Source organism: Chrysemys picta, chromosome 8, assembly GCF_011386835.1.
Source record: "Chrysemys picta bellii isolate R12L10 chromosome 8, ASM1138683v2, whole genome shotgun sequence".
Lineage (NCBI taxonomy): Eukaryota > Metazoa > Chordata > Testudines > Emydidae > Chrysemys > Chrysemys picta.
In genome coordinates, this window is record NC_088798.1 from 74,096,396 (window position 1) to 74,160,681 (window position 64,286).

The window sequence follows — 64,286 nt, forward strand, 5'->3', positions numbered from 1 at the left end:
CCCAGCAGTAAAAAAGCAGGGTTCCCAGCGCCGGCTGTGGCTGCAGCTGTGGGTCCTTCGTCCGAGCTGGGAGCAGTCAGGTGTTTCTACCCCAGCTGCTGGACGTGGCTGGCGCTCCCTGGAGCCCCTGGACAGCCACCATGTCCTGCTGGGGCAGGCACAAGGGACACTGAGCCGTTCTGCTCCTTGTCTTTGCAGTGCAGCATTGGGTGGTCACACTCGACGGCCTCAGGCATTGGCTTGGAGTTGTTTCTGGCTGTCTAGCCCCGCCAGGGAAGTGGAACAATTGCTTGTTAGGGGTGCTGGGGCCAGGTGCTGGGCCCTTTCTGTCTGCCAGAGCCGAGTGGCACTCACCACTGCAGCTTTGAACACTAACCACGAACCCATTGTTCCCTGCCATGCTGGGCAGCATGGGCATAGCGTAGCGCTAGCTCAGCATCTGAGAGTAAGGGTTTCAGCTAGGGGTCGTGTCTGGCACTTGGGCTGTGGGCCAAGGCTGTAACCTTGACCCAGTGACTGGACAAGCCCATGGCCACCGTTAGGTTCAGCTCTAGCCTTTGCTGGATAAGGGTGGGAGGTTCTCAGTGCAGCGCCCATGGCCAGGTGCTCAGATGCAGTAGGAATGCCCATGTGGACGCTAGCACCAACCTGTTGGCCCTTTCTGGGCCCCTATTGGCCAGCTCAGCAGAGCAGCCAAGCATGACTGGCTCATGGAAGTGGTCCCTGCCTACACCCCACTGAGGCTGTGGCTCAGAGTCAAGGCTGGTGGGCAGGGCGAGGAGGCGATACGATTGCCAATAGTCCCTTATTTCCTCATCTCAGTACAAGATTGGGTGTTGCTGAGTGCTGCAAAAAGCAGCAAGAGATGCACAAAACCAGCGTGGGGAACGGTGCTGGAGCCAGGAGGGCTGGGGGGGGGGCGGCGGGAGGGCAAGAAATGAACTCCAGGAGGCCAGGCTAAAGCCAGGGGCATTAAGGGGGTGGGGAGAGTTGGAAATTTCTCTGACATTATGTCAGTGCTTAGCTCTGCAAGCTTAACAAGGCCTTGTCAGAGGCCCCCTCCTGCTCTCTGCGCTGCCATTATCAATCAGCTGTGACTCCATGGAAGTCCCTGGCATTACACTGCATTAAATCGGGGAGCGTTTACCTCTCTCCAGTGCCACCCAGTGCTGCCCGCCCCAGGTGGCATGGCAGCCGTGGCTGTCACGAGGGGCAGCTCCTAGGGCCTCAATAGTCCCTTGGGTGTTTACTGAATTCTGTCCCCTCTGTTTAGACACCCCCTGGCTTCCTGCCAAGATTATGAAAAGCCTGGAGCTCTTCGTATCCTGAGACTAGAAACTCTGCTGTCACTGCGCTGGGGATCGAATGCACATTAGCGGTGCAGGACGCTGGCCTCAGGCAGGGCAACAGAGCCGGGCCAGGAGAGCAGGGTGCTTATTTTAATGAAGGAGAGCGCTGGATGCCTCCTGAATGGCCATTGCCACTCGCTGAGTTTAGGGCAGGGCAGTGAGGGTAAGGCAAGCGCTGGTTGAATTCTCTGTGAACACTTGCATCATCTGTTCTCCTGGTGGCAGGTTCACTGGGCAAGCGAGCTTGCCTCACATTTACTCAACAAGAATCTTCTAGAGCATTTTACACTACGGGGCGATTACACACACCCTGCATGCCCACTGAGCTGCCCAGCTGGGACTGGATGGTCTGAGAAGTCACATGGTATTGCCTCAGGCCACTGCTGGGCTGAGTGGCTGGACAGCGTGGGGGGAGACTCCGACATTTGCTTTCTGTGCAGTGAAACTCGCTCCCTCGCGGGGCAGGAACGTGCCTGGGGCAGAGTCATTAGGAAATGAAGCCGGACTTGGTGGGACTCTGTTTTGCCATATTTGCCCAGCTCCAGCGTGTTCCCTGCTAAATAGGAGCTGCAGTTCTCTTGGGCTTCGTGCTGCTGGCAGCACCACGTAGCTTCTCTCTGAGTAAGTATTGTGCCAGGAGCCAGGGGTTCCCTGACATGCCCTGGGCAGGCTATGAGTTCCATTCGGTGGGTGCTCTGGCTGGGCCCCCAACATTCCCTGCTGCCATAGCTTTTCTGACCCGTGTTTTGGGATCTCACCCTGCGGCCCGCAGCCTCAGGGCTGCTCTGGGTGATCAGCTTACAAGGTTGGCTGCCGGGACCATGTTTTTTCTGCACAGGAGGGGGATGGGGATGAAATATGCATGCCTGAGAACCGAGCCCATTAGTAGATGCAATGAAGATGCTGCCTGTGTCACGGGGACGGATTATGGGGATCAGGGGAAAGGGAACACGGAGTTGTTGGCTTTATCGTCTATAAATAGATCCCCTGTGCTCATGCCGAATGCTGCCCAAATTCGGCTTCTTAAACACTCCCGCCCCAGCAGAGCCAGGATCTGAGCAGCTGTTTGGACTAGGCTGTTACAGGAAAGCACGTGAGCCCTCCACAACAGGAATGGATACATGGTACCTCCCCCCCAACAGCAAGTGCCCAGCACCCACACGGCTGCCAGGTGAGGGAAGAGGTCACCTAAATGGGTCTCGAGAGAAAGAAAGGCCCAGCTACTTGGCTAACAGTGTTCACATGGGCTAGAAAAGGGGTGGCCAACCTGTGGCTCTGGAGCCACATGCGGCTCTTCAGAAATTAATATGCGGCTCTTTGCATAGGCACCGACTCCGGTCCTGGAGCTACAGGCGCCAACTTTCCAGTGTGCCGGGGGGTGCTCACTGTTCAACCCCTGGCTCTGCCACAGGCCCTGCCCCACTCCACCCCTTCCCGCCCCCTCCCCTGAGCCTGCTGTGCCCTCACTCCACTCCTGCCCTGAGCCTCCTGCATGCCATGAAACAGCTGATCAGGAGGTATGGGGAGGCGCTGACTGGCGGGGCTACTGGTAGGTGGGAGGCACTGGGAGTGGGTGGTGGGAGCTGCTGGGGGGCTGCTGACGTATTACTGTGGCTCTTTGGCAATGTACATTGGTAAATTCTGGCTCCTTCTCAGGCTCAGGTGGGAGCTCCATTTGGTGGGTGCTCTGGCCAGACCAGAGCAGACATGCAGTGGGGGTGGCCCCTCTTCCTCCAGCTGAAGGTTAGGAAGCAGAATCATGGTTGAAGATAAAACAGGCAGAGGGGAAGGTACAACTGGGGCAAAAGTTCCTTGAGTCGTCTTTGCTGGGAAACAGCCTCCACTCCCACCTCCCCAGGCTCCTCCTCCTGGGAGGAGCAGCCAGGTACCAGCCTCCAACCAGATGCCCAAATTGGTGGATGAGGCTTTTCCCCTTCTCCCTCTGAGGATGACGTCTGTTTTTTGCCGATGGCCTGGTCTTTCTGGGCAGTGTGAGAAAGGCAGGACAGCCCACCGGGGCACTGCTGGCTGAGAACACTTACTCCAAAATAGAGCTGGGAATAGTAAATTCACTGAAAAGTGCATTTTGGGGCCCACAAAACTATCCCTGAATTCAGCTCAGATTCAGCAAATAAGTTCAGCCTGAAAAAGCTGAATTTTTGGGGGGGGATGTCAAAATTGTTTCAAATCTACATGTAAAAATTTCAGTTAGAAAATGTCACTTCAAATCAAGTCAAACCCCATCATTTCACCCAAAGGGCGTTTCCTGGCGTTTTCCTTTTTGGACGGGACCTGGACAAATTCCATGTGGGTTTGAAATGAGCCGTGTTCTCCCCACCAAGTTCAACCACCAAATCAGCCAATTATTTGCTCAGCTGTACTGCAGCGGTTGAGTGAGAGGCCCCAGCACCTGCAATGTTCTCCACCAGGAAATCCAGCTGGGAATAAGGAGAGAACCATGGAGGCATGACAGGGGGCACAACGTCTCATCCAATCTGACAGAAGCTGGCTGGCTGAACTGGCAGCCCCAGGACAGAGGGCTCAGCCTTGCAGTGTGGACGTTGTGGGCGCACAGTGAGCTTCTTCAACCAGAGTCTGGGCCCCTGGCTCCAGTGACTAATTCTCTGCTGGAGGGTCCCCCCGGCTGCTCCCATGGCAAATTTCCCTCTCCCCGCAGCCCAACCCATGAGCACCCTATACTCCGGGGGAATTCTGCACCTCTGCATATGCAGAATTTGTGCAGAAATTAATGGCTTTTGTGCATAATTTCCTTTTCCTCCATGGAAATGGGCTGCAGAGCTGCTGGCCGCTACTAGGGACCGCTGGAAGCAGAGCCCAGCTCGCAAGTAGAAGACACTGCCGAGGGGAGGGGGAGGGAGTGGGGGCTTCCCGGAAGCTGCAGTTCCCAGCATGCCTTGAAGGAAGGGGTGGCGCAAGCCTGGGACCAGCATCAGGTTGTTTCTCCCTCTGGATCCCTGGGCTCTGGGGTGAGAGTGTCTGGGCAGGGAGGGCCCCACAGCTGGACTCTGGGGGAAGGGGGTGTGGGTGTCTGGCCGCCCTACTGGGCTCTGGGGGGCAGGGGCAGAGAAGCAGGAACTGGGTTATCATAGGGCAGGGGTGGCCAACCTGTGGCTCCGGAGCCACATGCGGCTCTTCAGAAGTTAATATGCGGCTCCTTGTATAGGCACTGACTCGGGCTGGAGCTACAGGTGCCAACTTTCCAATGTGCCGGGGGGAGCTCACTGCTCAACCCCTCACTCCACCCCTTCCTGCACCCTCCCCTGAGCCTGCCATGCCCTCGCTCCTCCCCCCCCCGAAACAGCTGATCGGGAGGTGTGGGGAGGCGCTGATTGGTGGGGTTGCTGGTGTGTGGGGGCTGCTGACGTATTACTGTGGCTCTTTGGCAATGTACATTGGTAAATTCTGGCTCCTTCTCAGGCTCAGGTTGGCCACCCCTGGCATAGGGGTTTCCTTAACTCTCTACTCCTGGAGGAATTTTTTGTGTCTCTGTATTTACATAGTCGCTGATTGATATTTTGAAATAAATTACCAAAATAACTGAAACTAGTGTGATTAGATACTGTTATTTTGACAAATAAAATATGCAGCATTTTGCAGAATATTAAAATATTGTACACAGAATTTTTAATTTTTTTGGTGCAGAATTCCCCCAGGATTAACCCTAGAAGAGAAACCAAACCTGCACCTCTCAAAGAGCAGCTGCAGCAGAGTGGCCAAAAGGGGCTTTGCTGCCTGGGGTTGGGATACCCCTGCTGGGAGTCAGCATGCCAGAGACCCGGACTCCCTCCCTTATTCCTCATTCATGCTTGACACCAGATTATGGAGACCGACTGCATGCCCAGGGAGGGCAGGCTGCCTAACAGGAAGTCCGTGTGACCTCCTGGGCACAGCACTGGGCTTAGTGCCATTTGTTTCAGCGGTTAAGGTGAGTTTTAAAAATCCTTCCAGTTCCAAGACCCCGCTATAAGCCCCAGGACCCAGAAACAGCCCCCCCTCAACTGCATCCTGCTGCAAACATCGCTGGCTGCAGTTCAATTTCTGTGACCCAGACAGCTTGCTGGGGCCTGGCTCACTGCAACTAAGTTGCCAAAATACAGTGAGCGTTCAGTATAAATCCAGGGGACTGTGCACTGGGCCCAAACAGACCCAAACAAAAATGAAGTTTCAGCACAGCTGTGATCACAGCCTCCCCTCAGCAAGTGCCTGAATCTGCTTTAGCTTTAAAAATGTTGTTCATAGACTTTAAGGCCAGACATGATTAGGGCCCTCCCAAATTCACTGTTCACTTTGGTCAATTTCACAAATAATAAATTTCATGATTTCAGCTATTTAAATCGGAAATTTCAGTGTTGTAATTGTAGGGGTCCTGACCCAAAAAGGAGTTTTGTGGGGGCAGTTGCGGTATTGCTACCCTGACTTTTGTGCAGCTGCTGGTGGCGGCGCTGCCTTCAGAGCTGGGCAGCTGGAGAGTGGCGGCTCCTGGTTGGGAACTTAACTCTGAAGGCAGAACTACCGCCAGCAGCAGCGCAGAAGTAAGGATGGCATGGTATGGTGTTGCCACCCTTACTTCTCTTTTGCTGCCTGCAGAGCTGGGCCCTCAGTCAGCAGCAGCCACTCGATGGGCGCCCAGCTTTGAATGCATAAGTAAGGGTGGCAATACCATGAGCCCCTTGCAACGCCTTTTTGGGTCAGGACCCCCAATTTGAGAAATGCTGGTTTCCCCCCTAAAATCCATATAGGATAGGGTAAAAGCACACAAAAGACCAGATTTCACAGGGGGACACCAGATTTCATGGTGCGTGATGCATTTTTCATGGCTGTGAATTTGGTAGGTAGGTCCCTAATCATGATCTAGTCCAGGGGTCGGCAACCTTTCATAAGTGGTGTGCCGAGTCTTCATTTATTCACTCTAATTTAAGGTTTCGCGTGCCAGTAACACATTTTAAAGTTTTTAGAAGGTCTCTTTCTATAAGTCTATAATTTATAACTAAACTATTGTATGTAAAGTAAATAAGGTTTTTAAAATGTTTAAGAAGTTTCATTTAAAATTAAATTAAAATACAGAGCCTCCCCCCACCCCCCCAGACCGGTGGCCAGGACCTGGGCAGTGTGAGTGCCATTGAAAATCAGCTCGCATGCCGCCTTCGGCACGCATGCCATAGGTTGCCTACCCTGATCTAGTCTGACCTCCTGCACATCGCAGGCCACAGACCCTCACCTACCCACTCCTGTAATAACCCCCTGGTTGAGTTACTGAAGGCCTCAAATCAGGATTTAAAGGCAATGCAGGGGATTGTTCTTGGAGACCCACCTCTGCTCCATTCATCCTAAATGCTCATTTAGGCCCCTATCATACTATCAGGCCTAAATGGACCTAACTGCAGGCTTGAAACTGTAACCAAGCCTCTAATACAAAGAAAGACCGCAAAAGCCATTTCCTGTGCCCCTGCAGTCGAAGGAAGCATCACTTTAAAAGCTTTTCATGTGTTAAATGTGGATGACAATATAAACGACCGCAACTTTGCACTCAAACCCTGAACTTATTAGTTCATTAAAAATTAAGACCATGAAATCTGTACTGGGAAATGTTTTGCTTTAATGGTAAACAGGACAGCTTAAACTGCATGCCTTTGAAACAATTTCTTTTGCTTTGCGTGGCACCGATCCAGGGCTTTGGCATGTTTGAGCTGATACGCAGTTTTTTGTTTTTTTGAAAGAAGAGAATTTCACTTGGCCTTCTTGCGAGCAGAACTGAAATTCCAAACACTAAAATCAGGCTTAGGCAATAAACCCTCCTGGGCTATTAATCCACAGCCTGGTTCTTTGCACCAGCCAAATGTCACCATGAGAGAAAATTTAAAAATCTTGTCTCCTGAACATTGTCTCAAGGTTTGTGATAAGCTAGGATGCTAACTGGGGCCAAATCCAGACTCCATAGGCTCTACACATCTCAAGTGAGTTTACATGATTTCATTGCTACTCACGCTAATGAAAATGATCCAATACCCTGCGAAGTATAATAGCAGTGAGTTTGGTTACCATATTCTGAGATTATCTTTAATTCCTGACATCAGCAAGTGATGGCTTCTTTAAACATTCATTGTGTGTATTGTGGTACCATCTAGGAGCCTAGTCATGAACTAGAACCCATTGCACTAGGCCCTGAGCAAACATGGAATGAATGGTCCGTCTACAGTGCACTACACCTGCGCGGCTCAAGCTTAGGGACTGTTTAATTGTGGTGTAGATGTTCAGGCAGCCTGAGTTCTGGGACCTACCACCTCACAGGGTCCTGGAGCCTGGGCTCCAGCCTGAGTCTTAACATCTACACTGCAATTAAACAGGGCCAGCTGCAGGTTTTTAATTGCAGTGTAGACATACCCTAAGAGACAGTTCTTGCTGCAAGGAGTTGATATGGATAGATTGGCAAGAGGCAACCAGCAGAGGAGCTGTGCCCAAGGGGACTGAAGCGGAAAGATTCAAAATACAGATTTGGCTGCCCTCTGTAAGTCTTTGCCATTTTAGCCTCATCATTAACTTTCTAACAAGGGGGTTACCACACAATACTCTCAGGAATTTGACTCAGTTCTACTTAGGAGGAGCAGAGGATATTGGGCAGCGAACCAGCTGTCCTAAAGAGGCTGCAGCATCCTTGGGTGGAGCTTTGTAGTGCTGCTGGATAATACTCTTCGTGCTGGTAATTTAATACCTAGTGTCTCCGACACTGGAGAAATACAGCAGCAAATTTAACATTCGTTGAACGAATTTAGTGCTGGCCAAAATAAAGCTGGTCACGTCCCAGAGAACGTCAGAGGCTAGTCCCAGGGCGGATCTAGCACAAGCTCCCTTCACGTTTATTGCTCACAAGCCTCACCCAGCCTCAGAGTGATATTAGGGGGGTGTTCAGCTGTCTTCGGGCCGATCCCGCCCTCAGCTGCTCTGCTGAGCCTACCAACAGGGGGGCTGAACCTGAGTCAATTGTGGGGGTGGCTCTTGTGATGTGGCACCTGAGGAGTGAGATGTCTCCATCCCAACCTACTGCAAAAAGGCCAAATGTAAATAAAATATTTAAGTTGTCTTATTAGGCAACCTCCTGTCTAGAGACCACTTCAAAGCATCTCCCAGCTCCCTCCACAAACTTCCCCTCCACCTTTGCTGGAAACAGTTGGCATGAGTCATTTGAGTGGTCATTTAAAGTCTGATTTCACTGTGCTGTTAGTACTTACACAACAGCAATATTGTTGATGGAAAATGGGCGCTGGTGCCACAGTAATTGTCTCTTAGCTCATCACACACACATCCAGGATTTCTGTACTGCAGTCAGGGAGACAATTAGCAGTTCCCGCAGCACAAACTCCCGTGAGGCTCTTGGGGGCCAGTTAAGCAGGGAGCTCCGTCACTGCCATGTTGTATTTTCAGAGTAGGTGCAATGTGTCATGGGGAACAAAACTAAAGCAACATATCACATACCTGACACACAGCCAATCTGTATCTGACAAATTTATTGAAACAGAAGTGGGAACTAGCAAAGAAAAAAATCAGTCATTGACTTTAATTATTGCATATTTCTCCATTTCCAAGAAAGGTAAAATTTAAAATGATAAACACACATTGCGTAATAGTGAAGCCTTTGGCCAAAAAAATATCATTTAGCACATTCTTTAAAATATAATAAAAATCTTAGACATACATTACGAAGAGATTTCCTTTCACTAAATTAAAGGAGTGCAAACACCACCATGGTGCTAGAGCTACATCAGACATGGACTGTCGGCTGTGCAAAGCGGATCATTGATTACATGGATAGAAAGACGTCAGAACAAGAGAGATCACATTAGAATGCATAGCACTCTGAGTTAGAGGTATTGACAGTGGTGACTTCCTGTGGAACTCAAGTCAGCATGTCCCAAAGGCAGCAGCAGCACAGAGCAGTCCAACACGCGGTCAGGCAGGTACTCTCCCCGGTGTTGTCCCTTCTCTGCTCTTCCACAACGTACACTGTGGGGAAACAGGAGGAGAGTTCAGAAGGGTTGCAGTCAGGTCTGTGCAAATATTGTGCAGCATGAGAATGCATGGCCAATGGCTGAGGTCTCTGCCAGTTAGTTTTGGCTTCTGATTTGTGTCACACTGAATTGTACATCAGGCACAGAAAGCAAAATGTCAACACACTGTTCTGTGATAGCACCTTTCATGCGAGGATCTCACTTGTAGCACTCTACAAACGCAAGACCCTCTGCCTCTCAGGTCTCCTCACTGCACAGGGGAAGATGCCGAGACAGATGCCCACATCGGCAAATGAGGGTACTCGTTACAGGAGCTTGACCTGATACACCTTGAGGTACTCAACACCTTCAGTGAGGAAAGGTGGAGACTCAGCATCTTCAAAAACAAAAAAATCCAGTGTGTCTATTAGGTCCCTAACCAGTGACCATGTTTGAAAGCATGGGTTTAAGTGACTTGCCCTCATTCAGCCAGCAAGTGTACAGCAGCATCGAGACCAGAACCCAGAAGTCCAGCACTGCACCTTCACTCCGAGACCACCCTGGCTCTACACTTCTTACAAAGCCCGCTCAAAATCCATTCCCTGGTCCCAGTAGCATCACTCCACTCTGGGCCACACAGATTTACAACGCTTCCTAGACCCTGAATTAAACACTTTATTTTACAGACACCTGCCCCAGATCAATATCACTGCTGTGACGCTACCATACTGAATGGTGCAGCAGGAGCAGACCAGTCAGGACCAGTTTCTTGTTACAATAATTGAGCAAGAAAACTGGTTTAGCTGGCATCCATCTGGATACTCCTTTGTCCAGCCAGTTTGAGAGAGTTTAGTAAATATCCTGGCTGTTTATCCAAACATAGGGAGTGTTACAACTGTTGGTTTATGGCAGCAGCTGGCAGTGCTGCAACCATTGCCTCAGGGACTGCCAGAAAAGCACTGAGATGAGGTAACTCGGCCCTCCCATGCTGCACCCAAGGCCAGGGCTTTGACAGGAGCAGCCATTTTCCATGGCACAAAAGAGCAGGGGGATGTACAGGGCACACCGTTCACTAGGTTTCCGTGCTGTGGCATCTGATACTTAGGCTTGACTTATACTTAGGCCTGGTTTATATGTAACTTGTATCTCAGCTTAACTGTCAGTTGGGAAGGCGAGTTTTTACTGATGTTTTTATATGGATACATCCATAGTGTGGACACAGTTACACACAGGTATAAAGGTGCCTGACACTGGTACATCTTATTTCCCTTTCTGTACAGGAGCAGGCTATACTGGTACAAAGACCTGAATACCAGAGCAAGACGCCACAGTTCCAACGACCGTCACGGGCGGTAAGAAGGAACTGAGGGGGCACCGGGTCGGCAGGGTCATATATTGAGAGCCATACAGGTGCCACTCCAGGGACTCCACAGCCGACCCGACGGGTAGCTACTAGGGGAAAAAACTTTCCAACAGTCGTGCACATTATTGGAATCGATCTGAGCAAGCACTCGAAGAAGAAAACTAAGTTTCATGGTACGCATCTCTGCAATTGTCAGCCGATGGGGAAACAGGTTAAAAATAGCCATTGGTCTCCACCGATGAACTCCAGCAGGCTCCAGAATCAGAAGCAGTTTGATTTGGAAATACAAATAAATGGAAAGGGAACATTCCCTGCCCAAACACTGTCAGTGGGTCACACCCATAATCAGAGCATTGTGAAGGGCTTTGCATATGGCATTTTCTAGCTGTGCTGAATGAGGGGCTGCACTCTGTGACAAGCAAGACCAAGAAAAGTGCACATGGGTAAGTTCTCAGGAGCCCTCTGCTCATGGCACTGGAGCATCTGTCTCCCTGCCAGTGGTACAAATGTGTTTTATTACAAAATGTAGCTGTTTCCTGGCATCACTTCAACCGAACAGTTGAGCAATAGCTGCATCTGCAGAGAGCTTACTGAGCTGATGTCCTGCCCCTCAAGTTTAGTCACTGCTACACTTCTGGGGCAGCTGCTGTGGTGGAGCCATCAATGCTGCACCTCTCTGAAGCACTTCATAGCATCATGTACCAAACATCTCAGCAGCTTGGGCAACCAGACATAGCACTGTACACTCAGCACCCCAGCTGCAGCCCCCTCCTCTCACCCACCCCACTGGTACTGAGCAGGCCCAGGACTGGAGCAGGAGTGACTCAGCTGCATTCCCAGGCTGATGGAGGAGGTGAGGTCGGGAGTGGAGAAGGACGTTAGCACATAATCTGACTCAGCTGAGCAGGGCATTTTAACTCAACATTGTTAAGATGCAGGTTCAGCCACCTTCAGATGAGGTAGACTAGAAAGACCTAGGCAGATGATCACATCAGACACGGTGATGAACTCTGAAATGCTTTACTGGAGAGTCAAAAGCATGATGGTAAATTGGAACAACTCGGAATGGCCTGTGCTGTGTGTTTCTATCAGTCCAGCTTCCCAATCATTTTGACCTAACCTAACCTATCCTGCCATTATCAGCATTATTCTATTTGCCTGAGTGTCCAAAAGATGGGAGCGGACTAATAGCCCCAAGCAGTACAGCACAGTGCTCAGCAGCAGATGCAGGAGAAGTCTGATGGGATGAGCATCATGAACAGACTATGGAGATTTCAGCCTCTGTTGTGGGGACAGCTGCTTGCAACCTGGAACAACTGCACTGGACTGTCATTTTCCTCTGGGCTTATCCCCCCACTGCATTGGGACAGCACACAGCTAGGATAGCACAGCAGCTGCGGCACTGTTTGAAGACAGGTGAGGGGAGAACGAAGGGTAGGAGAGGCTCCTGGAAGTGATTTGGCACATTCAGGGTGTTTGCTAAAAGGGGAAGTTTGCAGTGCCTAGGTGGTTGTTTAACCTTCTCTTGTATGAGAGCCTGAGGCACAAGCATAGTAGGCAGCACCAGTGCACACTCTACACAGGGAGGCAGCAGAATTGCTCAGTGGGCCAGGAGCTCCCAAGGTCTTATCTTGGTTCTGCCAGAGACCCACTGTGGTGGCCTGGACAAGTCACTTAACCTCTGTCTCAGTTTCCCCATCTGTAAAATACTCCCACTGCACATGGTACTATGGGGATCTGTTCCTGTTTGTGAAGTGCTCTAAGAATGAATTATGATTACCACAGGACTTTGCAGGAAGACACTGGAGTTGACTCAGTTAATATCTGCCCCCAGGAAAAGTCCCACTCTAATTAGCAGAGTCCAGTTAACAGCCTCTCCTCCATTTGCTGGGAATGTAATCAAGACAAAAGCCTCTCATGTTCTGCAGGTACAGCCCAGCTCCAGATGAGCCATCGGGGGCTCAGGCAGAGCACTGCAGTTCACACTGCATCCTCCCAGGATCCCGCACAGTTTCATTTGTGGGTGTAATTACAGCGCATTTCACCCTACAGCAGGGAGGACAGAGTTACCAGCAGATCTCCACAGAAGTCTCTCTAGCACAGAGGTGACAGACTCTGTCGCAACCCTCCCTGACAGCCTACAGTTACAGGAAGTGAACATGACTATTTGCCTCCCACAGAGCTAGCTGTAGAAGGGAACAGTTCTTCCAGCTTGTCTGTCTGCCTGGGCGCTGACTGGGGAAAGCAAGGTTTTCCCTCCCCTCAGCTTGTTCTAGCATCTGCTCCCATCTTTCCCTGGCAAGGCAGATGATGCCAGCCACACTATTTACACTGCTGGGATTTCAAAGGCAGTTTGTAGAATCCATTTGCACAGACCCATTTCATGGAGGCCAGATAAAGACATACACCTCTACCCCAATATAACGCGACCCAATATAACACGGTAAAGCAGTGCTCCGGGGGGTGGGGCTGCGCATTCCAGCGGATCAAAGCAAGTTCGATATAACGCGGTTTCACCTATAACGCAGTAAGATTTTTTGGCTCCTGAGGACAGTGTTAGATCGGGGTAGAGGTGTACCACTATTGTATCTGAGCACCTCACAATTTAATGTATTTATCCTTGCAGGGCAGGGCTGTCATCCTTATTGCACAGATGGGTGAACTGAGGCCCAGAGAGACTAAGTGACTTGCCCAAGATCACACAAGAAGTCTGTGGCAGAGCAGGGACTTGACCCTTCCTGTCTCAGGCTAGTGCTCTAGCCACCAGACCATCCTTCCTCAGTTCTAATTCAAGCACAAAGTTGTGGCAGCTGGTTGCCAGTGCACAAACAACCACAGCTAGCACTACCTGACTCCCATGCAGGCAGTCTCAGCAGAGGCAAAAGCAGTGACTGGATCACGAGACTGAACTCCCCTCCCCTCTTTACTGCAGCAGGGGTGAGACAAATTGGCAGTACAAGCTCTGTCTGGGACCACACTGCCTTGTCCTGTGGAAAAGTCCCAGGGCTATCAGTCCAAGACTTGTCACCAGCACCGATTGACAATGGAAAGTCAGTATGTTGGAGCTGAGGTATTCTGTTTACCTAGATTTCATGTCTGAAATCTCCAAGCCAAGTGCCGGTAAGCCTCTCTGGAGACAGCCTCTCCCAAAAGCCTCTTGTATGGAGCTGCTTGTGCACTGGTATCCTACCTCATTTCAGAGGTGGGGTAAGGCATTCCCCTAGATCCACTGCCAACCTCTCAAGAGTGACTGCCTTAATCAAGGAGTGCAGACTGTTCTGAGGTCCCCAGGTGAAAGGAGCCAGAGCAGTGAAAAGGCTTACTACTGAGACCACCTGAGGGGGTGGGAATAGAGCTGTAGAGAGAAGTGGACATGTGCCTTGCCCTATCAGGAATGAAGAGGCCAGCTCGGTCCTGCTCCCTCTCTGGTTTCTGCTTTTCTTTGCAAGGGAGTGCAGTTAGAGGAAGCCGGACATCTAGCTATTCAATCCAGCTCAGATTCACTCCAATTAGCCTGCTAAACATGAAGATCAGCCCTCCCACAGCAGACAATGCTCAGATATTCTCTATCGCCTTTTTTCTTGGCATTACACACAAAGCTACAACAAGAAAGGAACCCTGGTGCCTCAGAGCACCGTTGTCCAGAGCCAGTCAGAGAACACTGAGCTATTCAGTAGGGAGGAGGGAGAGCAGTGGAGCCAAGTTTGGGAAGAATACAAGCTCAGCTTGTGAATACAAAAGAGGGAGGCAGTGTGCTCTAGTGGCTGGGAGTCAGAACTCCTGGATTCTTTCCCCGGCTCTCTAACTCAGAGTCACTACTCCTTTTGGTGCCTTAGTTTCCTCTGCATTATACCATCCTCATAGGGGTGATAGGAGCATTTGCAAAGTGCTTTGAGATCCTTGGATGGTGCCGTATATCTTGCACCTAAGGCAGAGGCTGCCTACCACCTCAGAGGTCCAGCCTAAGTAGCAGAGATGCTTTCTGAATAAGGAGGGGATGATGCCTATGGAGGGTGGAGGAGATGGACAGGGGAAGTCTCTGCAGATGGCAAAGGGGGTTCCTCTCCCTCAGCTGAGAGGAGATTCCCACTTTCCCTTCAGACTGTGGACCATGTTAAAGGGCTTCTCAGCGGCTCCTGGATTTCCTGGGAGCAATAATAGCCCAGAATGCCTTTTCTATCCCTTCCTGGCAAGGAGTTTGCCACCTTACTGTGCAGGGACTCTTGCTCAGAGCACATCACATCTGAGTTCCAGAGATTACACTGACTTTCCAGGTGCAATTCAAGCTGTTTGCGTCTCTGATGCCCTAGAGAGCTGGATCCTGCCTGGCTGAGTCCACCTCTCCTTATGCCCCACCCCAGCTGCTGGAATCAGCTGGAATGCCCCAAGTGCCCAGATCTGAATGCCAGGAAAGGTGCTGGGAGCACATTCTCAGTAGGAGGAAGGGGCTTCCTCCACAGGTCTGAGAGAGCTTGTCATGACCTTCAGGGCATATCACAAGGCTTCTCTAGTCATACTGGTGTTTGCTTGAGGGGACTGGAGCCCTTGCTGGCTTCAGGGCTGTTGCTCTAGGCAGACACATTGCCAGTTTAGCTAGGTGATATTCCGAAAGCTGTGATCAGTACATTTTACAAACAAATTCTAAACAATTCAGCAGGAAGGGGTCCCATCAAACTCTCCTGCATCCCCTCTGAACAGAAGCCAGTCAGAAACCCTACACCCTGCCCAGCCCCAGAAATAGATCTGTCACATGTGTGCAGCCCTTCAATTTGCTGGCAAGTATAACATTACTCTGTCTCTGGCCAACGTAACAGACCTGCCAGTCACATGCTCTTAGACCAACCCAGCCAGGGGACCCACGCTGAACCTTTACAAAGAGGTTGCTCCACCTCAGCTGCTCTCACACAGGATTGAAAGCTACTGGGCACCAACAAGAGGTGTTCACATTTCTCTAAAAAGCAACAGACTGGCATTGTCATTTGGGTTAACAGCAGGCGAGTTTCTCTCTGCACCAGAAAACATGGCAAACCACTTCACTGCTCCGCTTTCCCAGACACCCAGAGAAATCCAATGGAACACAGGAAGGCTCAATTATTAAACAAGGATTTGTGTTGCTTCATGCAATTTAACTGGACTGTCCCTCTGTCTTGTGTTGCATATGCCCATGAACAACCCTCCTGCTACTTTTCCTTCTTCCCCCTCCATTGTAAGCCACTGGTGCGATCCTCGCTTGTCAAGAGCTTCACAAATAGGAGAAAGGATCAACTTGCAATGAAGGCACAGGACTGGGAATCAGAGGCCCTCAATTTGATTCCCAGTTCTGCCACAGGCTTCCCTACAAGCCCTTGCCAAATCACAACCGTTGTGCCTCAGGTTCTCCATAGGTAAAATGGAGCGAATAATACTGACCCCTCTCAGGCAGAGAGAGATCGTTCAGGAAGAAGCAGTTTCTCTTCTCATAGATAAAGACCTAGAACAATTATCTGTTGTTGCAAAGGGAAAGTGGCCTATGAAGACTGAAAAATAAATATTTTGTCTCTATTGCACTGGTACCAAGCACTCTATATTGATCATTCCCTGCACTGGGGAGCATATAAAAGGCATGTTGGAACATCTTTCCCAATAACCTACACACAGACACAAAACCTGGCACACGATGCAAACTAATGAGCAGAATTTTTGTTGACAGCTTGTAAAAGTCACAATGAGTTTAATTGCAAATTTCACTGGAGAGCAATTTTGCTTTAAAATGAGTAATAAAGTGAGGAGGATTATGTAAAGAGCAGAATTAAATGCAATCCAGAGAAATCTGCATCAGGTATTATTCTAGGCCTAGAAGCATAAAATAAAAGAAAGATCTAACTGAAGTATTTATTCATTTTACACTAGATATGAAACCATTGCTGAAATATTAAACTTTGAGGTTCTTCTCATGTGAGGCGAGCATATGAGCTGTGTAACACTACCTTAGTGTATGGTATAACTGGCTCCATGCTGCCCATGTCACTTTTCAGTATGGCAGCTCAGAACTGTCAACATGAGGTTTCATTTGCAAAGGAACTTGGCTGTTGATACAGGGCAAGTCATGCTTCCTCCATTAGAGGAGTTTTCACACTCCTAAGCCACAGAAGTTACATCTATAATAGCTCAATACAGAACAGACAGCTTTCCACAGAAAGAAGCATCAAGAAAGTCACCTGAAGTCTAAGAGCTCCCATTGTCCCCTCGGAGAAGGACATCTGTGCACAGGAGACCTGACCAAACCAAACAGGAAGTTCTTTTCAATGTTACATTATAGGGGACACTGCAGTTAACGGAAGCTGCAATTCTAAATTTATGGTATGTCTATACTGCAATCAGAGGTGTGACTGCAGCATGTGTAGAGACATACATGAGCTAGCTTTGATTTAGCCTAACTCCAATAACAATAGCTGAGAATCCATGGCAGCATGGGCTAACCATTCAAGAACATACCTAGGGTCCTGGGCTGGCTTGTACAGCCTGTGTTGCCACGGCTTCACAGATATTGTTGTTCAAGCTAGCTAGATCAAAGCTAGCGCATCTCTACACATGCTGCAGTCACACCTCTCGTTACAGCACAGACATACCCTAAGGCACATGTGTCAAACTCAAGGCCCACGGGCCACATCCGGCCCGCCATACAATTATATCCGGCCCGCGAAATCGTTTTATATATCTGTTTTTAATGGCCCTGTGATATGACGCCCCAATAACACACACTACAAATCCCATGATGCAGTGCAATTGCCGCCAACGGCAAGCCGCGGTTCAAGTTCGCGGTCTGTTGATGTATACAACGCTAATATCAAATCAAAGCTAGACCCCAACAATGGCCAAGAGAAAAATTGATTCTGAAAACCGAGGCTTTCAAAGCCGGTGGGAGAATGAGTATATGTTTACTGAAATTGCAGGTAAACCAGTGTGTCTCCTTTGCGGGAGTAATATCGCTGTAATGAAGGAGTATAACCTAAGACGGCACTACGAGACGAAACATGAGAACAAATTCAAAAACCTGAGCGCAGGACAGAAGCTACAAAAGGTAGAGGAGTTGAAGAAGAATTTGACATCCCAGCAGACGTTTTTCACCAAAGCAAAATCACAAAGTGAAGCTGCTGTGAAAGCAAGTTTCATTGTGGCCGAAGAGATCGCCAAATCAGGACGGCCGTTTACCGAGGGGGAATTCGTAAAGAATTGTATGATGAAAGTGTGCGACGTCCTTTGTCCAGATAAAACGCGAGCGTTTGCAAATGTAAGCCTCAGCAGAAACACTGTTGCTAATCGGGTTTGTGAGATGGCGACTGATTTGAAAACACAGTTGACTGAAAGAGCAAAAGATTTTGTTGCATACTCCCTTGCCGTGGATGAAACTACTGACGCGACTGACACTGCACAGCTGGCGATATTTATCCGTGGTGTGGATTCCAATTTGTGCGTAACAGAGGAAATACTGGACATTAAATCGATGCACGGGACAACGAAAGGAGAAGACATCTTTGGAAATGTATTTCAAAGTGTAACCGACATGAAACTGCCGTGGGAAAAACTCGTTGGACTTACAACAGATGGCGCACCTGCTATGTGTGGTGAAAAAAATGGACTGGTGGGAAGGATGCGCTCAAAGATGCGGGCGGAGAACTGTGCCGGTGAGTTGACAGTGTATCACTGCATCATACACCAGGAATCGCTGAGTGCTAAAGTCCTAAAAATGGATCATGTGATGAACACTGTAACACAAACCGTCAACTTTATCAGAGCCCACGGTTTAAATCACCGCCAATTCCAGTCTTTTCTGCGGGAAATAGATAGCGAGTTTGGCGATATGCCATATCATACGGAGGTCCGGTGGCTAAGTCGGGGAAAAGTTCTCAAAAGACACTTTGAGCTGCGAGAGGAAATCTGCCAGTTCATGGACAGTAAGGGGAAAGACTGCACAGTTCTGCGGGATGAAAAGTGGAAATGTGAGTTGGCGTTCCTGGCTGACATAACGTCGCATCTTAGCGCTTTAAACCTTCAACTCCAGGGACAGGAGCACATAATAACCGATATGCATGATGCAGTGAAGGCATTTCAAGTGAAGCTGCGCTTATGGGAGACACAAATGCACCAATGCAACTTGTCTCACTTTCCCTGTTGCCAAGTAATACGGAACCAAGAAAGTGCCACAGTTTTCCCAAATGCCACCTTTGCTGAAAAACTCAGCGCGCTGCGCACTGAGTTCGCACGGCGCTTCAGTGACTTTGAGGCACAGAAAAGTAACTTCGAGCTGCTTCGCAACCCATTTGCAGTCGATGTGGAAACCGCACCTGTAGAAATGCAGATGGAGCTGATAGAACTGCAATGTAACGGGACACTGAAGGCAAAGTACGACACTGCGGGGCCAGCACAGTTCACTCGCTTCATTCCTGAAGCGATGCCGCAGCTCCGCCAACATGCGGCTCGAATCCTGTCCATGTTTGGCAGCACATATCTGTGCGAGCAGCTGTTCTCTGTGATGAAAATTAACAAAACGTCACACAGGAGTCACCTCACTGATGAACACCTGCAATCGATCCTGAGAATCTTCACAACACAGAACCTAACCCAAAACATAAACGAACTTGTTGCAAAGAAAAGACTCCAAGTATCAGGCTCTGACTAAATAGGACAAGAAAATGGAATGTTATGATTTGTTATGATTATACTTTTGCTTTAAATTCAATTTTTTATTTATATTTTCAGATTTTTTAATATTCCAGCATGTACAGATTTTGAATGTATTGTATTGACAGGATATTTTTTTATGAAGAGCAAAATATTTTAAGTTGAAATGTATTTATTTTGGAATGATATCTTGTATTTTGGTTCATATTAATGGTTAAAAAACATAAATATTTAGTCTGTTAAATAAATGGTTATACTGTTCGGCCCGCGAGTTTTGAGTTTTGGCCCCCTGTGCAATTGAGTTTGACACCCCTGCCCTAAGGGCTGATCTACACTGAAAAGTTACACTGGCAAAGCTATGTCTCAGGGGTGTGAAAAATCCACCCCACTGAGACACACAGTTAAACCGACCCAACCCCTGGTGTAGACAGCGCTAGGTGGATGGAAGAATTCTTCCGTTGACCTAGCAACCACCTCTCGGGGAGGTGGATTACCGATAGCAATGGGAAATCCCTCCCCATCCTTGCAGTAAGCATTTTAAGTCTAGCTATAGCCTTAGTTGTTTTATGCCACTGGCTGGGGAAGGCTGATAACAAAATTAAGCCCTTTAAAGACTGACATTTTTAAGCCTAACATTTTTGGCTATAAAAAAGGGGATCTTGAAAACCTAACATGCATAGAAACACATGAGAATTCTTAAATGCCAGATATTCTTTTCCTTTGAACCTTCCTCTGCAGTGCTGGAAACCTCCAGTACAGGAGAACTATGAAATAAAACGGATTAAAAATAAAGCAGAACTGAACTCTGGAGATGGATTGTGATATAAAAAACAGAGCAAAAATATTGCCGAGTCATTTTTCAAGAGCATCTCACATTAGTAAAATTGGAAACATTAGTAAGACAGCTATGTTAAAGGATTAAATATAGTTCTTTAGAAAATGTACCTTTAAAAACCAATCTGCAATGCTCTTAGACAGTACCAGTATCTGTGATCAGTCACGGGGGATCTGTGTAGACTCAAGTACAAATACATTTAAAAATGCACTGTTTGAAAAAGTCAGCCCCTCTTTTGCTTATTCGCAGAGCCTTAGCTCAGGTTCATGGATTTACTCAGCAACAGGAGACAATGCCCTTAACACAGTGCAGCAGAGATGGCTGCCCTAGGTGGATGCAATGTCAGGAGCTATGGTGAGGCAAATGTGGAAGGGTTGAATTCAGGATGCAATCCAACTGCCATGGACTTCAAGGGCAGCTGGATTGGTTCCATGGTAGATAAATGGTAAAAGGACTGATTTTCAAAGATTGGGTTTTAAAGAGTCTCAATGTAAAGACAAACCAATTTTAAGAAGGTAAATTTAGCTCTACAATTGGCACCTGACATGCTGCCAGTTTGAGCTTTTATAGTCGGACTGTATTATTAATCTTATTAATCTAATAGAATGCTCCTCTTCCCCCTGTCAGGGGAGAAGGCCCACACATGCAACAAGGGAAACTGACTCTACAGGGGGGGAAAGTGAGTGACTATAACAGGGCTATCACAGTGCACAAAGTAAACAGATTCAGAAGACAAAAAACAAACCAAAAAAAACAATTTTTCTCTATTTTCTTCCTAGTGCTAGTAACTTATGTCTTACTTGTAAGAACAGCAGACAAAATATTACAGCAAAACGTGATCTTAAGTTGAAGGCATTCTTGAAAAAGTATCTATTCATGAAGTCTACATAGATCTTTTGCTACTGATTTGAGATCTTGACCAACTTTACTAATTTAAAGATTTGTAATTGATGGCCAACAAAGGAAAAATATAGGAAAACTAAATATCTTAAGTGTTATTAACAGTGATGACTGTCCATTACTTTCCTAAAACAGGGCATCAGTATTTTTCCTAAAAAAAACAAACAAAAAACCCCCTCAAAGGAGTCCGCTAAAATTTAGTGGGCAGGAATGCACATCCAATTCGATTTTTCTTGCAAATGACTGGTTGGGTGAAAACAGACTGGCTAAGTACAAATAAAACCCAAGAGTCTGAAATTTTGTATTAGTGAAGAGCCTTGGCTAGCAGTACAAAAATGTAACTACTCTAAATCTGCCAAATCATTCATTTTTTGGAATCTCACTAACCAAATTTGTTTTATCACAAATCTGCACAATAGTCAAAGATCTGTCAATAGATCCAGTAGCGCTGGTAAAAAAATTTCGGTTGAAACTTTGGCAGTTTTTTTACTTTTTTTTTTTCAAAATATTTTGTTCCGTTTTCTGCAGAAAATTTACTTTTTTTGTCAAAAAATCTAAACACCCTAAAAAACAAAATATTTTTATTTGGATATGCTCTCAGTGTCTCATGGGAGTTGTCGTTTGGTTGCTCCTTGTCTCCATTCTCCTCTTTGGGCCAGACTCTCTGGTCAGACTATATCTCCCATGATGTACCATGGCCAAGGAGAAAACAACTCCCAGCACCACGAAGGGACGCCATAATTAAGGCTGTGATTTAATCACGGAATCTGTGACTTCCAAAGACCTCTGTGACTTCAGCCAGAGCGGCTGGGAGCTGCAGGGTCCCCTGCCACCTGTGGAGGCAGGGAGCTGTGGGGTACCCCACTGCCCCAGGTGGGAGGGGGGACCCACCGCTCCCAGCTGCCACTCCAGGCTGCCGCTCCTAGCCAGCAGGGGAGAATCCCAGAGCTCCTGGTGGCTGCTGGTGCCAGGGTGAACCCCCGCAGCTCCCAGCCCCCAGAGGTGGTGGGGGCTCCTGGAGCTCCCAGCCCCACGCAGCTGCACAGGCTCCTCATTTTGTCATGGATATTTTTAGTAAAAATGAGGGACTGGCTTCTGTAAATTTTTCGTTATTGCCTGTGATCTGGTGACAAAATCTTAGCCTTAGCCATAATGCACCATGATAGATGTAGTCCAATTAGAGAGCCTGGCCCATGGAGGATAGTGGGGGCATGAGCCACCTCAGCTACAAATCCCATAAAGCACCAGGGCAGCATTTCTGAGTCGAAATATTTCAGTTTTTCACAGAACTTCAGTACGATAGCTTTTGCTAGAAAAAAAAAATCAAAGTTTTCCACAAAAAAGACCCCTCATTTTCTGATCAGCTCTAAGATCATGATTTTATATTATCGGAGTGTTCCTTTTAATCACATGGAGTACCAGTCAGTACAATCCAACGCAAATAATAGTCAATACTGTATTGTTCTAAAAGCAAATACAACATCACCTTTTCATTTAAAACAGTCTTCTTTATCTTACGCACACACATTCAGTTTCTGGCTGCATCTGATTCATGTGTTACTGATTAACTCCATGGAGAAATGGCTTTATGCAAAGTATTCAGAACCTTTCCCCTGCTTCAACACTAGAACTGGTGTTATGACGTGAATATTAAAAATTGGGATGGTCCTATCTTTGTACCCAAATCTACACAGATTACAGTCCAGTAACACACTCAAGCTTTTGACAAGCTGCAGCACATAATGTCAGGGCATAGGTACTTATCTGTCCTCTGAAGGTAACCTACAGAGACTAATCAAATCCCCATGGAGCTCCCACAGGTCAGTTCTAAGCCACTGAGGTCAGGCCCTTTGCTCAGATACTTTGGCTGAGGCAGTTTAGGGTAAGTGATAAAGCAAGATATAAAAATGCACCCCTAGCTTATTAAATCCATCATATTTTGATTAAGAGAAGTCAGAGAAGCCCCAATTCTTTGGGGAGGAGCATTGGACTCATTAGGGTGTGTATCTGCAGAGAACAGTTACAGGTAAGCGCTTCTCTCTCCTCTACAAATACGCAATCCCAATGGGATTCCCACCTGTGGGGCGCTAAATTGGTTCATGGGTATCTGAAAAGAAAATAACAGACAACAGGCAGTGGAAGGAGCTTGAGAAGGTTATAGACAAGAGCTGACAGGCCACAAACTTGGGGGGGGGGGGGGGGGGGAGGGATAGCTCAGTCGTTTGAGGATTGGCCTGCTAAACCCAGGGTTGTGAGTTCAATCCTTGAGGGGGCCACTTGGGGATCTGGGGCAAAATCAGTACTTGGTCCTGCTAGTGAAGGCAGGGGGCTGGACTCAATGACCTTTCAAGGTCCCTTCCAGTTCTAGGAGATGGGATATCTCCATTAATTAAACTTCTGGAGGTGGGCTCAGGTACTACAGTGACAGGCTCAGTGTAAAAACATTTTGAAAGATGGGCTTCATCGGGATGGGCACACTGAGGGAAAATTGACCAAAAAAATGGCTAAGGTCACTGCCTATGGAGGAAATTTAAGATGTGTGCATTGTACTTACTATGAAGTACTTGGGACTACAGTGAATCAGCAACAAGGGCTGGAAATTCACTCACTCTAAACTGAAGTTGCTGCCATCAAGAAAGTGATTTTTCAGAGGAGTAATCTGAGGTCAGAGCTATCAACTGACTCAAAGCCAGGAGTTCATCAGCTGAAGTAGAATACTATTACCCCACTATAAAAAAAAGGGCTTCAGAGAAACCAGATGGTGAACATTTCCAACTGGAAAAACCTTCCAGATTTATTTTAGAGGAACCTGCCCTTCAACTCAGGCCAACAGGTGAAAATGGCTATCAAGCAGTGTTGTGGGGAACATGCCACTTGCACCTTATCAACAGACAGCAACCTTTACCATTTTCAGTGATTTAAAACCAGCATGCCTCTCCGTTTCCACTCTTGCAGGAGAAATGCTGACAGGAAGGGGAAGCTCAGACTAGGATGTAGGTGTCCTACTTCTGTGTGATCAGATGTAGCTAGACCTGAAGCCTGATGGGATCAGATACAGTCACCCAAACATGGGCAACAGTCCTCTAACATGGTCTCATCTGAGCTTGGCCAGGACCTTTGCTCTAAGATATTGGTGGAAGGCACGCAAGCTTTGCAGAAGTTGTCTGTTGGCAGCAAGGTCTCTTCCTGGCTTGTGGAGGATACCAACAGCTTGTTTATTCAGAGGTCTCTGAACAATTCTACCTTTGGTGGACCACCCCACCCAATCATGCCCCCGAAGCAACTACACTAGACGGTCTACTACCAAGAGATTCAGACTAGCCCATCTGCGATCATGCTCCTGCTAGGCAACTGGCCACTAGGAACATCTTATGGGACATACCCAATCCCACATCTGCAGGACTTTCTGACAGGAGGTATAATGTTGTCCCTTCCTGCTGGTTTATGGAGTACATGGTGACTCAAGTGTCCATTTGAATCACAGCCACCAGCTGGTAAACTCACTTTCTGGGGATTTAAGCTTTCATTTTATGGCCCTTACAGTCACAAGATATTGGATCTTTAAAAGGCCACTGTTCTTTCACTCGAGCATTGCTTTCTGACACTGGGCAGGACTACACAGCTATCAAAGATTCTAGACCAATCCGTCCAACGTTACATGCCCTAGATATATCCCTGCAGCAGATTCACATTTGACACCCATTTAAGGAAAAGTGCAATTTAAATCTGAAAAACTAAACAATTCCTCCAGTTGTAAACAGGCATCCATCAGCAAGCTTCTCCACTGGCTGGAATGCATAGGAGAAACTGGAGTCACAAGGCAGTTAAAAGTTATAAGACAGCTGTTCCTCCTCCTGGAAAAATCAGGTTTTGGATCAACCTGATATGGATTTTTTTTAAATTCACCAAAATTTATTTATTGCAATTTTTGGATTCTGTTTGACCCACACAGATTTTTTTCTTATTTTTCAGAATGACCAGTGAATCAAAAGATTAGTTATTCACCCAGCTCTACTGAGGATCTCTGTTTTAGGCATGCTGGGCTTGTGTTATCCATGTGGTCCTGATGGAAGCATGCTGCAGAAGGCATGAAGTTCCAGGGAGAGGAGAGAGCAAGCACTCTCCCTTCCACTATCTTGGCAGGTCTGATTCTCACTTGGGTCACAATAGCAGAGGGGAGATTATTGTGATTTTACACCAGACTGGATTTCTGCTGGGATGCAGTAAAACAGAAGCTTTCACTCACTGAGAGACACTAGCTTCCTGCCCTGGCATGGAGACAGGAACAGTGACCTGAATGAACACACACAGTTTTTAAAGTGACTCTTCCCTCCTATAGCTATCTAAGGCATTAAAGCTAATCACTGCAATTCCTGTAATTTTATGTGGGGGGAGGAGGAATTACAAGCCCGAAAAAAGCAGATGAGGCCACTGAGTATTTTTTGTTTTGCCTGCAGACTGAGAAAGGCGGAGCAGCACCACTTACATAGTCTCTCCTGCTGAAGTTACAACCTGCTTCAATGCTCCAAAGAGGTTCCCAAGAGGTGAGGGAGTTAATGTCCCGCTAAGAGTAAAATTAGGAGGAATTGGGCTTGGCCCAGAAGATAGCTTAATGAGGATTGCCACTGGGATGAGTTCTTCTAAGGAAGCTGTTTTTTAGAACCGAAGCTAGACACACATTGAATCTGACCCCTCAGTTCAAGTTAAACTTTAATCATAGGGAAAAGGTTCTCCCACCAGTGCTATCTTTCTATTCGCCAACATACCAGGCATGACAACACAAAAATATAGAAAGGACATAGAAACAAGAAGGATATAGTCCAATGCTATATGGTGCCTCTCACACATCTGCGAGACAATGGGTAGATAGATATTTGGTTTACATCTTGTGAGAGATACACTAAAAACTTGGCAATTTGATGAAAAGCTCAAATCTTCACATTTTGCAGGATTTTTGTCTTTTAAAAAGAATTAAATGGTGTTTGGATAACCCTGAGCTCCTTCTAGGGGAGTAGGAGAATGTGTACCCCGGCACTATGTTTATTTGTGTTCCAAGGTACACATCCAACTACGATAGAAACTGTAAAGTAGATCTAAAACCTTCCCTGAATTAGGTCTGAAGACACTGGGATGTCAGGTCAGATGTAAAGCTGCAAACAGATCCAGAACAGACCTAGACTCCCTGGTAGCAGGTAAAAAGAACCAAGTATCGCTCTACATATAAGCCATTGCAGCTGCTGAGAGTCACAGTTCTCCAGTAATGGCAAGAGAGCCCCATAAGTCAGAGAGGCCAGCTAGTAAGATAGAAGCCTTCAATCGAATAAAGACAGCCAGAACTCCTAAAATACCTGTGGGGCTTCACATTGGGGGGTGGAGCAGAGAGGTGACAGACCCTCTCCACGGCCTTGCTTTGACTAGAAAAAGGTAGGGTTTAAGGTCAGGTTTATGTGTCTACTCTCTCTACTGTAGACAAAGCCTACCTGGCTCTGGTGAGGCAGAACAGAGGTCGTCAAGTTCAATTCTCTGCATTGAGTACAACAAATACAATGTGTTGGGGTGAATTAGGAGATGTCAAACCCAAGTGACTAAGGGACTGGAAAGGATTTGCTTCTGAAGGTTACAATCTATACACTAGGGCTGTCGATTAATCACAGTTAACTCATGTGATTAACTCAAAAAAATTAATCACCATTAATAACCGTTTTAATCGCACTGTTAAATAGAATACCAATTGAAATTTATTAAATATTTTGGATGTTTTTCTACATTTTCAAATGTATTGATTTTAATTACAACACAGAATACAAAGTGTACAGTGCTCACTTTAAATTATTTTTATTACAAATATTTGCACTGTAAAAATAACAAAATAGTATTTTTAAATTCACCTCATACAAGTACTGTAATGCAATCTCTATCATGAAAGTGCAACGTACAAATGTACATTTTTTGTGACAGAACTGCACTCAAAAACAAAACAATGTAAAACTTCAGAGCCTACAAGTCCACTCAGTCCTACTTCTTGTTCAGCCAATCGTTAAGACAAACAAGTTTGATTACATTTACATTTAATAATGCTGCCTGCTTCTTGTTTACAGTGTCACCTGAAAGTGAGAACAGGCATTCGCATGGCACTTTTGTAGCTGGCATTGCAAGGTATTTACGTGCCAGATATGCTAAACATCCGTATCCCCCTTCATGCTTTGGCCATCATTCCAGAGGACATGCTTCCAAGCTGCTGACTCTCGTTACAAAAATAATGCATTAAATTTGAGTCTGAACTCCTTGGGGGAGAATCGTATGTCTCCTGCTCTGCATTTTACCCGCGTTCTGCCATATATTTCATGTTATAGCAGTCTCAAATGATGACCCAGCATGTTGTTCATTTTAAGAACACTTCATTGCAGATTTGACAAAATGCAAAGAAGGTACCAATGTGAGATTTCTAAAGATACCTACCAGCACTCAACCCAAGGTTTAAGGATCTGAAGTGCCTTCCAAAATCTGAGAGGGATGAGGTGTGGAGCATGCTTTTAGAAGTGTTAAAAGAGCAACACTCCGATGCAGAAACTACAGAACCCGAACCACCAAAAAAGAAAATCAACCTTCTGCTGGTGACATCTGACTCAGATGATTAAAATGAACATGCATCGGTCTGCTCTGCTTCGGATCGTTATCGAGCAGAACCTGTCATCAGCATGGACACGTCCTCTGGAATGGTGGTTGAAGCCTGAAGGGACATATGAATCTGGCACGTAAATATCTTGCGACACCGGCTACAACAATGCAATGCGAACATCTGTTCTCACTTTCAGGTGAAACTGTAAACAAGAAGCGGGCAGCATTGTCTCCTGCACATGTAAACAAACTTGTTCATCTGAGCAATTGGCCGAACAAGACGTAGGACTGAGTGGACTTACAGGCTCTAAAGTTTTAAATTGTTTTATTTTTGAATGCTTTTTTGTGCATTATTCTATATTTGTAAGTTAAACTTTCATGATAAATAGATTGCACTACAGTACTTGTATTAAGTGAACTGAAAAATACTATTTCTTTTATTTTTACAGTGCAAATGTTTATAATAAAAAATATAAAGTGAGCACTGTACACTTTGTATTCCGAGTTGAAACTGAAATCGATGTATTTGAAAATGTGGAAAACATCCAAAATATTTAAATAAATGGTATTCTATTATTGTTTAACAGTGTGATTAATTTTTTTAATCACTTGACAGCCTTACTAAACACACATTACTTAGGTAGACAATAACATGAGGAGATTGTGCACAGTCATAAGTATGCAAAGGGTGTAGACATCAAGGTAGGAGAGGAATTTATAGAGTGCTTCAAAGGGATGAAATCAACAAAAGGCAACGATATGACAAGATTTAATGGCTGGAAGTTGAAGCTAGAAAAATTCAGACTGGAAATAAGGTGTACATATTTAACAGTCAGATTAATTAACCACTGGAACAATTTACCATGGGTTATGGTGGGATTCTCCATCAGCAGCAATTTTTAAACCAAGACTGAATGTTTTTTTCAGAACACCTGCTCTAGTTCAAACAGGAATTAATTCAGGGAAGTCCTATGGGCTGTGTTATACAGGAGGTCAGACTAGACAATCACAACAGCCTTTCAGCCTTGGAATCTATGAACAAAAGGAAGATTTAATCTGAGTATGACAACCAAAAACTGAATTGTTTCATCTGTGCCAATGGTTTTAAATTTTGTATGGTAATAGAGAAGTTATTAATCTCTATTAAAAACTGGATTATCTATGGCACTTTGGAAATGGAAAGGATGTCATCCATCACAAGCCAGCAGGAACATTTTAGTATATTAATGATACCTATTAGGAAGATGTTATTGGGATGCTTTAGAAATAGGAAGAAAAGTCCACTGAAAAACATGCATGATTCTTGTATATCCGTCCTGGACAATAAAGGGTTTCTTTCTATACGAACTCAAGGCAGATGGAGTTTTGCCACTCTATAAGGGACAAGGGGAGGAGAAGAGAGTACAGAGGCTGAAGACAGCCTGCCCTCTCCAGCAGATAATATGCACAGTACAGTAATGGTAACCTGATTTCTTCTGGCTTGTGTAATCTTCCCACAGACTTCATAGCAACTGCATTACTTGTTCCCTGATTGTATAACCCTTACTGTGAATGAATTCTATTCTCCCAGTCAAGGTGGTCAACTTAATGTAATGTGTTGGATAGGTACCAGCTGACTCCAGTGCTTTATCTTTGTCCCCTCCCTTCCTTGAGGAATGCAAAAGGAAGCAACTGCAACAAACCCTGTTTACTGATTTTAATGACGCAGGGGCCAAAAGCTCTATGTCAGTGGTGTCTGAGTAGAAGTTTGCCAGGAATCTGAACACCCTCGTAAGAGGAACTCTTCACAGCAAGTATTGACTAGATCAGCAGTTGGCAACCTTTCAGAAGTGGTGTACCAAGTCTTCATTTATTCACTCTAATTTAAGGTTTTGCATGCCAGTCATACATTTTAATGTTTTTAGAAGGTCTCTTTCTATAAGTCTATAATATACAACTAAACTATTGATGTATGTAAAGTAAATAAGGTTTTTAAAATGTTTAAGAAGCTTCATTTAAAATTAAATTAAAATGCAGAGCCCCCCGGACCGGTGGCCAGGACCCAGGCAGTGAGAGTGCCACTGAAAATCAGCTAGCGTGCCACCTTCGGCATGCGTGCTATAGGTTGCCTACCCCTGGACTAGATTGTGGAATATCCTCCCATGGAAAGAGGTAGAAGCCCCATGATTTGGGACATAAATTGGATTGGACAAGTGGAGAAGAGACTAGTAAGGGGACCAATAGGTCTTCTCCACCTCTGGTGACTATGATTGCAGCACAAGCCACTTATGCAGTGGGGAAGCAGGCTGCAGGTCTGGTTTGTAGGCAAAAAATCTGGATTCCTGAGCCAAATTATCCAAAGTGCATTCTCTTGTCTCAGAGAGACTCTCAAATTCCAAAAGGAAATAACAGAGTTCAAAGAAAGATACAAAGTTATACCTTCTGAATTTCTACCTTACCACTAAAGGTAGACAACAGATTGGGTCCTAGCTTTAAGCCCTCTCTACACTTGTCTCGAAACCATACTTACATCTATTTCCAGCTAAACCAGTTTCAAACCCTGTTTGTCCAACCAGCATGGCTGGGGCAAGAGTGTGAATAGTCATGTTTGAAGACTGTGGATTATTATTTTTAAGAACTGTTTCTTATATAGGGCTGGTCCCCACTTAGTCCGGACTTCGGACTAAGGTACGCAAATTCAGCTACGTTAATAACGTAGCTGAATTCGAAGTACCTTAGTCCGGACTTACCGCGGTCCAGACGCGGCCGGAAGTCTCCCCCCGTCGACGCCGCGTACTCCTCTCGGCGAGCTGGAGTACCGGCGCCGACTGTGAGCACTTCCGGGATCGATCCGGGATCGATTTATCGCGTCTTAACCAGACGCAATAAACCGATCCCAGAACATCGATGGCGTGCCGCCGGACCAGCCGGTAAGTGAAGACAAGGCCATAGTTTAGCCCCATTCACAGAAGCCGGCTAAGCCATATCAGAACCAGATTTGCCAGATCTTGTTTAAACACAACTGTGTTTCTGAACCATTCTAGACAGTGCTTGAGCAGTGAACTGCAGGGAGAAAAGGTTGCTGTGCTCCAGCACAAGTGCAGGCACATCAAGTTATAGCTCTCACACTGAATGGTGGTAAGCCTCAACCCACAAGTGCTCTGGGCAGTGTGGATCTGGAATTGGCATATCTGAAGTGGTGGGATTGAGCAGAATCCTCGCCACAGAAGTGTGACACTTAGCTACGCTTGGCCCCTCTTAGGCTTCTTTCCAGTTATTCAGCTGGAGTAGCGTTACACCCCAGCAGCAGCACTTTCACGAATGTCACGTTCCCCTGTGCTCCCATCTCACTCAACACTTCTTACCTCATGGTTACGTACATACATACCCAAACACTGTGCCTGTAGTGTGCCCAAAGTCCCCTGCAAGCCTGCTCTGACACATTAGACACACTTGTCAAAGCCAGCTGGAAATAAAACTGACTATTTTTAAGGGAAAGGAAAAGGTTTTTGAGGTCCCAAATCACTCAGAGCACACAATGTATGAACTCAATTTTTAAATGTGTACATGCAATCACGTGCCTAATTTAGGAGCTCTGTTACCATGACTGCCTGGGTAATTCAAATATTTGTGCATGCAAATGGTCAGTGAAAAGTATAGCCAACTAGTTTCACTCACAAAAACTCCATTCCCCATAGGCCCCTAAACCAGTGGTCAGCAACCTGCCAATTGTGATCTCCGGCGGCGCAGCGTGGCTGCTGCTACGGCAGACTCCCTGCCTACCCCGGCCCATGCCACTCCTGGTAGCGGCCGGCGTGGCCCCACGGCCTGGGGGGGCAGGGGTCTCCCTCCGCTTGCTGCTCCTGCCTCTGCCTGCAAGCACCACCCCCGCAGCTCCCATTGGCCAGGAGAGCTGTGGAGGTGGTGCTTGCAGAGAGGGGCAGCATGTGGAGCCACGTGTCCGCCAGGGGCGTGTTTGCCCCTTCCGGGAGCAGTGTGGGGCCAGGGTAGGCAGGGAGCCTGCCTTAGTCTCACTTGCCTGCCGCCGACCGGGAGCCACTAGAGGTAAGTGCTGCCAGGTGGGAGGCCACACCCCAACCCCCAGCCCTGAGCCCCCTCCTGGAGTCAGCACCCCACACCACTTCCTGCACCCCAAGCCCTACCTGACCTCACTCCCAGAGCCAGCACCCTGTACACCCTCCTGCACCCCAAACACTGTCTCAGCCCAGAGCCCCCTCCTAGAGCTTGCACCCCTCACCTCCTCCTGCACCCCAATCCCCTACCCCAGGCTCAGCCAAGAGCTCCCACCCACACTGTGAACCCCTCTGCCCCAGCCCAGATCCCACCCCCTCCCGAACCCCAACCCCCCTACCCTAGCCTGGTGAAAGTGAGTGGGGGGAGGGGGGAAGATGGAGTGAGAAGGGCGGGGCAGATCCTGGGTGGCCCTTTGATTCAAAAAGTGATATTGGGCGTAAAAAGGTTGGAGACTACTGTCCTAAACTATCAGTCATTACTGACTTGTGAAGGAGAAGGGAACCATCTCCCATTACCCATGCCAAGACTGGTAGCATTACCTCCCTACTCTCTTTTGTGGCTTCAGGATCTTACCCAGCATTGCAGAAAAACCCTACATTCCAGACAAACCGAAAACTTTTCGGATTATCTAAAAAGTGCTGTAACTTGCACGGGGAGCTGAAGACCTCAATGCATTTAAAAAAAAAAGAGCAATGTGAAAAACAAAGCATGTGCAAGACTGCAAAGTGAGTGTTCTCTGTGGGTACCCCTCTGCACTAGCTAGGGCCTCCCACAAGGACAGTGTCACTGCGATTCACCCCTCCAATAGGTCTACCCTCCAATCCCCAGGCACTAGTCTGTTCCAATCCCAAACAGCTGATAAATACAAAGGATCATCTTATGGCTACGGCACACTACTGGGAAGTCAAAGGCAGAGTTCTTTCCCAAGCGCAGCTGCAGACGCATTGTGTTACCTTCCTCTGCATGCTTCAGTTTCCTTCTGTGCAGAATGATACTTCCTTATCTCAAAGGGGCTGTAGGAAGCTATATTACTCGGTTGACTGAGATCCTTGGATAGCACATGCTATTAAAGTTCAAAGTATATCATTATAGCTTAAACATTTCCCCCCAGGAAAACTTCAACCACCAATTCTATTGGTATGGGCCTGATTTTCAGAAGAGCTGAACATCCAAAACTCCTGCTGAAGTCAATAACTGCTGCAGGTGTTCAGCACCTCTGAAAAGCAGCCTTCTATCAAACCACAGAGTAAAACATTAAACTTTGCTTTAAATCGAACTGTAAATAAGGGTCTGAAACAGGAAAGCATAATCTCATAAGATGGAGGAAGTCATTTCCCCAGTGGAAAGAATTGGAAATCAGAGCATTTTAGAAGTTATTTTAAGATAAATATTTATTAAATCTTGATCTGCCTGGGCTTACTGCTGAGATGCAGCCAACTTCTTGGAAAGCCAATTACTCCAAGGCACTGAAAAGACACGCTGAAGCAGAGACAATTCTCAAAACCTTTGAAAATCCTCTTTGTGATAACTATTTCATTACTATCATTTGCATGTAGTACACAGTCAATGAGAATTACTAACTGGAGTTCCTTTAAATGTTAAAGATGGGCCTTCTTCAGCCATGCAACCACTAAAACTTTAAGCAATATGACTGGCTCTAATTAAGAAGCTTTTCAGTATTTCCTGGTAAGAGCCACATGTTTTAGAAGGTTTACATAATAATGCACTTGCTATCGGAGACAGTGCCTCCTGAGAGACTATTAAAGATAGCATAAGCATAGGAGAAGGGGGCAAAGTCCAGTTGTTTCTGGCAATGAGATGCAGTGAACAGCTGCTCACAATGTGGAGGTTTTGTTGGTTTGATTAGTAGTTTAGTTCTGGTGAAAAGTGCGCAATTAACAGCTCTGGATATTTCAATCCTCTATCTACAGAACAAGATCAGCATGGATAGTCAACTTCTCTCATAACAGTGGGCCTCATCTCTGAGCAGGACAGATCACTCTGGATCATGAAAACTGGCCTCCTGAGTCAAGCACTGGCCCTGCTGTTGAGACTGCCAGCAATGGTGACAATGACTAGTGCAGGGGTGGGCAAACTTTTTGGCCCGAGGGCCACACCGGGATTCCGAAACTGTATGGAGGGCTGGGTAGGGAAGGCTGTGCCTCCCCAAACAGCCTGGCCTCCGGCCCCTATCCGCCCCCTCCCACTTCTCGCCCCTATTGCCGAACCCCTGACCCATCCAAGCCCCCCCTGCTCCTTGTCCCCGACAGCTCCCTCCCGGGACCCCCCACCTCTAACGCCCCCCCCCAACCCCTCCTGCTCCCTGTCCCTTGATTGCCCCAACCCCTATCCACAACCCTGCCCCCTGACAGGTCCCCCGGGACTATCCAGTGCCTATCCAATGCCCTCGTTCCCCATCCCCTGACCACCCCTCCCCAGAACCTCCACCCCATCCAACCGCCCCATCCCCTGACTGCCCCCCCCCCCCCCGGGCCTCCTACCCCTTATCCAATCTCCCCCCCCCCCCGCTCCCTTACCATGCCACTCAGAGCACCAGTACTGGTAGCCACGCCACCTGGCTGGAGCCAGCCACGCCACTGCGCAGTCTAGAGCGCCAGAGCAGGCTGGCAGCTCTTGCAGCTGTGCTGCCTGGCAGGAGCTCGCAGCCCTGCCACCCAAAGCGCTGGCAGCACAGCGAGCTGAGGCTGCAGGAGAGAGGGGACAGCAGGGGAGGGGCTGGGGGCTAGCCTCCCCGGCTGGGAGCTCAAGGGCCAGGCAGGACGGTCCTGTGAGCCGGATGTGGCCCACGGGTCCCAGTTTGCCCACCTCTGGCCTAGTGAGTTCTGTGATGTGTCCACATGTCCATAAACCATCAGATTATTTCAAACACGCACCAAACAGCCATTGGATGGTAAATTACAGTCACTATTGTTCTGAGCCAGTTATTTGTTGTTTTTAAAAACATGAAAGGCTTTCTATTTTTATATCCACGCCTCTCAACCATCTAGTCCCTTATAGAAGAATATTCTATAGTCAGGTGACCCCACAAGCCAGTACTGAGACAAGTATTGTTCATTAGCAAACAAATAACCAAAATTATTCATTGAGTGAATTGAAATTAGCCAATTATATTAAAAGGTTTTGGTTTGTAACTATGGAAAACTAACCCCCCAGCTAATTAACACACATTGGAGGTTAGGAAGGAAGCATTTAGCTATGATAAATATGAGATAAAGTATTTGTTTATTTTTGCTAAAGTTATGATTGTCTCTGGAGTTGCACGATCTTGAAGGTCTGATATGAAGGAGCAGTTAAAGCAAATAAGATGCTAAGGGACATTGAAAAAGGGATAAAATATAGTGCAGAAGATGACACCTATTGAAAAATGCTAGTTTGGAGTACAGAGTCCAATTCCAGTTGCCACAATCTAAAAGAAGATATAGCAGAGATCAAACAGGTTCATAAAAGGACAACAAATATGATTAACAGGGTGGTGGGTTTTACATAAAGAGGTTCAGAAGACATGATTATTTATTCTGGAAAGGAAACGAGAGTGCGTAAAATTATTAAACTGAATCAGTCTTCTTTTCATCCTGTCCCATAATACGAGGGGGAAAAAAAAAAAGAGCACCTGATGAAATGAAAACGCAGGCCATTTAGATCCAATACAATCTCTACTGCCTGTGAATATATAATATAGCCACACGTATCATATGATCAATGTTCAAGTTGCATAACGCAAGGCTGCACTCACTCCTGCAATTGGCCAGACAAATGCAATCCCTGGACATTCAAAGGAGGGCAGGATCAGTTCATGACTAATATTTGTAGATATGCAGGCTAAGATAAGGGAAATCAAATCTCTGATTTTAGTGTATAAGGAAGGAAACCCACCCTTTAGGTACAGCATTGCATACGTGGCTAAGTTCATTATGGAGCTTTATTTGCTTTCCTCTGACGTTTCGGCCAGTGCTGGACACTGATTCTTCTACTCTGGTATGCTATGGTCTGATCTAGTATGTCCCTAAGTACTGAAAGAGGCAAGTTACTGCAGCAGATTAAATTGCCAATATCAGCTAGTTCTTTCTAAATTAGCATGGCACTTTGTACTGTGGCTGGTCCTGCTCATTTTTTTGCAGCAAGCTAACACTGATATCTTTACATTTCAACTGTAATTTATCAGCTGTAATGACCAGATGTCTGCTAACTAATCAGTGGAGGGACTTCTCTTATTTTCTGTACTCCCATTAACTCTGAGCTATTCATAAGAAAAAGGGAGGATTGTGGAGTAGGAGAGAGAAAATTTCAGGAAATGGTTTCCGTCTGAAGAGTTACCCTGTGACTCAAAGAGCCACACTACACATTGCCTATGTTCTGCACCAGGCAGCCATTCTAAATTTGGTACAGCATCTCATACAGCCACACTGATATAGCCAGGTTTTTCTATTTTTAACTATCCAAAGTGTCTCATGACTTTATAGTAGCTAGTGGCATAGTTTCCTTATAAATACAAAAGGAAACCTGCACTGCTCATGGAATTCACCACCATGGAAAATCCTTGAGACAGACAGTCTAGGGGGATTTAGAAGAGGGACAAGATATAAATGTGAACAAGGGTAACAAAAGCTGCTACACTGAGCTAGGAAGTTAGATCAGATATCCCAGAGGATAACATCCTTCATGCTTCAAGGTAAAAGCTGATCAGCTGTGAAGGTCAAGAAGAAAAAGTATTTTCCTCTAATGAATAGCAGCTGTTGAAATGAAATTATGGGTACCTGTGGGATGGGCAAGGTCTATGGTAGAATTTTTTCAGAGCAGCAAAGTTTTGGCCCTAGTGATTTTCACCAGCAAACAGTTCTCTAACTCCATGCATTACCTCACCTTTTAAGGTTCACATTTCATCCCTGTCTTGTCAACATTACTGAGGAGTCCCAACCGGTTCCCATAAAATGTTATTGGCATTCTTACATGTTGAAAGACAACTTTCTGCTTTCCGACCCAATTCTTACATATCCCCATCAGAACATGAGTCAGTCACAGGGATGCGATGTCTGAGGGCTTGTCTATACTTACATTTTATAGAGCTCTAACTTAGGTATATCTCCATATATATATTATATATATAGAGAGATATACCTAAGTGGAGATATACCTATCTCATAGAACTGGAAGGGACCCCAAAAGGTCATCAAGTCCAGCCTCCTGCCTTCACTAGCAGGACCAAGTACTGATTTTGCCCCAGATCCCTAAGTGGCCCCCTCAAGGATTGAACTCACAACCCAGGGTCTAGCAGGCCAATGCTCAAACCACTGAGCTATCCCTCCCCCCTTGGCTCAGGGGTGTGAAAAATAAGGAGCTCGGAGCTAATCCCCTCGTGTTCCTGCGACAGTGCTTTGAAGTTTCCAGTGTAGCCATGCTCTGAGAGGCTGTGCAGGGTTACAATTGTCTGAATTTCTGTCCACAGCAAAAGTGTGAATCTTGCTCTGCTGATCACAGGCATGACTATAACACTTGGGTTTGTTATTCTTGCTATTCATTTTTCTTACATATAAGCCCGAAGTAATTCTACTTCAAATAATATTACCACCTACCACATCAGCTTTAAGGGCTCATATTAAGGACTTCTTAGTAATGGTTTTCCAATAATGTAATGGTTTTCCAGGGTCTCTTACTAACCATTCAATGGCATAGGAGATAAGACTAGTTTGGTTGAGACATTGTTTATTTTCCTATTCCCTAAGCCAGCAGTTTCACTTCTACAAGTCACAGCCACAGAGAGTGCAAGCAGCAGTTTTGTCTAATACCAAGATAAAACCTTCCTAGTTGCCAGGCTACTTCTATTACTATCCTGCAGGAAGGTCATGAGACTTGGCTAAATGAATTTGATTTACAAAATGATGATGTCTTTAAATATTGCTTGACTGCCAATTCCTGAAAAAAACATTCTTTGAAATGCAGATCATCTTTACCATAACACATGGCTGTCACAACATTCCTCAGTAATACGGCAGATAAAAAATTATACATACAGTATACATTGTGAAATAGTCTGTCCAGTGCTTGGGAATTCCCCCCTCAGTAGCAGATGGGGAGAAAGGATTTGAACAGGAGTCTCCCACCTTCAGGAGGGTGCTTTTACACTAAGGTAGTAATCTGATGTGGGGCTGCCTCAGTCTCTCCTGTGGAAGCTGTTCCACTATGTATAAATCATTAAAGACTGATTGGGCTAGAGAGAGACAGAAACAGACAGACAGAGAGAGGGGGACTCTGTAGTCTAGTGGTTAGGGCACCCACCTGGGAAGTGGGAGACCCCAGGTCCTGTCCTCCTGCTCAAATCACTCATTAATTATCCACAATGGAAAACAGAAAGGGGGAAGAGGATAAGATTTATTTCACTAGAACTAGTCAGCAGATGGGGGAGCTTTTGAAAGATTTATTTTAAAATGAAACTAAAATGCTTTCAAAGGATGATAAACCAATCTGAAAACTGTGTAGGAGGTGTAACTTCTCTTGGTGCATGTGTTTAACCTCATCACTATTAACTGAAATTACACACTTGCTGAAGGGTGACTATCCTGAAATGTGCAACAATGTGAGAGAAATGGCTGCTCTTTCATGCTTGACTGCACTGCAATCAGAGTTTTCTACACTATGTGCAGACTGCTGCTTCCAGTGACAGAGAAAGGGACGGTTCAACATGCAGGCCTTTATGGGTCACTTTAATCCCACTTCCTCCTTCTGTGAACCCAGTCCTTAAATACTCTCCTCCTCAGAGGAATCTGAGGGTGTTACTTGTACATTTCTTTAGTCACTTCCTTTATCACTTGTTCCTTGTGTGTGTAACCTTTGGCCATATATACACTAGGAAATTTACAGAAAAGTTTCCCCACTAATTATATCTCCAGTTAAAACTGCTGGAAGTCACAGGGCAGAAGCTGAACCTGTTTTCATCAGCCTTGACTAAAATGGTAGTATAAGCAAGTCTGATCAAAATGGTGTCATAGACTGGCCTGGTCATCAGAGCCTTGTCTACACAAAGGCTCCTTAGGGTTTAATACTGGATCAGCAGAACTGCAGTTAGAACCCATGGAAGAGATTCTGTAAGTTTCCATGCCCAAAGACTTTGTCTGTGCTACGTATATACTGCAGCTGGGAGCATGCTTCCTAACTCAACAGATAGGTGCTAGCTCTCCTTGAGCTAGCATGCTAAAAATACCTGTGTAGCTGGGAGTAGTACTAGCAGCAGCTCCAGCTAGTCACCTGAGCACAAAGCTGCCTGGACCCCCTGGATATATACTTGGGTGGCTAGCCCAAACCACCACCCGTGCTACCCTGGCTACACTGCTATTTTTAGCATGCTAGCTTGAGTGGCGCGCTAGCATGCATCTGAGCACTCGCCCTGGGAAGCGCATGCCCTTCTGTAGTATAGACGTATCCTTCGAGCTGGTGGTCATGTCACAAGGGACAGCAGCGAGTCAGGATGCACTGAACAACATAAAACCGATGGGATAAAGGGGGACAGAGATGAGGCAGTTCGGTAAAGAGGGGGAGTTCGTTACATCAGCATAAACAAAGTTACTGAGAATCCAGCCCTGGGAAGGTGCTGAGTGATCCAAGCGTTATTGATTCCCTAGTCCTCTCCATTCCCTAGTGCTCTCCTCCTCTGACAGTTCTGAATCTCTCCCCATTCCCAGATCACCTTGAATTTGCCTCCTCTCTTCTGGGATAGAGCCATTTCAGCCATCCCCTTTCTGTTGCTCTTTGCTGCACTCTTTGTGGGAGCAACTGCCTTCTCCTTGTACTGTGCCCAGCTTTGAACCCAGAACTGCAGTTGGGATCTAACAAGAACCCTCTATGCTCTTGCAGAACAGAGGTTGTTGCAAAACAGTTTGCAGTACGTGGGCAATTATGTTACTGGCCATTTATCTGAGTAAAATTGTAGGTCTCACTAATGAGAAAATTAATCCACTAATCCACATAGGCATTGAGCTACTTACAGCAGCATCTCTAGGATACAGCAATGCAAGCAGTAACTTGACTTCTATTTGATCCCAAAGACAGGAATGGCAATCTGAATAACAGTACGATGCACAAACAGCTCTAGAGTGAAGCTACACAACAATCCCACAACAGCTCTCAGTGACACAGGTCACTCTGTGTTCCAGGCCAGAGCTAAGCACATCAATATTTACTTCAATACCTAGGACCTGTAGCACATGCACATCCTTTGGATTCAGCAGGCTCTCTAGCACCTACAACTTAAGGTTTTTCAGGAAACTGAGCTTGGATACCTTGTCAGCAGGTCTGAGTTATTACATAGCACCCAAACTGTTCTAAGTGTGACACCAGTCTTCCATGATTTAAATTTACAAGCTACCTTTTTGTTCAAATGATGCTCCTGGTTTCACTAGCATATCCATTAACTCCCATTCACTTGCCATGTTTCCCACTGCTTGCTCCACAGAAATTAGACTATGATATTCCCATCTTCTCGTGGCAAACGATGAGCAGACACCATTTCCCCTAAGGGAGTCTTCTGTTTTCTTGACCCTTCCCATCACTGCAGAAGCACAAAACTGCCCTTCCGCCACCACCACCACTCCACGTTGTGATCCTATAGCTGGAAAACCTCAAGCTCAATGTCTGTTTTCAGCCCAATCTTTCCATCCTAATTAGCAGTGGAGATGCTCATTGCAACAGAGGACTGGCTATCTCAGATCTCGCTTGTTCTAACCTGCAGTTTTTAAAAAGCTGTTTCATGGAACCACATCTGAATCTCCAAAAGATTTTACCAGTTAGTGCCAAGCTTGTAGGGTTTTGCCTCGATCAGCCTGTCATGCAGGTAGCAGACGAGGATTTCCATTTTTAGTAAGGGACCTGTTAACACACTCACATCCTGGAAAAAGCTGAAGGAGTAGGAGACATTTCCAAGTCCCAGAAGAGCCTTTCCAGGAGGAAGCAGCAGAGCAGGCAGTGCTGAACTTGCCTGTGTATGGTTCAAGCATGTACATACTTTATTTACCTCTATTTTATTGGAACATCATGGCATTTAACTTTCTAGCCAATGATTAGACAGTTGAGCTTTGTCCTAGCTGCTGTGGCACTCATGTTTGTCCTTGTATCTCTTTCCCCTTCCTTCATTCAGCATTTACTGCCTTCGGGTCTGTATCCTTTATCTGTGCCTCGATCTTTGGGAGTCTGTCTTCCTTCTTTCTCCTCCCTCCCTACATCCCCCCACCACTCCACTCGTCTTGCCCACTTCTTTCTTCCTGCATTGGCTTCTCCCCTCCCCTTCTCATTTCTCCCTATTGCCCCTCACTCTTTCCCCATTTCCCATATCCACTCAACTCCTCCATCAATGCAAGCCCTGCTCTTCTTTCTCATCCTCCCTTCCAGTAGCGGGTCATCCTCACCTTCAGCCCCCAGCTCTTTATATACTCTCTACAGCCAGAGTAATCTGTAAAGATAGCTACTAGCTCCCTGGGCTGAAAAGAATTGAGCTGGCCCCCAGGTCAGCCTCCTCTCTAGAAGGAGAGAGAAGATATGGCAGCCCTTCTTTTTTTTCGGTGGGGAGAAAGCAGAACTGGGTGCTGGCCTGCCTCTCAGCGCAGATCTAGAGCAGTGGCTCTCAACCTTTCCAGACGACTGTACCCTTCAGGAGTTTGATTTGTATAGTAGATAGAGCAGTATAAACCAGTCATTGTATGAAATTTTAGTTTGGACTGGCTTTTTATGTAGCCTGTTGTAAACTAGGCAAATATCTAGATGAGTTGATGTACCCCCAGAAGACCTTTGCATACCCCTGACCGTAGCCCTGTGAACACTGAGGCAGTTGTGGTGCCACAACCTGGAAACTACTGACTAGTGAGTCAGGCTGTTGAGAGGAAATGGAGCATCCAAGAGAAGAATGTCCAACTTCCGACACAAACAATTGTGCTGCACTCCTGGAATTCAGCTCTCTGGTTTCTTCATCTTTAAGCATTTCAATACAATATTTACTCCTGAGGACATTCTGCACCAAAAAATTAAAAATTCGGCGAACAATATTTTAAAATTTTGCAAAATTCTGCAAGTTTTATTTGTCAAATAAATGTGGAGGCTCCAGCATGGCATTGGGGAGCACAGACCACTGGCTACACAGAGGTAGGAGATCACTGTACAGCTCCCTCCCGGGACAGGGACTTGGCGGTGAGGCTACACCCAACCCTAACACAGCACAAGGGCACGGCCTGCCCCAGAAACACCCCAGGGCCCTAAGTCTGGCGCAGGGTAGGAGCCACCAGTCGGGTCTTCCCCAGTCCTGCCCACTGCCCCACAGTGATATACCTCTCTGCTGGCTGGGCACCAGAAACATACTGCTGGGAAGAGTTGCATAACTGCTCTTGTGGCTTCCCTTTGCTTCCCCATCAGAAAGTAATTTTTCTGCAGGGAAGCAAAGAAATCTGCAGTGGACATAAATTCTGCGCATGTGCAGTGGTGCAGAATTCCCCCAGGCATAATTATTGGAAAAATATAATGGTGACTGCCCAAGAAAATTAAAGGCCTAGAAATGGATCCAAAGCCACATGGAGTACACTAGGGCTGAAATTTTCAAAACTGCTGAGGGATTTTACATACATAACTCCCAATCATTTCAATAGAACTGTGCATCTAAATCCCCTAAGGGTACGTCTTCACTTACCGGAGGGTCCGGCGGCAGGCAATCGATGTTCTGGGATCGATTTATCGCGTCTGGTTAAGACACGATAAATCGATCCCGGAAGTGCTCGCCGTCGATGCCGGTACTCCAGCTCGGTGAGAGGAGTACGCGGCATCGACGGGGGAGCCTCCGTGCCGCGTCTGGACCCACGGTAAGTTCGGACTAAGGTACTTCGAATTCAGCTACATTATTAGCGTAGGCTTTAAAAGTCTCAGCCTAGGGCTGGATGGCTGTTAACTGAGGAAAAATGAAAAGAGGTGGAATGGAGGCTAAAACTCAGCAGAAAATGGCTTAGTGTAAGCAGTCCCCTCAGGAGCGCCCATGAAGGCTGTTCAGGGACACTCCACGTGTCTCTAGTCAGAAAATGAGCAATTATTAGAAGCTACAGTAGCAAAAACAAACTGAACCTGAAAAACGAGAGCTGTCACTGGAGCTGAAACCAGAACCAGCAGTTCCCCGCTTCATCTAGCCCTGTTAGCATGGACACTGGGCAGACAGTCTTCCTGAAGGCCAGAGGATAGCGATCCCCCATCACTTAGGGTGACCAGACAGCAAATGTGAAAAATCGGAACGGGGGTGGGAGGTAATAGGAGCCTATATAAGAAAAAGACCCAAAAATCAGGACTGTCCCTATAAAATTGGGACATCTGGTCACCCTACCCTCACTCCAGGATGAACAGAGTCATTCATTTCAAACACACAAGGCACATTAACAAGTAATTAACTTGCAAAACAGAGCATGCAGCAGTATAATGCTATTAGGGCACCATGCTGCTTAGCGTACCTGTGTTTTTAGGTCCATCTGCATACATTGGTCCAGGAGGTGGAGGCGCATTCTGCCACCCATACTGTGGATAGCCTTGATAACCCGGCTGACCTGGTTGATACGGCCCAGCAGGTCCTGGTGGGTAGCCAGGGTATGGGTTGGGGCCTGGAGGACCACCTGGTTGTTGTGTATATGGTGGGTATGGGGCAGTCGGGCCTGGGCCTGGATATGGTGGAGGGTTTTCGTAATTCATGTGGGATGCAAAATTTTTCCTAAAGGGGGGAAAAAAGCAAAGACATTATTCTGCTTTTGACTGTCAAGGTTCTTACAAGCAGGATGCACAAATCCCAATTCAGACAGTGATGATGCTTTCTTTCCCCTTCTCTAGTGCCTTCCAGGGACCTTGTAATCATTTATAGAGGTTGAATATGCCTCACAAGAGCCCTGTCAGGCAGGAAAGTATTAACCCCACCCAATTATCAGGGAAACAAAGGCACAAAATGTTAAAAGACTTCCTTAAGGTCACACCATGAGTCTGGACAGAGCTGGGAATGAACTCAGATTTACCAATACAATGCTTTGGGCCACAAAGTCATCCTTACAGAAATTTAATCTGCTTGTACAGTAATCAGAGAAGCTTCCACTGATGTGATTAAATAATCACAACACAACCACTTAACATTACCACTTTGCACTCTATCAACTTTGCTTCTAAGGTGCCAAAAGTACTTCCAATTGCTTATTAACACTAAGCCTCATAGCGTGTATGGGGCAGAGAATGGATATAAAGGGATGACTTCACATCTCACTGAAATGCAGCCATTTCTGGGGAGGAACACAGCAAAACTACATTTTCACTCCTACTGTGAATACCCTTACGTCACTGAAGCTATAGAGGAACAGAGGTAGGAGAATAATTTGTTGTTGGGATTTGGCCATACTGCTGCATTTAAACACACCCACTCTTCCAAAACACACTACTGGATCATTAATGACCACAAACGATCACACCTTGGTTTTTAGGTCACATGCAAAAGCACCATTAAAGAGGGCTGAAAGTTCATAAACTGTATCTAATTTGTTTATTACACAGCAGTCACCGAGGGACAACCTTTTCCTGATTACCATGACCGAGCAAGATGTTTCCAAGATTAGGCTTTCACTAGTGAAGAGTTCACAGCAGTGTTTGTACTTAAAACACAATGCCTCATTATGCTAGTGCATATGGATGAGAAAGTGAAATTAGTCTATTGTCACCTGCCAAAGTGATGAACGTGCAAAAAGTCAATAGCAGAAATGATGTAAAGTTAGAGTTTTGAAAATTCCTTCAGTTTCAGAAATCTAAGAAGCGTTCTTAGTATTGTGCGTTAAAAAGCAACCTCAAGTTCCTAAAGTGATCTTTACCCTGACACTGCCCCTTTAACAGGATAGAGTGAGAACTTCAACACTCTCATTCTAGATCAGAGGTGGGCAAACTATAGCCTGCGGGCCTATCCTGCCCAGCCCTTGAGCTCCTGGCCAGGAAGGCTAGCCCCCGGCCCCTCCCCGGCAGCCTCAGCTCGCCGTGCCGCCAGTGCTCCGGACAACATGGCTGGCTCCGGCCGGGTGGCGTAGCTGCCAGTCCTGCTGCTCTGAGCAGCATGGTAAGGGGGCAGGGAGCGGGGGGGGGGGGGGTGAGGGAGGAGGGGGTTGGATAAGGGGCAGAGGGCCCTGGGGGGGGGGTTGGATAGGTATGGGAGTTCTGGGGGGCCTGTGAGGGGGCAGGGGTGTGGATAGGGGGCGGGACAGTCAGGGGACTGGGGGTAGGATAGGAGGTGGGTCCTGGGGGGGCGGTTAGGGGTGGGGGGGCCTAGGCGGGGGTGGTCAGGGGGACAAGGAGTGGGGGGTTTGGATGGGTCAGGGGTTCTGAGGGGGGCAGTCAGGGGATGGGAAGGGGTGGAGGCCAGGCTGTTTGGGGAGGCACAGCCTTCCCTACCCGGCCCTCCATACAGTTTCGGAACCCTGATGTGGCCCTCAGGCCAAAATGTTTGCCCACCTCTGTTCTAGATGTCTCCCCCTTCCCAAACTCCACTGGCTCCTAGCATTCCTCTAGAACTGTATGATTCCATCAATTGAAAATTGCTGCTGTTGGCACCACAGGGCAGAAGTGTGATTGGACTACTGACTGATAATAAATCTCCAGGATTCTCCCTCTATGGCCCTGGAAAGGAGGATAGATAAGAGAAAATGAAGTTGTATGCTTAGTATTCAGCACCAAATTTCACTGACTCGTAAAGTTGAGGCTAAAAGAGACCATTAGATCATCTAGTCTGGCAACCCGTATATCACAGACCATAGAATTCACCCACTTATTTAACGCCATAGAAAGCCCAATAAACTTGTGCTAGACTAAAGCAGAGAACTGACTCCCCCGAGCTTCTACAGCAGGTAACATGGCATAGCCACAAATGGAACTCCGATCTCCTGAGTGCTAGGCCAGTGCCCTACCCATGGGAACAAGAGGCCTCTCATCTATATACCATACTGATCAAAACTAGAAAGACTTTCAATCCACGTATCATATAAATAACATTTAGACTGTGTTTGTAAAGGACTTTGGAAGCTGTCTGTGAGAAGTGCCAAAGGGAGGTGAGCATCACCCCCATTTTACAGATGGAGAAACGGAGGCACAGAGAGGTGAAATGACTTGTCTCAGGGCACACAGCAGGTCAGTGACAGAGCTTGCAGGTTACATTTAAAGGCAGCTGAAATAATATTTACCAAAGAAAAGTAAGCTGTATCCAAAGTAATTTGACAAACCAATCAATGGGGAATCAGCTCCTGCTAGAACCGCATCCAGGAGGAAAGCCCATAAATACTTTGTTTTCTTGATTCTCCGTTTAATTGTTGCGAGCCTGACATAACAAACCAGAAACAACCCGTGTTGTTTACATCAACTCTATTTCATCATCTCAGAGAAAGAATGTGTGCCTCATTCCCCAAGGCGTGGTCCCTGGGTCCTCTGCTTATTTACAGGTTACTCTTACCTGGGTATCAGTCACTATGATGTTAGGGTCCCAGCTTACATTGCTTAATTCCTCTGCAGCACTGACTCTTAAAGGCCATAAAACCCAGGATGATTACAGCACCAATGTGATTACTACTAACCCAAAGCAATTCCAGAAGTGTACTCCCCAAGGTTCTGGGATTAAAATCCCTCCTACAACAGCACTGAAAAGCTTTTGACTCTCAGTGGGCTGAAAGGTCTGGGAAAGCCAGACTGCCGTAGTTGATTGTTACATCTGAGAATTCATTCCAACACTCGCTTTGCCATGTAGGCCACAGACATTCAGATTCTGGCTCTGCTAAAGGCAATTTTGGGTCATTCTTGTCCTATCCACCCTGAGATGGGTATTTCTTCATGGCAGTGCACCAAACTGATCTTATACTGCCCAAACAATAAGCTCATATCTGGGTTTTTTTTTTTTTTTAAATCCTGCCATTGAGGCAAACCAGCTTTTAAAAGCACCTGCTCCAAATGAGCCATTAAATGACCAATAATAATCAGCAATTTGACTCAGGCTTCATCAGTGCTATTTCACTATAATCTCTTTTCTGCCGACTTAATGGTTATGGGGTGTTTTACAGAGAAATGCAGCAAAAGGGACAGAATAAACTGTTTATGTTTCTAAGCTAGGCCCCAGTTCTGAAATCACGATAGCATACCTGTGTGCCCTTGCAGAGTCACCACTGACTTCAGTAGGCTTCATGCAGGCACAGGTACACATGTGGGTATCTCCAATTGCAGACGCTAGTATCCTGCTTTCCTTTTGATATCCCCACTCTGTTTTCTTCCTTTCATTTTGTGTCTACATTTCTTGCACTGAAAAGCTATTCCAACAAGCGTGAGCTGCACCTCTCAGTATATTCTCCCTCTTTCTCGTCAGGGACTGACCAGTCTTTGCCCATTCCTCTCTCCCTCCTCCTCCTCGTCTGCATAACAGAGTTCATTACTTTGGTCCCAGTTCTATGAACAGCTGCACATGTAATTTTGCACACTTGAGTAGTCCCATTTACTCACCTGCATACATGTTTGCAGGATTGGCGCCTTAGTTAACTAAGCAGGTACTTTTCAATAACAGATACCCTCCTCAAAACATACTTTCCTTCGAGAATCTAACCATTAGTAATCTCAAGCCTTGACTTATCAGGGTAGATACAATATGTTGTCACCTCATTCTGAGGAATCATTTCACTCCAGCTGAAACCAGAACTAGCTACAAGATCATTTAAGTAACTACATGATTTTAACTTCATACATACAAATCATTTGGGTTTCCCATCTAGTACCTTCTGAATTTGTATAAAATTAAAAACAAAGAAATGCATGGGCTTTTTGTTGTGACCTTGATTTTTGCTGCATTCCTGAAATGGTTCCCTTTCAAAAGATTCACTAAAGCATTATGTGGTCCCACTTCTCAAACAAAACTAAAATTTGCTTATTAAATTTTGCTGGGTTTGATATATAAAAGAGACACAAGAAGTTTAAGCACTGAATTTAGGTTGCAGGGAAAAGATTTTTCAGAATCTATTGATATAATTTTCATAAAATTGTTTTTAAATTATACAAGAGTTGCTATTTCTACAAACATTGCACAAAAATGCTAATGCATGAAACAAAGAAACAGAAAAATGAAATTGACTGTTGGTCTATTTCATCACCTAAAATTAAGATAATGCACCATTTACAAACCTTAAATGAGGTGTCCGTGTTTTCCTATTTTAAATGATGTAGGGTGTTACCTGTGACCGAGATAAAGAAGCCTGGTTGTTTTTTAAAATAAATTTGTGATTTTTAATCCATGCCCTTTAAATATTAAGTGCTCATGGAGTCTACTGTTGTGATAGCAACAATATATTTGTTCTATCGATTTTCATAAGTAAACAGACTTCCCACAGCTATTGTACCTGGTCTCATTTAACCATTACATTCAATAATGGAGCCAGTCTCACAGTTATGTGACCCATATGGTAGCAGCGAGTCCCCTTTCATTGAGAGAGGAAGGAGGGGAAGATTTTTGTACCCAAAGAGAGGAGCAGGAGGGAAAGCTTCCTCATCCCACACCCCCATCTTCTCTGAACGTTCAGCCAATACCACACTTGCCATGGTCTCTAAACTGCTCCCGGGCTCATAGCAGCTTGGATTTTTTCCCCCAGCAATTGCCTTGTTTTTTATTTGGGATTTGCTGTAAACAGCAGAAACGTTACTCAAGCACCTGAAGGGAATCACCATAAAAATAAGTTCTTATTCCCTCTCCCCCAAGGAGGAGGAGAGAGACTCCAACAACTACTCATTTGTTGGTAAGAGATTTTTTAAGAACAAAACTGGCCAAAGCCATGAAATCAGATATGCTTCTCGGTAAGGTTCCGAGTATATAGTAGTACCTCAGAGATATGAACACCAAAGTTACGAACTGATTAGTCAACCACACACCTCATTTGGAACTGCAAGTATGCAATCAGGCAGCAGCATAGATGAAAAGCAAATACAGTACTGTGTTATATGTAAACTACTAAAAAAAAGGAAAGTTTAAAAAAGATTTGACAAGGTAAGGAAACTGTTTCTATGCTTGTTTCATTTAAATTAAGATGGTTAAAAGTAGCATTTTTCTTCTGCATAGTAAAGTTTCAAAGCTGTATTAAGTCAATGTTCAGTTGTAAACTTTTGAATGTTTTGTTCAGGGTTACGAACAGCCTCCATTCTTAAGGTGTTTATAATGAGGTTCCACTGTATATTCATTCTGGATGATATTTCTGTTCCACCTGCATCAAAACAGGAGTTGCAACACTTTGATAAATAGGTTGAGAGATTCTCTCCTTTAACTCCAATGCCCAGTCAAGCAAGCCTTCAAACCAAGCTGGGAAACAATGTTTAAAGGCACCAGGATCCTGTTACAGCAATGAGGTCTGTATTAGTATCTATGTAGACACACTGAACTAGCTAATCCATTTTAACACGGTTTAGCTAGGACACTATTTGAACATGATTTGGTCCCAGACATATTGGTCAATCAAAGCATGCCAAAAACTAGTTTATTTAGAACAGTGTTTCTTAACTCAGCTTGAGGTCCAAGGTGGTCAAGATCTGGCACTTCACATTCTGTCATAATTCTCATTGATACTTCCTACAGCCAAATCTCTTAGCGAATCACATTACAACAGTAGGTTGGCAGCAGCAAAACAGGGCTATCAAGAGCTGTGGGATATCAAAACTCTAGACTTCTGTGCACTAGGATTGTACCCAAGAATGTCTTCACTTGAAATTTTGGTCTGAGAGGAAGAAGGAAAATAAACAGACGATGGGGAAATAAGTGAAGGGAAGTGCAAGAGAAGAAAACAGGGGAAGACTGGAGGAGGTGAGAAAAAGTGACTGTCATCTTCTGTTCAATTAAGAAGATTCCCAAAGAAAACCCAGTGAAAGCAGCCTCCTCATTCTGCCAGCAACACCTACCAAGCAAGCATTGAATTTTCCAGGGCAGCATCTCCCCTGGGGGATGCTCCTACAAAGCTTTTCTTTGACATCAACATGTTTCTGGTCTTGAGACTAGAAATCAGCATGAGTTAGGGCTAGTCTTCACTTACCGGCTGGTCCGGAGGCACGCAATCGATGTTCTGGGATCGGTTTATCGCGTCTGGTTAAGACGCGATAAATCGATCCCGGATCGATCCCGGAAGTGCCCACAATCGGCGCCGGTACTCCAGCTCTCCGAGAGGAGTACACGGCGTCGACGGGGGGAGACTTCCGGCCGCGTCTGGACCCCGGTAAGTCCGGACTAAGGTACTTCGAATTCAGCTACGTTATTAACGTAGCTGAATTTGCGTACCTTAGTCCGAAGTCCGGACTAAGTGGGGACCAGCCCTTAGTCCTCACACATAGGCAAGATTAGGTTGCCCTTGCCACCGCCAAAGAGAACATTAAAGAACATGAGCATGAAAGAGCTATATACATTTTTAATGTGGAAGATGCCCAATCAAAGGCTTCACTCCCTCTTCCCATTCAATGAAGAAATGTTCACATCCCTCATCTCTACCCCAATATTACTTTTTTCTAGTTCTCTCTATTTAAAAGGATGTCACTTGAGGTACTGAAAGAGTCAGGATGAAAACTCACATTGCATAGAGGACAGTAATAAAAAACATCACAGTCAGTTCTATGGGAATGGAAGGGGAGAGGAAAGGAGGAGATGATGGGTTTAAAGAGGTTCTATGTATCAGTAAAGAGGAGTAATCCAAGGTGCACAGACTTTTCCCAGATAGCAATGTTGGCAGTTTGCTAGGAAGCTAGGGGCCACACCAAATCTGGATATAGCGGAGCAGACTGCAGCCACTGCACCACAGACAGGATGGTGCAGTCAGCTAGAGCTGCAGATCTCTATACCCGATGTTCGATATTGATTGAATTGGCCGTTGCACAGAACAAGATGGAGCAGTGCATTCTGAGATACGTAGGTCCTCTGAGCTGCAACTGGAGCATCCCAATGTAACTAAACAGCACTTTCCAATGCCTGTGGCACCAGGAGATATTGGAAAACTACCGAGCTCTAATGGAAAGTGCACTTAGCATCAACAAATCCCAGCTCCTGGCAACAAGCCTAGAATTTAAATTATGTTTCAAATAGAGAGCATCTCTCAATATCTGTATGAAAGTAACACACAGGGTCTGCTTTCTAAATGGCATTGTTTCTACATTTTCCCTTTTCGTAGCTACTTTTCATGCTATGCACAGCAAGTTCTACAGCTATACCCAGTGTTACAATCAGAGGTGGATTGGGCCATCATTTTGCACTCCTCGACCCCAGCAGATTCTTCCTCCTAGGATTCCCACACCCCATGCACACCCCAGACCATCATTTCCAGCCTAGTGCAGGAGGAAGACAACAGTCTGAATGCTTGATCCACCTTCCACCTTAGGCCAAGAGGCAGCTGTGGTTTGCTACTAACTGCTCTGTCTAGATTCTCCCTAGCATGGTGTTTGGATTCCAACAAGTCCATCTTAATCCACCTTCAAGTAAAAATCAGAAAGTTCACATTTTTGTGGAAAGATTTTCATGAAGCTCACTGAAATTTCAAGAATTCTAAGCCAGCCCCAATACTGTCATTAGTGTGAGGTCACTTGCCCCTTACACATCTAATGTTTGTCTGGACCTGGTCCTTGAACCTGATCACACCTCAAGACATTAGTGATAGGCAGCGAAGAACCTGTGCCGTCCACTCTGAATCAGACACCAGATCAGCTGTCTGCCTCTACAAACATGCAAAGGCCACTGTAAAGCATGCAGTTGTGGTCGCCCCATTTCAAAAAAGATATATTGGAATTGGAAAAGGTTAAAAAAAAGGGCAGCCAAAATTCTTACGGGTTTGGAACGGCTTCCATATGAGGAGAGATTAATAAGATTGGGACTTTTCGGCTTGGAAAAGAGATGACTAAGGAGGGATATGATTGAGGTCTATAAAATCATGACTGGTATGGAGAAAGTAAATGAGAAAGGGTTATTTACTCCTTCTCATAACACAAGAACTAGGGGTCACCAAATGAAATTAATGGACAGCAGGTTTAAAACAAATACAAGGAAGTATTTCATCACACAAGGCATAGTCAACAGGGGGAACTCTTTGACAGAGGATGTTGTGAAAGCCAAAACTATAACAGGGTTCTAAAAAAAGAACTAGATAAATTGATAGGTGAATCAATGGCTATTAGCCAGAATGGGCAGAGATAGTGTCCCTAGCCTCTGTTTGCCAGAAGCTGGGAATGGACAACAGGGAATACTTGATGATTACCTGTTTCTGTTCATTCCCTCTGAAGCACCTGGCTTTGGCCATGATCGGAAGACAGGATACTGGGCTAGTATGGCCGTTATTATGTTCTTACCAAACATGGGTCACTTAACTGTATCCTGACCTTCCTCCCCACCAACTCCATCGCATCTCAGCTGTTTCGGCATCTCTAGTGATGCAATTCTTACCTCTAGACAGTTTGTTTTATTGCCTCAGGAGGTGCTATGCTTAGTAATATATATTCCACTCCAGTCTATGGGTGGTCCCAGCTGGGCACTATGATTCACAACTTTGTGCAGAATTAATTTTGGGATGGATGGGGGTGAGCTGCAATTCCCCTCCTCACCCACTATCATGTTTGAGGTGCATGACTTGGCCAACCATAAAGTTTGAGCATCTGTCTCCTGTGTCCTCGGCACAGGACCAATGTCCATGGCCCTACTGGTGTACAGACAACCAGGTTTTATGGGGATTTCATGATTGAGTCCTGACCTGGTGTCTGGTCTGCTGAGGATTACTGTCCTCTGATGGTAACATTCATGTGAGATTAGTCAGGTTGCATAGCATGGACCATGACATCCAGGAAGTGCTGGACTCGCTTGATTTTACCCAGAAAGTTGAAAGCTCCCACAGTGCTGCTTGACCCAATCTCTGCAGGTGGTCTGGATAGCAGAGATACTCAGGTCAAGGTCAATGCTGTTGACTGGTCCAGCCATCTCATCATATGTTTCAATACAGTTGTGGTATAGCTTTTACATCAGTGCTAAAGCTAGGATAGTCTCACGTGCTTGGAATCGTAAGGATTTCTAGAGTCTTCTCACTGGTACAAAGGCATATACAGGCTCTCCTTCCCGTAGGGGTGCTAGTCAGGCCACCAGCTATTAATGGCTGCTAGACCAACTCCTTGGCTTTTCATAGTACTCAGGTTGTGCCTAGAGGACAGAGTACACCATATTGTAATGGTGATCACTGGAAGTTGGAACAGCTGAGCCACAGAGTGGAGAGGAGATTGAATTTATGTAACATACAGAAAAGCTTAGTCTATCACTGAGGCCAAGATATGTTGCTTGTGCTCAGCCAAAGTTGCAAAGACCCACCAGATGAACTTTTTCAGACAGCACATACTGACCCGACTTCCCCATATCCCAAAGGCAATTCCTCCAGTTGGCTCCAGCATCACTCTTGGAGGAAAGATACATTATGGCTCCAGGCTGGTCTTATCAGCCTTGCCAATTATGAAGGCTGTAAGCTTCCAGAGTCATCCACTGGTTTGACTTTGTTTCTGATGTGGACGCCTATGATTTTCTGCAAGTCCTGGAGTGCACCCCTTATGGCACTGAGCATCGTCCATTTTGGTTGATGAAGGTCTATGGAATAAGTGTGTTCTACTACTGACAGGCATTATCAATGCCTCACTTAGCAAATGAAGGGTGCTAGCCATTCCTGAACATGCAAAAGATCTGCTTCCTCCTGAAGAAGCCATCCCTTAACTCTGAAGTGTTTGCCAATGACTCTGCAGCCTCAGAACTCCTCATGACCTATTGAGGTCCCTTCCAGTCCTACACTTCTATGATTTTAGGAAAGTCAATTGAGAAGGCAGAAATTACGGATATGCTCAACAGTTTTGCCTCTCCCTTCTCTGTCAGTGTAGCAATTTTGGACTCACCCCTGCAGTGCCTCCTGCTGGTCATCCATGGGAATTAGCTCTTTCAGCATCCTGGAGTGCCTCCTGCAGGCCGGTGATCCGCCTTGCCACTGGCCCTGTGTCCCTCCCAGGACCCCAGTGCCCCTTTCTCTGGGTGCTGACCCCTGGCAGTACCCCCACAGATCTAGGTCTCCCCCTCCCAGGGGAACCCCCACCCACTATCCCCACCTCACCTCAGTATATGGCTACTGCCAGTCATTATCTAGCCCCCGCGCCCTGGGGCAGACTGCAGTGTCAGCCTACTCATCACTGGCAAGGTTGGGTGTGGACCTGCTACCTTTGCCTACCCCTGGACTACCCTCTGCAACCCCCAGTATCTATTAGCCCAGTACTAGGCTGCAGCCTGGGGCTTTCCAGGCTGGAGCTCCCCAGCTCCTCTGCCTTTCCCCCAGCCCTGCTCCACTCAGGTACTCTAATCAGCTAGAGAGAGACTGTTTGGCCTCTGGCTCACAGCCTTTTTATACAGTCCAGCTGTGGCCTGATTGGGGAAGCAGCCGCAGCTGGGCCACACCCCAATCAGCCCAGCTTTTTCCCCTGCAACAGCCCTCTCCCAGGCCTGTTAATCCTTTCCAGGAAGGAGTGGATGACCACCCCACTACAGTCAGGACTACACCTGTAAGGGCCATGAAAGATCTCCTGCTAGATTGGGGTCAGCTGGCCATTTTAGGCATGCTGGACTTCTCAACAATTTTAGATATAATTGACAATGCATGGCTGCTTTGGTGATTAAAGAACTTTACTAACATGCATGGAATTGTCCAGAGAGCATTTCTAGGAGACAGGAGTGAGTTGAATGATGATCAATTGTGTCTCATCACCAAGTAATTGACATGCAGTGACCTTTAGGGATTGAACCTCTCTCCTATGTTGTTTAACAAATACAAAGTCTCTTGGAAAGATCATTTCTCAAGAGAGGTAGAGCATGATATGGAGACCTGGGAGAAGGGTCAGAATCTGGGGGGAGCATGGGCGGTTATAGCAGGGATCAGAGAAAACACATGGGGAAATCAAATCAGTATCTTAGATGTCTGTATACTGATGTGAGAAGTATAGGGAACAAGCAAGAAGAAGTTGAAGTGCTACTTAATAATCACAACTATGACATTGTTGGCATCACAGACACTTAGTTGAATATGCATGACTGGAATATTGGTATAGAAGGGTACAGCTTGCTCAGGAAGTCAAGCAGGGAAAAAAGGGAGGAGGTGTTGCCTTATAGATTAACAATGTATAAATTTGGACTGAGGTTAAGATGAAAATAGGAGACACTTGTTGAAAAAAATCTCTGGGTAAGGATAAAGGGGGTAAAAACCAAGGGTGATGTCATGGTAGGAGTCCATTAAACACCACCTAACCAGGAAGAACAGGTGGATGAAACTTAAACTAACCAAATCATTCAAAGTATGGGAATTGGTGGTGATGGGAGACTTCAGCTACCCAGAAGTAGTATCTGTTGGGAAAATAATACGGCAGGGCACAGATTATCCAAGTTCTTGGAATGATTGGAGATAATTTTTTATTTCCGAAGGTGGAAAAAGCTACTAGGGGAGAGGCTATTCTAGGTCTGATTTTGACAAATAGGGAGAAACTGGTTGAGAGTTTGAAAGTGGAAAGTAGCTTGGGTGTAAGTGATCATGAAATGGTAGAGCTCATGATTCTAGTTTCATGATTCTACGGAATAGTAGGAGGGAAAATAGCACAATAAAGATAATGAATTTCAAGAAGGCAAACTTTAGCAAACTCAGAATTGGTAGGTAAGATCCCATGGGAAGCAAGTGTAAGGGGAAAAAGTTCCAGAGAGTTGGCAGTTTTACAAAGAGACATTATTAAGGGCACAAGAGCAAACTACCTCACTGCGTAGGAAAGATAGGAAGTATGGCGAGAGACCACCCTGGCTTAACCAGGAGATCTTTAATGCGCTGAAACTCAAAGAGTCCTACAAAAAGTCAAATGACAAAGGATGAATATAAACAAAACAACACTAGTATGTAGGGACAAAATTAGAAAAGTCAAGGCACAAAACGAGATTAAACTAGCTAGAGACAAAAAGGGTAAGAAGAAGACATTCTACAAATACATTGGAAGCAAGAGGAAGACCAAGGACAGCGTAGGCCCATTACTCAATGAGCGGAGGGGAGGGGGGAATAACAGAAAATGTGGAAATTGCAGAAGTGATAAATGACTTTTGTTTCAGTTTTCAACAAAAAGGTTAGTAGCGATTGGACATCAAACATAATGAATGCCAGTGAAAACGCGGAGGAGGTGACCAGCCCTCTGTGGAGAAAGAATTGGTTCAGGACCATTTAGAAAAGCTGGACGAGCACAAGTTCATGGCGCCGGATGCATTGTATCCGAGGGTGCTAACGGAGTTGGCGGATGTGATTGCAAAGCCATTAGCCATTATCTTTGAAAACTCGTGGCGATTGGGGGAGGTCCCGGATAACTGTAAAACGGCTAATGTAGTACTCATCTTTAAAAAAAGGGAAGGAGGAGGATCCAGGGAACTACAGGCCAGTCAGCCTCACCTCAGTCCCTGGAAAAATCATGGAGAAGGTCCTCAAGGAATCAATTTTGAAGCACTTTGAGAAGAGGAAAGTGATCAGGAACAGTTAGCATGGATTCACCAAGGGCAAGTCATGCCTGAGTAACTTAATTGCCTTCTGTGATGAGATAACTGGCTCTGTGGATAAGGGGAAAGCAGTGGACATGTTATTCCTTGACTTTAGCAAAGCTTCTGATACGGTCTCCCACAGTATTCTTTCCAGCAAGTTAAAGAAATATGGGCTAGATGAATTGACTATAAAGTGGATAAAAAGCTGGCTAGATCATCAGGCTCAATGGGTAGTGATCAATGGCTCCATGTCTAGTTGGCAGCCGGAGGGGGAGATAGCTCAGTGGTTTGAGCATTGGCCTGCTAAACCAAGGGTTGCGAGTTCAATCCTTGAAGGGGCCATTCAGGGATCTGGGGCAAAAATCTGTCAGAGATGGTACTTGGTCCTGCTAGTGAAGGCAGGGGGCTGGAGTTGATGACCTTTCAAGGTCCCTTACAGCTCTATGAGATAATATCAAGCGGAGAGCCTTGAGGGTCTGTCCTGGGGCCGGTTTTGTTCAATATCTTCATTAATGTTCTGGAGAATGGCGTGGATTCGCACCCTCAGCAAGTTTGCAGATGACACTAAACTGGGAGGAATGGTAGATATGCTGGAAGGTAGGGATAAGATACAAAGGGACCTAGACAAATTAGAGGATTGAGCCAAAAGAAATCTGATGAGGTTCAGCAAGGACAAATGCAGAGTCCTGCACGTAGGACAGAAGAATCCCATGCACTGCTACAGACTAGGGACCAAGTAGGCAGCAGTTCTGCAGAAAAGGACCTAGGGGTTACAGTGGACGAGAAGCTGGATATGAGTCAACAGTGTGCCCTTGGTGCCAAGAAGGCTTAAGGCATTTTGGGCTGTATAAATAGGAGCATTGCCAGCAGATTGAGGGACGTGATCATTCCCCTTTATTCGGCAATGGTGAGGCCTCATCTAGAGTACTGTGTCCAGTTTTGAGCCCCACACTACAAAAAGGATGTGGAAAAATTGGAAAAAGAGTCCAGAGGAGGGCAACAAAAATGATTAGGGGGCTGGAGCATATGACTTATGAGGAGAGGCTGAGGGAGCTGGGATTATTTAGTCTGCAGAATGAGGGGGGATTTGATAACTGCTTTCAACTACCTGAAAGGGGGTCCCAAAGAGGATGGATCTAGACTGTTCTCAGTGGTAGCAGATGACAGAACAAGTTGCAGTGGGGGAGGTTTAGATTGGATATTAGGAAAAACTTTTTCACTAGTAGGGTGGAGAAGCACTGGAATGGGTTACCTAGGGAAGTGGTGGAATCTCCTTCCTTAGATGTTTTTAAGGTCAGGCTTGACAAAGCCCTGGCTGGGATGATTTAGTTGGGGATTGGTCCTGCTTTGATCAGGGGATTGGACTAGATGACTTCCTGAGGTCCCTTCCAACCCTGATATTCTATGAAAATGAGGTAGGATCAGAGGCTAAAATAGGGAAAGAACAAGTTAAAAATTACTTAGACAAGTTAGATGTTTTCAAGTCACCAGGGACTGATGAAATACATCCTAGAATACTCAAGGAACTGACTGAGGAGATATCTGAGCCATTAGCGATTACCTTTGAAAATCATGTAGGATGGAAGAGATTCCAGAGGACTAGAATAGGTCAAATGTAGTGCCCATGCACAAATAAGGGAAATAAGGACAACCCGGGGAATTAGAGACCGGTCAGCTTAACTTCAGTACCAAGAAAGATAATGGAGCAAATAATGAAGCAATCAATTTGCACACACACAGAAGATAATATGGTGATAAGTAACAGTCAGAATTGATTTGTAAAGAACAAATCGTGTCAAACCAACCTAATAGCTTTCTTTGACAGGATAGCAAGCCTTGTGGCAGGGGGGGGGGGGGGGGGGGGGGGGGAAGCGGTATATGTGGTATATCTTGACTTTAGTAAGGATTTTTGATACTGTCTCGCATGACCTTCTCATAAACAAACTAGGGGAAATACAACCTAGATGGAGCTACTATTAGGTGGATACATAGCTGGTTGGAAAACCGTTTCCAAAGAGTAGTCATCAGTGGCTCACAGTCAAGCTAGAAGGGCATATTGAGTGGGGTCCTGCTGTGATCAGTTCTGGGTTCAGTTCTGTTCAGTATCTTCATCAATGATTTAGATAATGGCATAGAGAGTACACTTAGAAGGTTTGTGGATGATGCCAAGCTGAATGATACCAAGCTGGTTGCAAGTGCTTTGGAGGATAGGATTAAACTTCAAAATGATCTGGACAAACTGGAGAAATGGTCTGAAGTAAATAGGATGAAATTCAATAAGGACAAATGCAAAGTACTCCACTTAGGAAGGAACAATCAGTGGCGCATTCACAAAATGGGAAATGACTGCCTAGGAAGTAGTAGTGCAAAAAGGGATCTGGGGGTTACAGTGGATCACAAGCTAAATATGAGTCAACAGTGTAACACTGTTGCAAAAAAAGCAAACATTCTGGGGTGTATTAGCAGGAGAGTTGTAAACAAGACACGAGAAATAATTCTTCCACTCTACTCCGTGCTGATTAGGTCCAGTTCTGGGCACCACATTTCACGAAAGATATGGAGAAACTGGAGAAAGTCCAGAAAATAGCAACAAAAATTATTAAAGATCTAGAAAACATGACCTATGAGGGAAGATTGAAAAAACTGGGTTTGTTTAGTATGGAGAATAGAAAACTGAGAAGGGACATTATAACAGTTTTCAAGTAAATGAATGGTTATTACAAGAAGGTGGGGGGGGGGGGGAAATGTTCTCTTTAACCTCTGGGGATAGGACAAGAAGCAATGGACTTAAATTGCAGCAAGGGCAGTTGAGGTTGGACATTAGGAAAAACTTCTTGTCAGCGTGGAATAAATTGCTTAGGGAGTTTGTGGAATCTCCGCCATTGGAGATTTTTAAGAGCAGGTTAGACAATCACCTGTTAGACATAGTCTAGATAATACTTAATACTACCATGAGTCTAGGGGACTGGACTAGATGACCTCTAGGTCCCTTCCAGTCCTATGATTCTATGACCAGTATGCTGCTAAGATATGACCAGCTCTTGCCCCACAGACCCTTCAAATTCAGTCTACTCTGGAGGAACACTGCTGCACAATAACAACTCAGCCACATCCAGCAGCCATTTCACCCTGTGAATGAAGAAATCTTGCTATTAGTTAGAGGTTGTCTATGTGAAGAGACTCTCTCTTTCATGTCCCCACTTGTAAAGGAGATTAATTCAGAGGCACCAACGAAGTTAAAAATTAAAGCGGGAGAGGACAACAATTCTATTTCATGAAACATTGAGGTTTTGAAAGACATTTTTGTTCCTTTAAAGAATGAAACAGAGACTTTTCAAAGTCTTCACTTAAGGGGGGAGAAGAGGGAGCAGGAGAAAGAGACTGGAATGTGCGAGGCCCATGTTAAAGTCCCCACTCCCACATTCCAGACTAGTGCGCTAACCACCAGGCTATAGCACACACTCTCATTTTGACCAGAGTCCATCCTGCACCTCAGAAACCTTCCCAACAAAACTGTCATAAAAACCAGTATGTTTCCATGAAACATGGCAGTTTCAAGGAAATGGTATTTTTCAATGGAAAAAAGCTATGTTGAAAATATTTTGGCCAGTTCTATTGATGTCACTTTCGATCATGTCCTTCCCATGGAAAATCTCCATTTGTGGAGCATGGTACAGTTGCAGAATCTGAGCTTGCTGCTCTTTATCTCCTGAAGATTTCACAACAGCAATACACCCCCACAAGCTCCAGGGTTCCACTGCTATAATCCTCCCTTCACAAGGGAATTTCAGCTTCTTCTGGATTATTAGGGAACACACTGAGGAGAAGGCCCAAAGCACATTCCACTTTTCCTTTGTTACTTCCCCTTAGTTTAAGGCTGCACTATTAATTCTCACTGCTTGTGATCTGTTTCCCAGTTTATACCCACACATTTGTCTCTGTTTATATAAACAAGAGCTAGAAGCTGGAAAGCGGCTGTATGTGGTTCTTACAAGAAAAGCTTTATTGAATCAAGATAAATTACATCCAGTATGTTGCCACTGTAATTATACCAAACCTGCAATTATATAAAAAGGTCTTCAAGTTTCTCTGACATGCTGTAGGGTTTATAAAACCACATGGGGCTTGGTACCAGGGATGCTGAAGTCACTGATACAGGAAAAGTCACAGGGGCAGATCATAGCCATTGAAAACTGTCACAGCTCCACTGAAGTCAAGCTCTACAGTTTTAGGTACTTACATCACAACCCTGCAAAGGAGTGAAAGGCAGACCCCGCACTTGTGTGGCGCTCATTGAAGAATTGTGGCCTTAGCATAATTGTTTGTTTTTACAGAATCTTAGCTTTTGTGTTTTTAATGTTTTCTTTTACAAAGACACTTGCATAGTATTAATGTTGCAAGTTGCACAGTATTAATGTTGCAACATTGCAGACACTTGATAAATTTGAGCCTCAAATTTAGGTTTTGTTTAAAACGGTCTAGGATTTTTATTTTAAATTATAATGAAAACAGTTTGGATTTTAATATTCACATGAAACCACAAACAGTGCATGAAAACCAGAATCTAAGACTGATAAGAGGAAAACTGACTAGAACAGTCACACTGTTCAAGCTGATGAACAGTTAATAACACGGTAGCACATAAGTTAATTTAAAAATCCTTTAAAAAAATAAGGAAATATGTTGCTTATTACTTAAATGACAGTCTGACAGCATCCCCAGACAGAGAGCAGCAGTAATTAATTGCCTATGTCAGTAAGATTGAAGTTTTGCTGGGATGATTAAGGGCACATACTGCCATAGGTGTGCAATGGAATTCTCGCAGCAGTAAATGGGATCAGCATATGACCTTAAGACAAATTGCACACAAGTAAAGATATTTGTGTAGAAAATGTCTTTGTGCTCACTTTTCTCTCCATCTTCTCTTAAGACTCACATTCCTCAAAGCAGAATTTTCTTGTCAGGTTGACCGTTGGAATGGTATTCCCTGCCCCTTCCTTCTCTGTTACCATTTCTTAATCTCTCCATACCCTATATACAGTTGCAATATGGTGCCTTAGCTGCAGTCCAGAGGAAGGACGCATGATTCCTCTGTTTAACAGCTTCACAAGTCACATGGCACAGGAGTGCAGTTAAATCCACACTGACAACATTTGTATACTTTTATGCCAACACAATTAATGAAATGACAAGGCCCACAGCTCATTTCAATAAACACTCAGTAGATTCTTACATGTGGTATGGAACTTGCCAAAGTCTAAATCTGAGTTTGGGTCTCCCACTTTGCCAGCTAATGTTGCATCATTTGAACTGATGGATAACTGGTTAAGTACATTGCTAATGTCACAGTACTATCTTTAGGATATACAACAACAGCAAAAATTAGAATACTGATTTTGAGTCAGATTTTTAATAGTTATAATCATACTAAAATTTTATTTTTGTTTGCACAGATCATTAAGTGGAACTTAATTACATCTAAACCCTAAGGGTTCGATGTATCGGGGATCAATTTATCGTGTCTTGTCTAGACACAATAAATCAATCCCCGAATCGACACCTGTACTCCGCCTCGGCAGGAGGAGTAAGCGGAGTCGACAAGCGAGCCACGGCGGTTGACTCGCCGCCGCGAGGATGGCCAGGTAAGTCGAACTAAGATACTTTGACTTCAGCTATGCGAATAGGCCAGTGTAGCCAGGCCTTAGAGGAAGTGATCTCCTCTTGTCACATGATGAGTCTTTACAGCCCTCCTCTTGACTGACCAGTGTCAGAGCTAAATGAGCATGACACTAAGTCATAGTCCAAAACCTGACTCTAACAGTACAACTTATCTGAATCCAGTTTGATTGACTTACACTTTCTGTTATCTTACCCCATTTCCCTGAAGACCGAAATTTATTTTCCACTCACTGAACCATATAGTGTCATTTTTTAATTTCCAAACATACATAAACATTGAAACAATATTTCATGTCTCATGAAGTGCCTATTTCCAATATCACTCTTATGCATGTAATGATTCCCAATATATGTTTAAGGCATACTGGGCAAGTATACTGCCAGGACAATCTGTTAAATGCAAAAATTCTATACACAGGCAAGTTACGCTCTACAAGAAGCATAAAACATTAAATAATAATTTTATTGTATCTAAATTAGAAAAAGTCTACAAACAGAAAACAAAAGATATTACCTCACCCACCTTGTCTCTCCAGCAGCAAACAAGAGATTTGACTATTTACGTTAGAGTTCCTATGCCTCTCTATCCTATCAAACCTCTCTCTCTCTAAATTTTCAACAGAGGGCCACATCTGGGCATGGAACTTGTATGGCAGGCCTCACAAAACTGGGGATTAGGGTGTGGGAGGGGGTTCTGGCTCTGGCTGGGGGTGCAGGGTCTGGGGTGGGGCCAGAAATGAGGAGTTCAGGGTGCAGGGGCCTGTGTAGGGGCAGGGTGTTGGGATGGGAGGGTGAGGGCTCCAGCTGGGGGTGCAGGCTCTGGGGTGGGGCTGGGGAAGAGGGGTTGTGGGTGCAGGAGGGTGTTCCGTGCTGGAACTGAGGGATTTGGAGGGCAGGAGAGTGATCCGGGCTGGGGCAGGGGGTTGGGTAGGGATAGGGGCAAGGGTGCAGGCTCTGGCAGCGCTTACCTCAAGCAGCTCCCGGAAACAGCAGCATGTCCCTCTCCGGCTCCTACACAGAGGTGTGGCCAGGCTGCTCTGCGCGTTGCCCTGCCCGCAGGTGCTGCTCCTGCAGCTCCCATTGGCCACAGTTCCTGGCCAACAGGAGCTGCACTTGGGCCGTGGGCAGCATGCAGAGCCCCCTGGCTGTCCCTACCTGTAGGAGCCAGAGGGGGAACATGCCACTGCTTCTGGGAGCTGGGTGGAGCCACAGCATGCGTGGAGGGGGCCAATCCCCGACCCCCGGCTGGAGAGCCGGAGCGGAGCAAGCCCTGGACCCTGCTCCCTGGCGGGAGCTTGAGCACCAGATTAAAACGTCTGAATGGCCAGATGTAGCCCCCAGGCCATGGTTTGCCCACCCCTGTACTAGCCTCTAATGTGGGTTATGTCTCTGTTAACTCAGACAATGCTAATGTGCCTATCACTGGCTAAGATGCCCGGCTGCCCTAGTAATTCATTTACATTGTGTCCATCATATATACAAACAAATGCATTTGAGATAAATGCTATTAACCCTGACAGAACATACCACAGCACAAAGCAAACAGCCCATTAATTTCATAACTGTCTCTCTCCCCACAAGGAAAGCTTAAACATTTTAAAGCAACTTCATGTAAATAACTAGGGCTAACGGAGGGGGCAGAAACATCATAGGATCTCTGGGACCAGTAACCAGTGCCAGCCGCACCCTCCCTCATGGCTGTATTTATTTAATTAAGCCACTCCAACTAAGAAGTGTCTATGCTGGTCTCATATCTGCAGGATCCCAACACCAATGTCCTGAGGCAGCAAGATCCTGTTCTTGGAGCTATAAAGTTTCCCCTGATAGATTTAATCTAGATGTGCCTTGTTTTCTTTGTACCACTCTTGACAGGGGAAGTGATTCTCACAAGTCCTGAGAGCAGAAGATAAGCAGCCCCTCACCACAGGAATGCTGCCCAGCTCACCATGCCAGGGTGGGGAGAAGCCACCAGGATGATTTCCCAAAGAGACCCACCCCATCCCAGGCACTCAGCCAGCAGCTCCCCCGCAGCCCAGGGCTCCTTCACACACCAGCCTCTTTCACAACCCAAGGCTCTCCCAGACCCACACCACCCCTCAGTCCAGCATTGCTATTCCCCCTCAGTCCAGGGCTCCCCCAGACCCCACCTAACTCCCTCCCCTCCCCAGAGCTCCCCCATCCCCCCCTCAGCCCAGGGCTCCCCCAGGCCCATCCCACCCTTCCCCTTCCCCTCCCCCTCCCCCTCAGCCCAGGGCTCCCCAGATGC

The 64,286-nt window shown here is 45.9% G+C and overlaps 1 protein-coding gene across 1 annotated transcript; it reads right to left on the reverse strand.

Annotated features, from left to right (window-relative positions):
* Positions 1-8,857: 8,857 nt before the first annotated feature.
* On the reverse strand, positions 8,858-53,756 carry CYSTM1 (cysteine rich transmembrane module containing 1). The gene is made up of 3 exons (XM_065555853.1): positions 53,692-53,756; positions 43,227-43,480; positions 8,858-9,368 (listed from the first exon to the last, which is right to left on the reverse strand). The coding sequence occupies exons 1-3, from the start codon at positions 53,739-53,741 to the stop codon at positions 9,262-9,264; spliced, it is 411 nt and encodes a 136-aa protein (XP_065411925.1). The 5' UTR covers positions 53,742-53,756; the 3' UTR covers positions 8,858-9,261.
* Between the last annotated feature and the right edge of the window lie 10,530 nt (positions 53,757-64,286).

Coding starts and splice junctions, on each gene's coding strand:
- CYSTM1 (XM_065555853.1), bottom strand. CDS start 53,741: ATGCTGAAAGAGCTAATTCCCATGGATGACCAGCAGGAGGCACTGCAG. Junction 43,481..53,691: donor CAGCAGGAGGCACTGCAGGG/GTGAGTCCAAAA, acceptor TCCCCCCTTTAG/GAAAAATTTTGCATCCCACA. Junction 9,369..43,226: donor AGATGGACCTAAAAACACAG/GTACGCTAAGCA, acceptor GTTTCCCCACAG/TGTACGTTGTGGAAGAGCAG.